Below are 72,089 nucleotides of genomic sequence, written 5' to 3' on the forward strand. Positions count from 1 at the left end.
GGGTCATTCAGACTCGAAATGTTAACTGTGTTCCTCTCCGCAGATGCTGCCAGACTTGCTGAGTTTTTCCAGGTATTTTTGTTTTTGTCATATGAATTAGGAGCTGTAGTAGGCTATTCGGCCCCCTGAGCCTGCTAAGAGGGAGATTTACTCTGCATCATTTTACATCTGACCTCAATAACACCAACAATATATATTTAAATGGTGCCTTTAGCATAGTAAGATGCCCAAGGCACCTCACAGGTGTGTTATCAAACACAATTTGACACTGAGCCACATACGAAGATTTGAGGGCAGTTGACCAAAAGCTTTGTCAAAGAGGCAGGTTTTAAAGGGAGAGAAAGGTAGAGAGGCTTAGGTAAGGATATTCCAGAGAAAAGGGCCCAGGCAGCTGAAAGCACGGACGCCAATGGTAGAGCGATTAAACTGGGGATGTACAACAGGTCAAAATTGGAGGAACTCTGACCTTAGAGGGTTGTAGGGCTGGAGGAGAATCTAGACATAGAGAGGGTCAAGGCTATGAAAGGATTTGAAAGTAAGGATGAGAATGTTTAAAATCGAGATGCTGCCAGACCAGGAACCGAGCACAGAGGTAATGTGTGAATAGGACTTGCTGCATGTTAGGATATGGGCAACAGAGTTTTAGGTGAGCTCAAATTTACAAAGGGTGCAAGGTGAGAGGTCAGCCAGGAGACCCAAGTGTACTTGATGCTTTACTACATGAAAAGTAATGAAAAATGCTCAATTTCCCGGTTTTAACACCTTCACTTTGATGAAGACATAAAGTAACTGCCAGAATTAACTTTTAATGGACCTGTAGATTACTGTGGACACTGAGCTGCAGAATGTTCTGCAGGCCCATTGCAGGGTCATACAGATAAATACTCAAATCAGAAAATAAGCAGACTTCAGCATGGATATTTCACTTGCATTACACTGGTTTCCCTGAAAAACACATGTGGACTTGAGAGAGAAATAGAATGGGAATTGATCTACCTGCTCCCCTGCTTTGGAATTTCCTGTCAGAATCGATGGAGACCTATTGTATAAACACCCATAAGTGAGTGGGCATACCGTAATAATAAACAAATGAAAGCAACATGCCATATGGCATAGTTCCTTATTCATTTATGTGTAGCAGAAAGTTAATGCTCCAGAAGCTCAACAGCACTTGGAACAGAGTAATCCCCTTGACTGACATCCCATGACACTGGAGTCACTACTCATTTGTCCCACCACCAACAGTACCTGCTATTCACTATTCACAGAATGCACTGTAGTAACTCAGCTAGGTTACTTTGAGAGCACCACTCAGCCCTGTGACTTCTACCATGGAGAAGCAGCAATGCTGTGAGAACAACATCGCTTCCAAGTTCCCCTCCAAGTCACACACCATCCTGACATGGACATACATTGCTGTTCCTTCACTGAGAGTTGGGCCAAATTCTTGGAATTCCCTGCCATTGTGGGAGCTCCATCAACTCGAGTTCTGTGGCTGGTCAAGGGGGAAGGCCCACCACTTTCTCAGGGCATCCACGATTGGGTAATAAACGAGGCCTTGTTACACCATCCACAGCATGAGAAGCAAGTCATAGAAAATTTCAGTCAATGGGCAGAAAACCTGGCTCTATAGTTAACCTTGGAAGATCTTTTGCTGACCATAAGCTTTCCTGAAAAGTAAAACTATCTCATTCTGCAAAGGGAGGTACATTATAGTTGTGCCTTAGCATAATAATTTTATAATAATAATAATTATTGTTTAACATTACTCAAATTAGTTTACAGCTCCCTGTTTAGTAGTGAAAATATATAATACTATATAATGTTTGCTCAGAGGCTTGTTTGTAATCATGAACATTATCACGGGAGTATTCTGGGCTAACTAATACTTGTGCGCATTGTTTTTTTACATTGTACTCTATTGCCCAAGTCGCAGGTTTGTGTTTTATATTGTTTGAATAGAGGGATGCTAATTACAAACTGGCACAATTTAGAATCATTATTGTGAAAATGCCTGAATTTTAATCAAGTTTACATAGGAAGCTTTCTTTCAAACTAGCATTTCATAAGGAAATAGTTACAAATATTGATTGTCCTTGATACATTGTTCACTGTCACTGTGTGGCACTCAATGGCAGCTTTATAAAGGGACTTCTGTAATATTAGAAAATTTCAGTAAAATAAATAATGAGAGAAGCAAATTTATGTTTGGCAGCTGCTAGCATTGCAAAGCATCAGAAGAAATCCTCCCACAAAACAGGAAATAAGGATATGCCTCTTATCAGCTCTTCTGTGGTTCCCCTTTATAATTAAAAGTGTGATCTATAGCATGTAGAGCATTGGCAGCTGTGAATAGGGACAGTGTGAGCTGGTCCACGAAAGCGATTGTCATCAACCCTTTCACTACCACAAACCTACATCCACAAGAAGAAACCCATCCAATTCCATTTCAGGCTAGGTGTTTCCCTTTTATCTGTTAAAATTAAATGATGAGCGACAGAGGTCTAACTGACACTGCTGTTGCTATTGATGTTGTACATGCCCAGGAGCCTGAAAGGGAGCACGTGAGTGTAGCCCTGAAAGGTCTGGCGTGTATGAGGATTTGAAAATGTTGGGATACTAGAGCTAAGAAAATTCCAGTAAGGGAGCAAATTCAAGCCCCAGGCTCCTGAGAAAGGACAAGGCAAGCGATTTATTTTTTATTGTGCAGTAGTGTGCTGAAGTATCAGGACATCATGCTCAGCATGTTATTGCCCTTTGGTTGGATTTGGACGGGGCAGCAGTAGGATAGAAAGTTAAGTGAAGAAAATTGCAAAAAGGAAACTCCAGAAAGGAAACAAAGTTACCCTGAAATGAATGGCTGGGTTAGTTGATCTTGGTCAACAGCTAGAGTGCAAGGTTACAAGTGGAATATTTGTCAGGGTACCCAATCCTGATTATTATTCAGCAATTCCTGCTGAAAATGTGTGTTGTGTGTATGTTTACAAATGAGCATAGGCTCTGCTGCGTCCTCCTGCCTCTTGACTGAATACTTGTTGGTGCTCGTCTTCAACCCTAACACATGAACGAAGGGGGAGGTCCTGTGCCAGTGGAACCCTAACCTTGTATTAATCAGTGCTTTGAGGAGTGGTGGGGAAGGAGAGGGAAGAAGGCTGGTCAAGAGAGAGAAATGTAAGAAAAAAAATGTAGGAGTTACTAAATGTATTTTCCACAGCTGTCTGTAAAGTGCATGGGTCCTGCTCACTTGTTCAGCAATACTTGTGTGGGATGGGGGTGGGAGGTGCGGGGGGAGGGTGGGGTGGGCAACACATCTTTGAATGGACCAGGTTTCTGGGAATGACAGCCAAAAGGTGCAGGAGGGATATTTGCTTATTTTTCTCATGGAAAAGATAAACAATTTTATAAAGATGATGTTTGTTTACTGGAGGAGGGTAATTTCCCTGTCTCTCTTCTCACTAACACACCTCATTGTGTCTCTTTCTAAAAGGTAACTATCTTAGCAGGAACTGAATACTTGGTGGTAAAGAAAACAATAAATAAAAAGAAGTCAATGCATCACATGTCTGTGGTACAAACACACACCTACAAATTACACACAGCTTCTCTCACTGGGTAAATGAAGACTTAATGCACCATCATAACTGTGTTTATTATCTCTTTCAGTGTCCTTTGTTCTGCAAGTATTACCCACAGTGAGCATCATAGTTACCGTCAATGATTGGTGCTGTTGCTATGCTGTCCTTAAAGGGCTCCAACAATGAGTAGCACACGATTACTGCACTCTAAGATGCTGGAATGCAAGTGAAATTGATAAATCATTATGGCCAGGCACGTAAAACAGCAACTTGCATTTACATAGTGGCTTAAAGGTAGTAAAATGTACTAAAGCAAAAACACTTCACAGGAACATTATCAAACAAAATTTGACACAAAGCCACATAAGGAGATATTAGGACAGATGACCAAAAGCTTGGTCAAACAGTTAGGTTTTAAGGTGTGTCTTAAAGGAAAAGAGAATGGTAGAGAAGTAAAGAATTTCAGGGAGACAATTCTGGAGTTTAGGGCCTAGGCAGCTGAAGACACAGCCATCAATGGCAGAGTGATGAAAAATCAAGGACGTGCACAAGGTCAGAATTAGAAGAGCATAGTGATTTCAGAAGGTTGTAGGGCTGGAGGAGATACAGAGAAAGGGAGGGATGTGGCCATGGAGGGATTTGAAAACAAGGATGAGAATTTTAAAATTGAAGCCAGAAGCCAATATAACCGAGCATAGGGATGACGTATGAATACTACTTTCTCCTAGCTAGGCTACGGGCAGCAGAGTTTCGGATCAGCTCAAGACATTTAGGAGTGCATGATGGGAGGTTGGCTTGGAGAACATTGGAATAGTCAAGTCCAGAGGCAACAAATGCATGGTTGAGTGTTTCAGAACAGATGAGCTAAGGCAAGGATGGAGATGGGCTATATTACTGAGGTGGAAGTAGACAGTCTTGGTGATAGAGAAGTTATGGGGTCAGAAGCTTATTTCAGGGTTAAATAGGATGCCAAGGATGTGAACAGTCTGGTTCAGCCTCAGACATTGGGTAGGAAAACACTGGAGTCGATGGCTGGGGAATGGATTTTGTGGTTGGAAACCAAGCCAATGGCTTCAGACTTCCCAATTTTTAATTGGAGAATCTTTCTGCTCATCCGAAGAGTAGCTATGTATTCATATCAAATTTCACTCTATGAATAGGAATGAGCACAGACAGACACAATCAATGATTAGTTTTTCTGCTGCTCTGACCATGGAAAAGTCATCTGTGGAAGACAACTGGAGATCTTGATTAATGGTGGTCAAAGTATGGTATGATATTACTGAATTTTGCTTGACAAACTTTGGGATAGGAAGTTCAGACAAAAAACTTAATCAAATTTTCCCTCAGGAGGTTAAATTCCCTGAAACTCCCTTTCTAACAGCATTGTGGGTATATCTACACCACATGGACTGCAGCAGTTCAAGATGGCAGCTCACCACCACCTTCTCAACACAATTAAGAATGGAAAATAGATGCTGGCCTGGCCAGCAACAACAGTATCCTGTGAATGAATAATAAAAAAATCATTAAATTAGTTGTGCCGAATCCATCGATTGTCATCGATGGGAAAAGCAATAGCCTGATGGGTTGACTGGACTTTTCTTGTAGCGTGCATTCTTGTATAAGATTGAAGTGTGGGCTCATCACATTTGTCCTGAATACAATACTATTCTTACACTATAATGCATGCCATGCAGAATCCTTTTAATCTATTGTTCTTATAGAATCACAGAATAGTATAGCATAGAATGAGGACATTTGGATCATTGTGTCTGTACCAGTTCTTTTGAAAAGCAATCCAGTTAGTACCACTTCCTCACTCTTTTCTCATATCACTGCAATCTTTATCTATCAAGTATTTGTCCAATTCCATTTTGAAGGCTACTATTGAATGTATATTCACCATGCTGTCAGGCAGTGCATTCCAATTCCTAAACAGGCATTGCATAAAAATGTTATTCCTCATGTCACCTCAGGTCCTTTTGTCAAACACCTTAAATCTGTGACCTCTAGTTATCGATCCATTAATGGGTAATTTTCTTTGGACACTTGAATAGGTTGCAGATTTAACAAAAACATATTCAATGACACTACTTCTTCAATATCAGGTCTCACTTATTTCTTACCAGAGAGAAAAGGGAAGCTGATAGAGATGCAGTACAGGGGAATTACGATGTGAAATGGTAGACATTGGGCTAATGCTTACCATTTCCATGTGGCAAGTTTCTTAGCTCAGCCATTCAGAGGTGGTGACCAAAGTCCAGGCACAATGAGATAGGGCATTACAAGATTCTCCAATTCTCCTCTTCAATGGAATATGCCAGATAATCACCTACTGTTATCCCTTGAGACTGATATGTTCTAGTTGAAGAGATCAATAAAAGCTTGTATTAAAATCTGCTTCATTGCTGTAACTGCGATGCTGAAAGGGTGGAACACTGAATCGAAGTTGCTTTTAAATAGATTCACAGGTAAGTTAATTACAGTTTAGATATAATATATAGCAGTGCAATTTCTCAATTGAAAGGAGTAAAAGTTTCTAGAGATACACTGACAAAAATATCAAACCCATAAGGAGGTGCTGCATTGTACCAGTGTCAGGGATTAAAAGTGCCTCTTTTATAATAAAAAGACTAAACTATAAAATAAAGGTAATGTAAATAAAATAACAACATTATCATCTGTATTTATCTGCATAAATAGGTGAAGATAGGTTTATATCCAACACAGCTGGCATGCTGCTCCATGTTTGATTTTTCCAGCTCTTTGAGTTGATTGCTGCAGGCAGTGATATTCTATCATTTTTCTGCAGTTCCATGTGTACATAACAAAGTATTTTGATTCATGTATTGTTTTGGTTGTTTACTCAGAATCAATGCAACACATTTTGACCTGTATTTCTTCACTGTGTGGGGTGAGTGATCCTCCATTCATTTAACCTTTTAAAGAAAGAAAATAAAAAAACTTACATTTATATATGCTTTCAGAACATCCCAGCACCTTTCACAGCCCCAGAATACCCAAAGCTCTTTTCAGCCAATGAAATGCTTCTGAAACGTAATCATTATTGTAATGTAGGAAATATAGCAACCAATTTGCACACAGAAGGCTCCTACATATACCCATCACCACACTTAACACACATGTTTTGACATCTTCCATGATTGGTGGGGACCGCAGAGGCAGGAGTATGGTGAATAAATACAGATCATGATGTTGTTATTTCATTTACATTACCTTTATTTTATTGTTTAGTCTTTTTTATTATAAAAGAGGCACTTTTAATCCATGACACTGGTGCAACAAAGCATCATCTTATGGTTTACAAAGAAAACCACACCTTGATTCCTGTATTAAAAACAGAAAATGCTGGAAATACTCAGTAGGTCTGCCAGCATCTGTGGAGATAAGGAAAAGCTCGATTCAGTACTCGGATAAGACCAAAAGACGTGGAAGCAGAAGTAGGCCATTCGGCCCACAGAGTCTGTTCCGCCATTCAATGAGATCATGGCTGACCTGGTAATCCTCAGATACTCCACTTTCCTGCCTTTTCCCCATAACCCTTGATTTCCTTACTGATTAAAAATCTATCTATCTCAGCCCTGAATATACTTAACAACCTAGCCTCTACAGCCCTTTGTGGTAAAGAATTCCACAGGTTCACTACCCTCTGAGAGAAGAAATTCCTCCTCATCTCTGTCTTAAATGGGCTACTTCTTACTCTGAGATTATGCCCTCTGGTACTAGACTCTCCCACAAGGGGAAACAACCTCTCAGCATCAACCCTGTCAAGCCCCCTAAGAATCTTATATGTTTCAATAAGGCCGCCTCTCATTCTTCTATACTCCAATGAGTACAGGCCAACCTACTCAAGCTCTCCTCATAAGAAAATCCCTCCATACCAAGGATGAACTTAGTGAACCTTCTCTGGACTGCCTCCAATGCCAATATATCTTTCCTTAGATAAGGGGACCAAAACTGTTCACAGTATTCCAGGTGTGGCCCAACTAATGCCTTGTATTGTTTTAAAAAGACTTCCCTATTTTGTACTCCATTCCCTTTGAAATAAAGGCAGGTTCTGTAAGGTACACTCTGTACCACAGCTCAAGACATTTGGGAGTGCATGATGGGAGGTTGGCTTGGAGAACATTGGAATAGTCAAGTCCAGAGGCAACAAATGCATGGTTGAGTGTTTCAGAACAGATGAGCTAAGGCAAGGATGGAGATGGGCTATATTACTGAGGTGGAAGTAGACAGTCTTGGTGATAGAGAAGTTATGGGGTCAGAAGCTTATTTCAGGGTTAAATAGGATGCCAATGATGTGAACAGTCTGGTTCAGCCTCAGACATTGGGTAGGAAAACACTGGAGTCGATGGCTGGGGAATGGATTTTGTGGTTGGAAACCAAGCCAATGGCTTCAGACTTCCCAATTTTTAATTGGAGAATCTTTCTGCTCATCCGAAGAGTAGCTATGTATTCATATCAAACTTCAGTTCTGTAAGGTACACTCTGTACCACATGTGAGGCACCTGACCTGGGAGTTGGAGGTCAGATAGCACATGCCAGCATGGCAGATTAAATAATGTTCATGCAATTAAACTTGTGACCTTGAGTGTTGTTCTTTCAGCCTGAGGTGTAACATTGGCAAGGAGAATAAATATAGAGCTATTTAGGATTATGTTGCGGCATTGCTGGGTCTGATACGTCTGCAGTCCGGGAAATTGAGCTGTTTGATCCGACAAGTGATATGAGTACCGTTGGCATGAAATGGAGAGCAAGGCTGGAGGAGTTTGGAGTGTACGTTGATAGTTGTGGTCCATTTTTGGACAGGGCGGTGGTGGCACAGAAAGCACTGTCATGGGCCTAATTGTTGTTCAGTATGGGTGCTTCAGTGAGGGAAACTTTCAAGACTTTGCCTGACATGGGAAAAAAAGGCAGATTATGAACGTGCAGTGAAAGGTTTGAAGGACCATTATGTGGCGATGCCAAATACCGCATTCCAAAGGCACGTTTTCCATCAGATGAAAACAGAAACAGTCACCCAATTTATAACCTGTTTGAAGCAGGTGTCAGAAGGATGTAATTATGTTGTGACGGATCTGAATAACCAGATAATGGATCAGGTGGTCCAACATTGCATGTCGGATGAGTTGAGGCGTAAGCTGCGGGAAAGAGTAAACATTGGGAAGAGGTAATGTTGGATGACACTTTGAAAATATCAGTAGCATTGGATAATTTCACATGAAACTTGATCCCATTGGCACGACAAAAGTTGAGGTTAACCGAGTAGCATAACAGAATCCAGGTACATGTAAATGTAAACAGCAAAAGTCTGAGAGTATTTTAGATGTGGTCACTTGGGGCATTATGGACAAGAGCTGCAGCCCTGCCAAGGGAAAGATATATAGAAAATGTGGGGGCAAAGACCATTTTGCCAATAAGTGCAGAAGCAAAGCTGCACAAAGAGAGAAGCCTGGCTTCAAGCTATTTTGAGCTACACAGTATCCAACATTAGCTGTGATTCTGCGATTCAGCAACATTTGCTAAACAATCATGAGTGTGCTAAGAATTACATTGACAACCAATTTAAGATTGTCAATCATGCTCGCAGTGTGGCACATTTGTATGTACCGGAAGCTACATATATTAATACACAGGGCCCTGTTCTTTGCAGACAGAAAGGACATGTACATGCATTGTGCCTGTTTCAACTAAACAAAATAGGCAACAGCCATTCTCTGGTTCATTCCCCAGGGCAATGCCTTGACCAATCAGAGTCAACCTGCCTGGCTTGAATTTAAACAAAGCTTGACTCATTCATCAATTAATTGGTGTATTCTCCATGGCAATGCCTCTACCAATCACAGTACACTTGCCAACCAAACAGTCGTCTCTTCTCATAAGTATAAATTGTTGTTTCCTGTACACTTGATGTTCTTGCAAATTGTCCTGATAAGTGCATGAGGAAAAGCTTCAACAACATCTTTTTTCAGCAATACTCAAGTTCTGTATTACCAAATGACTAAAAGCAATGAGACTGGGTCATTGAGGAGTATTGAATGACATACTGATGATTATCACAAGGGGTGCCACAGTTAAATGAAGAGAAAAAACAGTTCCAGAAAGTGAAATACTGAACAAAAGACTGAAACTGTATTGTACTGTGATGCACTAAACTTAGCTGACATTAGTTATTGAAGAAATTCATTTACTCAGTGATTTAGGGAAATAATGATTTGTTAAGTTTGTTTACGAAATTTATTGCAAAATGCTAAAGGGATGGACTCTAAGCTATATATACCAAGCAGAAAAATCAGGGCAATGTTTTGGTTTAATGAGGGAGAAATGTCATGATGATAGCTGATTTTGTGTGTGTGTGTGTGTGTGTGTGTGTGTGTGTGTGGACTTGAGTATTAAATACTATACGGCACTCAGATATGTAAGGTTCACTCTGTATGATATATGGGTACCTGACCTGAGGGTTGGAGATCAGATAGCACAAGTTAGGGAATTAGCCAGCATGATATTGTTCTTGCAGTGAGGAAGGGTGGGTGAGTGAGCGTGGCTCATTGGACAATGTTTATCCAGATGATTTTCTGCTCAGGCTCAGCTTTCTATTGTCTGTTGTCCACAGTCGAGCTGCGGGCTCCTCCATTTGGGTCTGCCACCTCCACCTTCTCCTCCTCTTCCTCTCCATCGGTTTTGTCCTGATTCTCCATATACACCAACGTTCAGTAACGCTGGCTGCGTAAAGTCAGGCAGCAGTGTAGATTGCTGGCCGACTGCTTTCCCAATGCCAATGTTTTTCTTTAATAAGAGTGCAAATAGGTGGACTGACAGGGCTGGAAGGGAAGGGCTACAGCAAAACCAGGATTGGCAGGCACCTTGCACCAAGTGTGCACCAGTATTGGGGATCCAGCAGCTGTGGTCTCAGCCACATCCTTCCCTATTTCTTGCGTCTTTGTGTATGGCTCAACACATGGAAGTTCTCCATATATTGTCAGTGATGTAGCATGTGTAATTTCAGTTTGTGCAAAAAACAGTCAGAAGTTGAACAATGAACATGCATGCACCTTGAATTAATTTTCATTTTGGAAATGGGTATTTTTCCAGCCCATGAAATACTTGGAATACTGCAGATTAGACACCAGTCCCATTCCCATAGACGTAAGGCTGGCAACGTAAATTTGTTAACATTACACTGCCCAGAAGTTACATTTAAATCAGAGGTAGGTGTATACATTGAGCGCATCAGAGTCCCAGTGTGGTCCGACTAATGAACAGGGTCAAGAATGAAGCATGCTGGACCTCAACCAGTCAGCGCCCAGTTCAAATTAACTACTCCTGGTAAATGAGAAGCAGTCATTGCCTAAATTGGCTTACAAAATCGGAGGCCAAATGATTTCTGGTTGGATTTCCCAGTTGACTTCCCCCCCACCCCCCACCCCCGGCCTCCCCTCCAGTACATAACAGTTATTCCGGTTAGATACAATGGCAGTTTTAACAGGTTTCAATTTATTTCCTCTGGGATTAAAGCCCTGGAGGTGATAGAAAGAGCCATAGATTTGATCTCTATCACAAGAGAACTCTAGTTATGAATGGAGGCAAATGAGAGGTAATGGTATAGGTATTAGTAAGGGTAATAAACAGCATAATAAAGGGGAAGGGGTGGCGTAGTGGTAATGTCACTGGACTGGGAACCCGGGTTCAAATCCCACCAAGGCAGATAGTGGAACTTGAATTCAATAAAAGTCTAATGATGACCATGAAACCATTGTCGTAAAAACCCATCTGATTCACTAATGCCCTTTAGGAAAGGAAATCTGCCATCCTCACTTGGTATGACATGTGACTTCAGATCCACAGCAATGTGGTTGACTCTTAAATGCCCTCTGAAATGACCTAGCAAGCCATTCAGTTGTATCCAACTGCTAAAAAGTCAATGAAAAGGAATGAAACCGGACGGACCACTGGACTGCCAGAAACAACATCAGCAAACTCAGCCCTGTCGACCCTGCAAAGTCTTCCTTGCTAACATCTGGGGGCTTCTGCCAAAACTAGTCAAGCAACAGCCTAACATAGTCATACTCGCGGAATCATACCTTACAGATCATGTCCCAGACACCACCATCACCATAATATAAAAACAAAAAAACTGCGGATGCTGGAAATCCAAAACAAAAACAGAATTACCTGGAAAAACTCAGCAGGTCTGGCAGCATTGGCGGAGAAGAAAAGAGTTGACGTTTCGAGTCCTCATGACCCTTCGACAGAACTTGAGTTCGAGTCCAAGAAAGAGTTGAAATATAAGCTGGTTTAAGGTGTGTGTGTGGGGGGCGGAGAGATAGAGAGAGAGAGAGGTGGAGGGGGGGGTGTGGTTGTAGGGACAAACAAGCAGTGATAGAAGCAGATCATCAAAAGATGTCAGCGACAATAGTACAATAGAACACATAGGTGTTAAAGTTAAAGTTGGTGATATTATCTAAACGAATGTGCTAATTAAGAATGGATGGTAGGGCACTCAAAGTATAGCTCTGGTGGGGTTTTTTTTTAGATAATGGAAATAGGTGGGAAAAGGAAAATCTATATAATTTATTGGAAAAAAAAGGAAGGGGGAAACAGAAAGGGGGTGGGGATGGGGGAGGGAGCTCACGACCTAAAGTTGTTGAATTCAATATTCAGTCCGGAAGGCTGTAAAGTGCCTAGTCGGAAGATGAGGTGTTGTTCCTCCAGTTTGCGTTGGGCTTCACTGGAACAATGCAGCAAGCCAAGGACAGACATGTGGGCAAGAGAGCAGGGTGGAGTGTTGAAATGGCAAGCGACAGGGAGGTTTGGGTCATTCTTGCGGACAGACCGCAGGTGTTCTGCAAAGCGGTCGCCCAGTTTACGTTTGGTCTCTCCAATGTAGAGGAGACCACATTGGGAGCAACGAATGCAGTAGACTAAGTTGGGGGAAATGCAAGTGAAATGCTGCTTCACTTGAAAGGAGTGTTTGGGTCCTTGGACGGTGAGGAGAGAGGAAGTGAAGGGGCAGGTGTTGCATCTTTTGCGTGGGCATGGGGTGGTGCCATAGGAGGGGGTTGAGGAATAGGGGGTGATGGAGGTGTGGACCAGGGTGTCCCGGAGGGAGTGATCCCTACGGAATGCCGTTAAGGGGGGTGAAGGGAAGATGTGTTTGGTGGTGGCATCATGCTGGAGTTGGCGGAAATGGCGGAGGATGATCCTTTGAATGCGGAGGCTGGTGGGGTGATAAGTGAGGACAAGGGGGACCCTATCATGTTTCTGGGAGGGAGGAGAAGGCGTGAGGGCGGATGCGCGGGAGATGGGCCGGACTGTCAACGACCGTGGGTGGAAAACCTCGGTTAAGGAAGAAGGAGGACATGTCAGAGGAACTGTTTTTGAAGGTAGCATCATCGGAACAGATGCGACGGAGGTGAAGCAACTGAGAGAATGGGATGGAGTCCTTACAGGAAGCGGGGTGTGAGGAGCTGTAGTCGAGATAGCTGTGGGAGTCGGTGGGTTTGTAATGGATATTGGTGGACAGTCTATCACCAGAGATTGAGACAGAGAGGTCAAGGAAGGGAAGGGAAGTGTCAGAGATGGACCACGTGAAAATGATGGAGGGGTGGAGATTGGAAGCAAAATTAATAAATTTTTCCAAGTCCCGACGAGAGCATGAAGCGGCACCGAAGTAATCATCGATGTACCGGAGAAAGAGTTGTGGAAGGGGGCCGGAGTAGGACTGCAACAAGGAATGTTCCACATACCCCATAAAGAGACAGGCATAGCTGGGGCCCACGCGGGTACCCATAGCCACACCTTTTATTTGGAGGAAGTGAGAGGAGTTGAAGGAGAAATTGTTCAGCGTGAGAACAAGTTCAACCAGACGGAGGAGAGTAGTGGTGGATGGGGATTGTTCGGGCCTCTGTTTGAGGAAGAAGCTAAGGGCCCTCAGACCATCCTGGTGGGGGATGGAGGTGTAGAGGGATTGGACGTCCATGGTGAAGAGGAAGCGGTTGGGGCCAGGGAACTGGAAATTGTTGATGTGACATAAGGTGTCAGAGGAATCACGGGATGTAGGTGGGAAGGGACTGGACAAGGGGAGAGAGAAGGGAGTCAAGATAACGAGAAATGAGTTCTGTGGGGCAGGAGCAAGCTGAGACGATCGGTCTACCGGGGCAGTTCTGTTTGTGGATTTTGGGTAGGAGATAGAAGCGGGCCGTCCGAGGTTGGGCGACTATCAGGTTGGAAGCTGTGGGAGGGAGATCCCCAGAGGAGATGAGGTCAGTGACAGTCCTGGAAACAATGGCTTGATGTTCAGTGGTGGGGTCATGGTCCAGGGAGAGGTAGAAGGAAGTGTCTGCGAGTTGACGCTCAGCCTCCGCGAGGTAGAGGTCAGTGCGCCAGACAACAACAGCACCACCCTTGTCAGCGGGTTTGATGACAATGTCAGGGTTGGACCTGAGAGAATGGAGTGCAGTAAGTTCAGAGAGACACAGGTTAGAATGGGTGAGAGGAGCAGAGAAATTGAGACGACTAATGTCGCGCCGACAGTTCTCAAAGAAAAGATCGAGAGAAGGTAAGAATCCAGAGTGGGGGGTCCAGGTGGAGGGAGAATATTGGAGATGGGTGAAAGGATCCGTTGAACTGGGAGAGGACTCCTGCCCAAAGAAGTGAGCCTGGAGACGAAGACGGCGGAAGAAGAGTTCAGTATCATGCCGAGCCCGAAATTCATTGAGGTGAGGGCGTAAGGGTATGAAACTAAGTCCTTTGCTGAGCACTGAACGTTCAGCATCGGAGAGGGGAAGGTCAGGGGGTATAGTGAATACACGGCTGGGGTTGGGATTGGAAGAAAGGGTGGGGACGGAGGGACAGGCAGGGGTGGAGGGTCCTAGATGGGTGTTGGTGTCGATGAGTTGTTGGAGCTTGCTTTCCTTAGCACTTGAGAGAAAGAGAAAAAGTTTCTTGTTGAGGCGTCGGATGAGCCGAAGAATAAAATGAAACTGGGGGCACGCGCAGCTTTGAAAAAGGGTACGGCGGTGCTGCTGGAGGGAGAGGTCGAGTGTGTTCATATGGTGGCGCATGGCACTGAGTGTGGATTTCAGAATGTGACGGGAACAGCAGTCCGAGAAACGTTTTATGTCCCGGAGATACCTGTAATCCTGGGTGGGTTCGAAACATGAGGGGTGGAATTTCAGTTGAAATCCACGTGGGGTAAGTCGGAGACGGAGACAGTCACTGAGAAAGGAGATATGGCTGTGAAAGCGGGTTTTAGTAAACACCTTGTCAAACACCAGGAGGGAAATGGAAAGCAAGGAAGGTGAGCAAGACAACAGAGAGATACGGAAATCTTGTCGCAGAGAGGAACAGAACTTCTTCAAGGAGGTAGGCATTTCTTGAAGAGCAGTGGCAGTCAATTAAACACAGAGATAAAAACAAAAAAACTGCGGATGCTGGAAATCCAAAACAAAAACAGAATTACCTGGAAAAACTCAGCAGGTCTGGCAGCATCGGCGGAGAAGAAAAGAGTTGACGTTTCGAGTCCTCATGACCCTTCGACAGAACTTGAGTTCGAGTTAGGTCGTGAGCTCCCTCCCCCATCCCCACCCCCTTTCTGTTTCCCCCTTCCTTTTTTCTCCAATAAATTATAAAGATTTTCCTTTTCCCACCTATTTCCATTATTAAAAAAAAACCCCACCAGAGCTATACCTTGAGTGCCCTACCATCCATTCTTAATTAGCACATTCGTTTAGATAATATCACCAACTTTAACTTTAACACCTATGTGTTCTATTGTACTATTGTCGTTGACATCTTTTGATGATCTGCTTCTATCACTGCTTGTTTGTCCCTACAACCACACCACCCCACTCCACCTCTCTCTCTCTCTCTATCTCTCCGCCCCCCATACACACACCTTAAACCAGCTTATATTTCAACTCTTTCTTGGACTCGAACTCAAGTTCTGTCGAAGGGTCCACTCTTTTCTTCTCCGCCAATGCTGCCAGACCTGCTGAGTTTTTCCAGGGAATTCTGTTTTTGTTTTACCACCATCACCATCCCTGGGTATGTCCTGTCTCACAGGACCTCATCCTCACCAACCTACTTGCCACAGATTCATCTGTCCACGATAGTATCAGTAGGAGTGACCACCACCTTCACATTGAGGATACCCTCCATCATGTGCTAAATGGGATAGATTCCGAACAGATCTAGCAACTCAAGACTGGGCATCCATGAGACACAGCGAGTCATCAGCTGCAGCAGAATTGTACTCAGTCACAATCTGTAACCTCATGGACTGGCATATCCCCCACTCTACCATTACCACTGAGCCAGGGGAGTGCAGGAGGGCATGCCAGGAACAGCACCAGGTATACCTAAAAATGTGGTGTCAGCCTGGTGAAGTTACAGCACAGACTACTTGCGTGCCAAACAGCATGAACAGCAAATGATAGACAGGGTCAAGCGATTCCACAACGGATCAGATCTAAGCTCTGCAGTCCTGCCACATCCAGTTGTGAATGATGGTGGACAAATAAACAACTCACTGGAAGAGGAGACTCCACAAATAGCTCCATCATCAATGATGGAGAAGTCCAATGCATCAGATATTACATTTGGTCCCTACATCCAAATCATTGGTATAAATTGTGAACAGCTGGGTACCAAGTACAGATCATTGCGGTACCCAACTAGTCGCAGCCCGCCAACCCGAGAATGACTCATTTATTCCTACTCTCTGTTTTCTGCCTGTTAGCCAATCCTTATCCATGCCAGTATATTGCCTCCTATTGATTCTGCTTTTATTTTGCTAATCAACCTCCTGTGGGGGACTTTATCCAAAGCCTTCTGAAAATCCAAGTATACTACGTCCACTGTCTCCCCTTTTTTATTTATTCATTCACGGGATGTTGATGTGGGCTTCGCTGGCTGTGCCAGCATTTATTGTCCATCCCTAGTTGCCTTTGAGAAAGTGATGGTGAGCTGCCTTCTTGAACTGCTGCAGTCCATGTGGTGTTAGGAAGGCAGTTTCAGGATTTTGACCCAATGACAGTGAAGGAACGGGGATATATTTCTAAATCAGGATGGTGAGTGGCTTGGAGGGGAACTTGTCCTTCTAGATGGTAGTGGTCGTGGATTTGGAAGGTACTGGCGAAGGAGCCTTGGTGAATTCCTGCAGTACATTTTGTAGATTGTACACACTGCTGATACTGTACGTCGGTGGTGGAGGGAATTAATGTTTGTGGATGTGGTGCCAATCAAGCAGGCTGTTTTGTGCTGGACGGTGCCAAACTCCTTGAGTGTTATGGGAGCTGCAATCATCCAGGCAAGTGGGGAGTATTCCATCACACTCCTGACGTGCGCCTTATAGATGGTGAACAGGCTTTGGGGGGGTCAGGAGGTGAGTTATTCACTGCAGGATTCCTAGCCACTGACCTGCTCTTGTAGCCACAACATTAATGTGGCTAGTTCAGTTCAGTTTCTGGTCAAAGGTAACCCCCAGGATGTTGATTGTGGGGGATTCAGTGATGGTAGTGCCATTGACCCATCAAGGGGCAGTGTTTGGATTTTCTCTTGTTGGAGATGATCATTGCCTGACACTTGTGTGGTGCGAATGTTACTTGCCACTTGTCAGCCCAAACCTGGATATTATCCAGGTCTTGCTGCATTTGGACATGGACTGCTTCAGTATCTGGGGAGTCATGAATGGTGCTGAACATTGTGCAATTGTCAGCAAAAGACCCCACTTCTAACATTATGATGGAAGGAAGGTCATTGATGAAACTGCTGAAGATGGTTTGGTCTAGGACACTACCCTGAGGAACTCCAGCAGTGATATCCTGGAGTTGAGATGACTGACCTCCAACAACCACAATCATCTTCCTTTGTGCTAGGTATGCACAACCAGTGGAGGGTTTTCTCCGATTCCCATTAACTCCAGTTTTGCTAGGGCTCCTTGATACCACAGCCAGTCAAATGTGGCCTTGATGTCAAGGGCAGTCACTCTCACCTCACCTCAAGAGTTCAACCCTTTATCAATTTTGTTAGTAACATCCTCAAAAAACTCCAACAAGTTCGTCAAATATGATTTCCCATTCGCAAATCCATGCTGACTATGCCCAATCAGATCATGATTATCCCTGGATCAAGCAACAAGGAGCACTAGCAAAATTGGAGTCAATGGGAATCAGGGGGAAAACTCTCCACTGGTTGGAATCTTACCAAGAACAAAGGAAGATGGTTGTGGTTGTTGGAGGTCAATCATCTCAGCTTCAGGATATCACTGCAGGAGTTCCTCAGGATATTGTCCTATGCCTAACCATCTTCAGCTGCTTCATTAATGACCTTTTTTCCATCATAAGGTCAGGGGTGGGGAGGTTTGCTGATGATTGCACAATGTTCTGCACCACTTGCGACTCCTCAGGTACTGAAGCAGTCCATGTCCAAATGCAGAAGGACTTGGACAATATCCAGGCTTGGGCTGACAAGTGGCAAATAACATTCGTGCCATACAAGTGCCAGGCAATGATCATCTCCAACAGAAGTGAATCTAACCATCGCCCCTTTACATTCAATGGCACTACTATCGCTGAATCCCCCCCTGTCAGCATCCTGGGGGTTACCATTGACCAGAAACTGAATTGGACTAGCCGTATAAATATTGTGGCTACAAGAGGAGATCAATGGCTAGGAATCCTGCAGTGAGTAACTCACCTCCTGACTCCCCAAAGCCTGTCCAGCATCTAAAAGGCACCAGTCAGGAGTGTGATGGAATACTTCACACTTGCCTGGATAAGTGCAGCTCCAACAGCACTCAAGATGCTTGACCATCTAGGACAAAGCAGCCTGTTTGATTGGCACCCCTTCCACAAATATTCACTCCCTCCACCACCGACGAATACTGGCAGCAGTGTGCACCATCCACAAGATGCACTGCAGAAACTCACTAAGGCTTCTTAGGCAACACATTCCAAATCAACGACCGCTATCATCTAGAAGGACAAGGACAGCAGATACATGGGAATACCACCACCAGGAAGTTCCCTCCAAGCCACTCACCATCCTGACTTGGAAACATATCACTGTTCCTTCACTGATGCTGGGTCCTGGAATTCCCTCCCTAACAGCACTGTGGGTGTACCTACACCACAGGGACTGCAGAGGTTCAAGTAGACAGCTCACCACCACCTTCTCAAGGGCAATTAGGGATGGGCAATAAATGCTGGTCCAGCCAGCGAAGGCCACAGCCCATAAATGAATAAAAAAAAAGGTAAATCTGGCACTACAACAAATTAAACTATGGCAGTTCAACAAAGCATTAAAGGATCAAACTATAAACAAATTTGTCACACAAAAATAGTACAAAATGGAGAATGAATTCTGGTTAAGGTAATGAACCTTTGGAATAATTTAAGACAAAAAGAAGTTAGACACAAAAGCATCAACACATACTGACTACATTACCCAGAGTGCTCAGCAACGGCCGGAAGTTACTCTTGGAAGAGATTAATCGGATTTGCGCAGCGTTCAACTCGCTTAGCTGGATATTTAACCGGTAAAACAATGCCGTAGGGCGTGTTTAAAGTTTGAATCTGAGGTTGGGATGGTTTAGGCGGGGCGGGGGGCCGGGTGGGGGCTGAGGCCTGAGGCCTGAGGCCTGAGCCTGAGCCTGAGCCGAGGCCGCGGTTGCCTTGGCAACGAGCACAAGGTAGGCCTCAGGTGGCGGCTCCCATCGCAGCGTCGGCTGTGGGCTGGGCAGGAAGGGGATGGGGAGGGAGTGGAATGGGAATGGGAATCCCTCATTGTAAAGAGGGCAACCGCCCCTCTCAGTGATGGGGGAATTTGGAAGAGGAAAGCCTCTCAATGTGAAGAGGGACCTTGGGGAGGGGGAGGCCCTCAATGTGAAAGAGACTCCCTCCCTCAGACCCTGTCTCTGTACAGGAGGAGGAGGAGGAGGGTCTTGGGGAGGGGAACCCCTCACTGTTTGGTGAAGAGTGTCAGGGGGTTGGGAGCTTCTCGCTGTGCAGGGAAAGTCTCAGTGAGGTGGGGATGACAGCCCATCATTGTTTAGGTGGCCTGGGATAGAAACCCCTCCCTGTACAGGTGATGATGGAAGGGAGCCCCTAACTCTATAAAAAAATTATCTAAAAGTTAAACAAATAAATGAATTAATATTTTCAATTAATTTACTTTGGTTGAAGAACATCAGTTGGGAATAGGAGTTAGCCATTTCGCCCGGTGAGCTTGTCAGCCATTCAGTGAGATCATAGCTGATCTGTGACTGTCTTTGGTCAACAAAGATCTATTAACTACAGATTTAATATTAACAATTGATCTTGTATCCGTTTCCATTTGCGGAAGGGAGTTCCAAACCTCTGCTGTAATTTGTGTCGAAGTGTTTCCTAATTGCACACTTTAAAATGATTCAGTGAGGTATCTGTGTTGAAGTAAAGCTTTTAAAACTGGTGTTTAAGACCAAGGCTGCAGTTATACTGCTAATTCCATGCCAATGTGAAGTGACTTTGGATGCCCGTCGATGTAGAAGTGGCAGTGTGACCCAGGAATTAAATCCTATTATGACTGCTGAATACTTGCAGACTACTAATGTACTGTTGTCTAACCGCTTGGGTGTTGCCATGTTGGAATGTAACTGAACTGTGGCGTGAGGCCATGTTTATGAAAGTGCTCAAGTGATCTCCAGGATGCATTAACAACTTAGTACAGAGTCTTTTTAATGTTAGAGTCATTTTGGTAAGCCCATGCTGCATACCCCAAGATACTATATCTTTTCTAAGGTGTGGTGCCAGAACTGCTCACAGTACTTCAGGTGTAACCAGGGCTTTCTGGAGCTGTAGCATATGGCTGCCAAGTTTCCTATATTGCAACAGTGATTACACTTGAAACAAAAACCTCATCGGCTGTAAAGCAAGTTGGGAAATCCTGGGATTGTGAAAGGTGCTATATAAATGCAAATTCAATCATTTTTCTTTATTTTTATATTTGTATGGACTTAATGATTAAGTTGCAATGTACAGATTAATATCCATGCTAGTTGGAGTAGACAGCTAAATGAAGCCTTTCTGTATGCTGGGTGTTTTCTAAGTACAAGTTTCTTTCACATCATAACTGACCACCAATGTATAAATACAGTTAACGTTTTGGAGTGAAAAAAATTAATATGGGTATGTATAACTGAGTTAATAGATCTTTATTAACGTTAAAGATGTTTTGCTTAAAATAGCAGTATGTTTTATACTGTATTATTAATACAGGGGTATACCAATGAAATTGTTGCTTACACGTGATTTGAATCCAGGGCATAGTTCTGATGCCCCAATGCCAATGACAGAGTTGTGTTTAACTTAACACATCCTCATGAACTACTTTTGAAGTGCAGTCACTTGTTAGGTAGGCAAACTACTATAAGTACTATGCCAGTTCCCACGTTAACAAATAAAGCTAATATTTAAAGTATCATATGATTATGGGTTGTATTTTAATACTTGGACATTAGAGTAAAGAGGAGATATGATTAGCATCCCATGTCAAGACGTCTTCGGTGAACACCTACTTTACCTACTAGTTGTGAACTAGAAACAATGGAAAACTCTGTGATAGTTCCATTTCAAATATAAATTTCCCCTCATATTGATCTGAGCTGAGAGAACCTTGAACGTTTTTTGCAATTTTTTCTAAGTTATTTGACCAATTTGTAAAAATTTGTTTATGGGATATGGGCTTCACTGGCGAGGCCAGCATTTATTGCCCATCCCTAATTGCCCTTGAGAAGGTGGTGGGCTTTCTATCTGATGTGTTTAACTTTTGCTTCCCAAATAATATTAATAAACATGACTTGTAATTGTGACCTGGCATGAGCAATCCGAGTGTTTTTGTCCATCGTTTAGAGGAATCAAGGGTTTATTTATGGTGGTAATCTCTGTAAATTGCAATGTGCAATTCATGGAGAAGAGCTGATTGTAAAAGGCTAAATTCTAGTTCTGTGGGTTACATGATCTTCCCTTTGAAAGTGTTCCTTTGCACAATAAAGCATATTTGGGGTGCGATTGACTTATAACAGTCCTATTAGTCTTTGAGAGCCTTGTGATGTTGTGTTTTTGGACTTGCTGCACAGTTGTTCAGCTTAGCTGCCTCGTAGCAAGTGAAGTGCCGACCTAGCTTGCATTTTGTTGCCTTTGGGCACTAGACAGTGAAACTTCACTTAAAGAAGTGATGAGCTTTAATTTCACATTGTTGGCAGTAAATTTATAAATATTGCAATACTAATATGCCAATTGTTTTTTTTTAAGTTCATTTTCAGCCCATCCAACTGGTGCTGCTTTATTCAATATGGCTGGTCTGACGGAACTGTAACTGCATGTTCCCACCCACCTAAAGTTTGAGCCTGTTTCCCAGGTAGTGTAGGATACAGGGAGAAAGCACTGACTTATTATCATGTCTGAACTGGCAAACAGTATGTTTCTTTTTCTAATGTTTGAGATAGTACAATATCTAGGATCATGTAACAGTATCAGTGGATTTAATTATCCTTTTAAGGAAATGGAAGACAATGCTGGGGAATAGAACATTATGTAGTGTTTAGGATTACAGTTCTTCCCAAGAGGCTTTCCAATATGGTCGTGGACAGATATTTTGTTTTCAGAACCCAGACAATTGAATAAGTCCACTATGTATGTGGATGTTTTGAACATGAATGCTTACTGTAGATGTGGATTTACCTGAAGAAGATATCATAGCATGAAACATTTTAAAAAAAATTATATGATACCTCTCCTTTTTAAGAATTTTTTTTATCTGCTATTACATGGTGCATTTTTAAATAAATAACTCCTTGCAGTTCTGCAACACTATTTTGGTCCCAGGTTCTGTAAGGCAGGAATGAAAATAGAAAATGATGGAAATGCTTGGGTCAGGCAGCATCTGTGGAGAGAGAAACAGAGTTAGTATTTCAGCTTGATGAGCTTTAATTAGAACCTGATCAGAATCTGTAAGGGAGGGGCCTTCTTTATATAACAGGGCTGTTTCTGTAGCACCAAGTTTCATTTTGATTGTCTACGTGTGAAATTGTGCACTTTCAAAGTCGTGATTTGCATCTATGTAGCTGTTGCTGTGCCAGCTTTTGCAATAACTGAGAAGGTGCATGTTAGCCAAAAGAGGTGGTTGCCTGTATTTCTCACAGCAAGCCACGTTTTCTTCATGTGACCAGCAAAGAAGGTGCTAGTACCAAAGGCGTTTAAGGGAAACTGCCTGTTGATGGTGTGATTGGCCTCCTAAGGCAAGAGCACCCACATTGCTGGTTGATGCTGACGGCAGAAATATTTTCAGAATCACAGTGCAGAAGAGGCCCTTTGGCCCATTAAGTCTGCACTGATACGTGAGAAGCACTGAGTCAGCTGTGTAAATGTGACTGTGTGTGACTTCAGGCAAGCTGAAAGCGTTCGCTATATACTAGTGTTCAAAATATAACTGAAAGGGCTGGGTGTGGCAGACTGCATTTTATGTTTGGTCCAGTTCTGAAATAATAAGAGCGTGGATTGATATCCTCTGTTTAAAAAAAACTCTCTTTATTTACATAAACCTTTTGAGGAAAAGAGCTTGTATTTAAACAGCACCTTTTGTGACCTTCAGGGGGTTTCTAAGTGCGTTACAGCTAATGATGTACTTTTGAATTGCAATCACTGTCATAATGTAGGAAACGAACATAGCAAGGTCTGACAAACAACAAGGAGATAATGATCAAATGATTTTATTTTTAGTGATGTTAGTTGAGGGAATAAATATTGGCCGTAACACCAGGAAGAACTCTGTGAAATAGTGCGGTGAGTTCTTTTACTGCTGACCGAGGGGACAGATGGGGGTTCCTTTTTAAGGTCGCATCTGCAAGATGGCACCTTGGACAATGCAGCATTCCCTCAATGCTGCATTGGAATCACACAGGCCTCTGGGCATTATCTGTACCTTAACTCTCAAATGCTTGTTTTCAAGTATTTTTAAACCTCACCTTGGTCCACAAAGAATTTCCGATAATTTTTTGTTAAAAGCTGGAGGGGGAAGTTGCATTGCTTTTCTTTGACTCCAGGACCTTTTGCTTCGCTAGTGACTTTTGCCTCCTAACCAGTGGGGCATGCAGAAATCAGATCAGAATCCCAGTCTGATATCACTTAGTCCAGTAATGTTTTAATTTCAGAATCGAAATGGTTTTTGTTTTTACTGTGCGTGAATGATTGTTGAATGAGTTGTATTATTTCATGATGTTGGTTGAGGGAATAAATAAAACAAACTTGTATTTTCAAGGAATGTATAGTGTGAGTTTGGTGTCTTCCTTGGACCCTGATTGTTCTCTCTGATTTATGCCTGATTTTAAGTGTGGGTATATTCTAATGAGATTGGTAAGAAGTTTGAGTGGTGGAATGGATATGTTTTCAGGTCTACCTTCCAAGTTACGTATACAAGTGTATTTCTAGACTCTTATTTATAACGGAGTGGTGTTGTCCTGTTTTGGGCCAACTTTTGATTGCAGTTAAATGCTAGCACTGGTCTCAGGGTATGTGGTGAGGGATGAATGACTGTGGCCTGTTCACTGCAAGATTTATCTGGGGATGATGATTAATTGATTACTGTGAAATAATCTAATCTGGAGTTAGTTATTTTCAAGTCCCAAGTGTTTTAGTTACTTGACACAATTTTTGTAACTTTTTGTGTATTGTTGTCTCATTCACGGCCAAGCCTGTAGACCTGAAACAGTAATGTAGCTTTTTCTGGATTAGCCATAAACATTGTGTAATCAAAATAAAAATGACTTTCATCAGTATTTGAGAATAACATAATTTCTTGTCAAAGATTTTATGAACTGGAAGTTGAATTGGCAAGATTTTTATGTTGACTTTGAAAACTTCCTCAAATTTCACCAGAATCCCTGTTTTCAAACTTTATCTGAATCCCCGCTTTACAGGTTCTTCTATAAATACCTATGCGTAACACAATCGTGGCTGTTTGATTCTAATCAATCTATCCTGCCTTTGTCAAAATGTGGGACTTGTAGAGAGTCCATTCTGCTGACGGTGATCATTTTTCTTTTACTCTGTCTTTGCGCCATGTTTTGTTATGAATGCGTTTTAAAAGTTTGGTGTACCATTTACCCAATTTTAAAGCACAATAGCTAATCAGTATCTTTCTGGAGCAGTAATTTGTGAAATAATACAAGGGTCAAGGGTGTCACTGTCAGTCATATGGTCGCATCCACTCTCGAGAATGCATCGTTGGCATGCGGCTGTGAGACCTGAATCTTTGAAGCCTGGAGAAATTGCCAAGCAAGTTCTTCCAAAGGCCGGGCTTGATAGTGGTTTCAATTGAATTGGGGTCTCCGGTCTCTTAGGTGCTGACAGAAGCCTGGGCATGTGATTATTTCTGATTTAATAACATGAAGGGGAAGCGAGCTTTGGCTGATAATTAGGCCTAATTAGTGAGAATGTGTTGATGGACAAGCCATCATATGGTCACAAGGAAACAAACTTTCTTTATCCAAGGCTTAGAGTCAGATTACAGTTCCTGTGTTATCTGCTTCTGCTGACTACAAGGCTGACTCTTGGTTACTTCTTCAAAGAGGAATGGGATCCCACAATATATGGGATTGGGATGAGAATATTGAAAAAGAAAATCTCTTTGATTCATTCCAACTAAATTAATTCCTCACCACCCCCCCACCCCCACAACCCCCCCCCCCCCCCCCCCCCGCCCCCCACCACCACCACCACCTTAAATTATCGCTGTCTTAAAGTTTAGATTACAGATGTGATCCAATTTCAGCTTTGGAAATGCGATGAATGAGGACCTGTGCTCAATTTATTACTCATTTAGTCCAAAGCTGCTTATTGTCTTATGCTAATATAATGTGGCTAGCATTTGTTGGGTTTTTTAAAATTTGCTTTCCTTGAGTTTTTGTAACTTGCAGGTCCTCAGTATAAATTAAGAAAAAGTGAAACAGGTGCTGTGTTCTGATTAACTTCAGCAGCCTTCACACAGTAAACCTATAGCTACATAGTGAATGTTTTTATTTACAAATTAAGACAATATATTGCGGACTAATTTCTGTAAACAGCCTGTGTCCTGTCGCAGTATACAAATTTAAAATAATTGAACATCAGACCATGTGATAAGTTTTGATATTTTTAAAAATCTAAATATTATGCCCAAGTTACTGTATTATATACAAATATTAAAAGTGTCTGACTGCTAATAATGTAGCATGAATCATGAACTGTTATGGCACGAAATATGTCAAACACGTGAAATTAATTGCTTTGTGTAACACAAAAATAGCATTTCTTGTGTTTGGTCAAATGTTGATAAGTGAAAGCCTTTTAACAAACCTCCTCAAAGGAGAAAAGTATTAGCACAAAATATACTTCCGAACATTTAGGAGCACATGGCTGTGAGAACAGCTATCTTAATCGCTCAACATTTACTTAGGAAGCATCCCCGGCGCTGGCCTTAATTAGGGAGGCTGGGCTGACAAATCTATGTGGCTGACAGATTAGCAATGCACAATTAAGCTAGGGCTCCTTAACCAAGCAGTTTTCTAATCAAGACAGGATATCCAGTTCTTCTAGATGTTGCTGACATTACCCACAGAAGAGAACTCACATGAAGGTTTGAAAAATATCATGAGTCTTCTTATTTGGAGGAAAACAAATGTTTATATGCAGTAGTTACACCCTTGGGCTGAAGAGCTAAATTAAACCATCCAGAAGGAGGAAAAACAGATATAACCTTGTGTGTGACTTGCACCTGATTTCCTGTTTTTATGAATGACATTTCAGCCAGAAATCACAACCATGTATGGAACTTGCCAGTAAGCAAGTAGCAAAAGGGAGAAAAGTTACCAGTTGACAGCAAAACTGCAGGAGGTGGGGTCAGGGTGGGTGCTGAGGAGGCCAGTTGCCAAATATTTGCCCAACATTTTGCGGGGTGGAGTGGGGTGGTGGTTGTTGACGGTGTGGGGATAAGGATCCCCCATTTGAGAGACCGCCCCCCTGAAGTTGTACATCTTTGGAGATTTCTTTTCATGAGATGTTTCTGCTGTTATTGGGCCACTGACATCTTTCTGTTAGTTTTAATTAAAGTAGTTCATTCTTCCCCTTCTGAGATTTTTCTTTTTGGCTCTCTTTACTGTTTTGGTTCACTTTAAGCCTCCTCCATTTTGCATTATTGGTTGTATCTGCAGATATCATTACTGATTTGATCACCTATTTTTCTGGTAAATGGGGCTTGTGACCTGCTATTTTTCCTGCTTTAGTATGGGGATTTGCTAAAGGTATTGTTTGGGCTATGGTGTAATGTTTGACGTTGCTGCATTGCTTTCCAGTTTGTTACATAATGTTACGTTAGCAGCATGATCTACAAGTGTGGTACCTAAGGAATTCTGAGATCATGCACCATTTAATTGTTTTATATATAATATGTACTGGCTTTGGGTATAATGGGGCATAATGTCAAAACTTTCAGATCACCCAAAAGTTGGTCAGATGTGAAACATGACTGCAAGTGACTACAGGAGGATATTTACAGATAAAATGTGTAGACGAATATGAGATAAAATTAATTTGGAGAAATGTGAGTTGCAGCTTTGAAGGGTAGGAGGTAACCTGCTCTGTGGATGCTGATCTTGAACAAATATGGGAATACATTCCCCCTCCATTACAGCCATATAAGGAAAGTATCTTGCCATTATTTGTCAATTCTCCTTAATTGCATGGTTAAAATCAGAAATTCACCAAATGAAAAATTATGAATATAGAACTGTATCTAACTGTTCAATTGCAGAGGGCAACCTGGTATGATTTTTAAACATGTTATGCCAACAGACCCTGCTTTGTACCGTAACTCCAGTGGGTGAATATCCATTTGCGGTTTTCTAAATCCATATTGTGATTGCAATTATTTATCTATTTAGTACTGTTGATTCGCTTACAGAAGGCATATCTGTTGTCTTCATGTGGTCCATAGCAGACTGTGTGCCATTTTGTTTAAAGCACAACAATTCCAGATTCTCTAGAATATGCACTTGTGCAACAACAGATGTAACTAATGCATCTTAATTAAGGTATATTGGATCAATTTTTGACTCCTTGTTACACTAATCATTGAATGTTCTCTCCGCAGATTGTCTAGCCAACTCTATGGCCCTGCGGCACCCTGATCCAAAATTTGTGCTTCGAGGTACTGGAGCTTCAGTAAACACTCTGCATTTCTGCTGCAGAGATCAGGAGGGCTGCGATCCTATACTCTTCTCAGGGTGAGAAACATCTTCTGCATCTCCTGTGGTGCATGGAGTAGTCTATTGAAACTTAATACATAAGTAACACATGTGTGTGTAGCTAATAAAATGGAGAATTTTCCATTGTGTTACGTTGAAAGGATTCTGCTACCAATGCTGGCACCCTGTGGTGTACTGCTATATGCAGGAAGATTCTTGTGCAAACTTACTGCAAATTGCTTATGGTGACATTTCCAACATGTTTCACTGCAATGATGCCATTAGGCAGCAGTGTTTTTTGTAACGGCCTTGACCATTTTAAAATTTGCAACATGCCATATATCCTTGTGTAAAAGTTGACCCCAAGATCTTGACCTAAAAAGACACAACTTTTTATGTATGTCATGTAAATTCAACCTTTTTCAGAGATCAAAGTCCAAAAATTTTAGAATCAAAGTATAATCCTGGAGATGTTGATGGTTCAATTTCATTGTAAATGTATAAATACTAATAAAAAAGAGTGCCGGTGAATACGTTAGGTAATTAATATGGATGAAGTGTATATAATTTGTATTGTTACAAGATGAATAAATGTTATATAATTAATAATTCATTAGTGTTGGTTTTTACTTTATTCCATTGTGACGGCATCTTTTGGATTTCAACTTTTGGATTTGGCCCAAGTCAGGTACATGTGTCAACCCTTTAAAACATTACCTCTGTCAAAATCGACCCTGTGACTTTTGGCCTAAAAAATTGGTCTCCAAAATTTTACTTTTGTATGATTATATACAGCATACAGTGATAAACTGATGTTGGGTATGCCAATGTGTAAATGTCTAATAAGGTATTTTTTGGGAGGAGGGAAGGAGTATCTTTTTTAAGTACAACACCAACCACTATGGAGGAAAAAATACGTTTTTGGATTATTCGACAGCAATGTTGCTAATTAGGCAAATACTTGCCACTGATGTGCCCTTGATGATTGGCCTGCCCTCTACTGGTCAGTAGTTTAATTCTTTGTGCTGCTCTTCGGTAAAAAGGAAACCAGTCAGTAAGTGCCTTAACAGCTGTAAACATTGAGGTGAGAATGGTTGTAGCTACTGAATTAGCTGTGGAGTTTGAAGGAACATAGGAACAGGAGTAGGCTAATCAGCTCCTGAAGACTGTTCCTCCATCCAATTACTAATACCGTGGCAGCTCCCCTCGATGCTGCTACCCCCTTTTATATTATTGAATTGGAAACTAACCAACAACTTAATGTTGAGTTGTTAGGCTGTACTGCAACCAGGTCCTGCTGAACCTGGGTGCAAAGCATTAGTAGAGCTGCTTGTGCACAATGGACCTTCTTGATTTGGCACCTGCAGGCATTTTTAAACCGTTCTTGGGTGTGGTCATAGGCCAACATTTATTGCCCATCACTAGTTGTCCTTGAGAAGATGGTGATGGGCCTTGTTCTTTAATAGCTGTAGTTTATGTGGTGAAGGTGCTCTGTCAGTTATGTTAGGTAGGGAGTTCCTGAATTTTGACCCAGCAGGAAATATGACTGTCTATTGTTATCCTTGGACTGAGAAACATTTAGAAGTGTGCAATGCTGAAAGCAAACATGGGTTAACTGTTCACTTTAAATATTTTGTTTCTTAAACTTTAACCCTGATGTCATGTTGATAGCTATCCTGAATCAAAGTCACAAAGAGGAAAGGAGGAAATTTCCAGAGCTGCCCATCCAGCTCGCAATCTCCCTGAAACAAATATTGGAATGTCACAAGGTTAAGAGTCATCTTGGCTCCCAAAATAACTGGAGGATGCCTAGCTTGATATGACATACTACCTGCATGTTGGCTGAATGATATAATTTTTCAATTTTTGTGCAGTATTACTTGTGCTGAGGCACTCAGATGGGCTGGTTCCTTGTCAAGTAGTTGATATCAGAGGAATCTTGCTTCATTGAGGTGCTAGAATGCAGATGCTGCATTGTGTGCTGTTTGTAGATCCCCTAACGCTGTGGGTATAAAAGTGCTCCAAGAAATGGTTCAGTCTTATTATCAGTGTGCATCAGGGAAGGAATCTGAAGCACGGCCCTAGTCATTTCAAGGGTTACAGGCAGAGTTTGACTCTCAATTGCTCAGTGCCCAACAGAGGTGTTGCATGCAATACTCCTCAACCTTATCTAAATATTTGGCCCTGAGATGGTAGGTGTGCACCTGTTGATATCTTTTGCCAGGGCTGTCAGGGTTTTGTGCATCCAATTTCTGCTCCTGTGCCTGTGCAAAAAATACGAACAAATACTGGTAATGCCACTGAGCCTGTAAATATAGAAACATAGATTTACGCACAAAAATAGGCCTTTTGGCCCATTTTGTCTGTGCTGGACTGTGCAGCAATTTTGCATTCTGGTCACTTCAGCTCTAGTTGATAGTGAGAACAGGTGATGAGGACAGATGACTAGAACATTTAAGTAGAGATCAGCAGTTGATCGCTCCAGCAGAATCAGTAATAGTACCAAGAGGCCTTAATGTGCGTTACACCTGCAAAAAAAAAAATCCTGAGAACTCCCAACATCCATCTACAGTGGAGGCAGCACAAGTTTCAATATTTTGCACTGAGTGACAGTTATCGCGCACACAAAATACTGGCGAAATTAACCCCTGCAGAAATTAACCCCTGCAGAAAAATCAGATGCATATCACAAACTGTCTTTCTTGTAGAACCTCCTAATTAAAATCAAATATGACTTGTATTTAAGCTTAATGCTCACAAAATTGAGGTAAATGCTTTCCACTGATAGTTATTTGCTCTGTAATCCAAGGCAGGTAAATGGAGTCATGATACAGATCAGCCACAATCTTAATAAATAACAGGACAGGCTCGAGGCTCTGAATAGCCTTCTCCTGTTCCTATGTCTGATGAATAAGGAATATACTCTTTTGCTTTTACATGGAGAAAGCCGTATAGCACAATCAGGTGACTTTCAGAAAGGTACAGTGTAATCCAAATAATTATTGTTTCATTAGATCACATAGATGGTTCTAGTTTCTTGTCATTATAGTCTGTGTTAAAACTGAAGAGAACCTCCTTATAAGGAGGTTCGGCTGATCTGGAAGTTAGCCTCATTGAAAAGACAAGGAGAAGTCCTTGTGTGCAGCAATCACACTCCTGGGGCTGAATTTTTCCCTTGATGGGTGGGTGTGGGTGGGCCTGACCAACTCGGCAGCGGGCGGGTAAGCCGATCACCGCTGCCAAAATGGGCCCTGCTGCCATTTTACATGGGCCCATTAAGTCAATTAAGGCCTGCCCAATGTGATGCCCGATGGGAAGTGCTATGTGCTTCCTGGGCGGGGGATGGGGGTAATTCCCCAACTGTGAGAGTGCGCTCTTTCGGGCTTGTGCACAAAAGAGCGCACATCTCCCTGAGGCTAAGTGGTGCCTCAGGGAGATCGCTGAGAGGTGGTGAAAGTTCAAAACTAGAAAAATAAAAAAAATTATTAACATGCCCCCCTCGTGTGCAAATGTCACACGAGAAGGGACATGTTAATGAAGTACATAAAAACTTTATTAAACTTTTTAAAATCTGAAATCAAACCTCATCCCGCCAGTGGATGAGATTTGTTTAAAAAAATCACTTAACGCGTCTGCCTGTTGGGTCCGTTCGCCGAGCTGAAGTTCGCACGGGCCCCTCAAAATCATCGACAATTGGTGACCTAATGGCCTTAACAAGGCCTTTAATTAATGGCGGGCACGTGTCACGCTGCATAGTGCGCCCGCTGACCTAAACATTGCAATGCCGTGCTCCGCCACCTGCATGTCAGCCAGAAGGTTCAGTCCCTAGAGTGGAGTGAGTAGAGTGTATTCAGTCTGAATCAATTTTTATCAAGACATGGGAAGTTGTGATGCCTTGCAGTGCACAAGATTGTGCTTCCTTGAGATTTTTATTATGAAATTATTAATGAATTATTATTATATTGGCATTGGAGACAGTACAGCGAAGGTTTGCTAGATTGATTCCTGCAATAAGAGGGTTGTCCTATAGTTTGAGGTTGAGTAAATTGGGCCAATACTCTCTGGAGTTCAGAAGAATGAGAGGTGATCTCATTGAAACATATAAGATTCCGAAGTGGCTAGACAGAGTAGACACTGAGAGATTGTTTCCCCAGTTGGAGAATGTAGAACATAGACACAGTCCCAGGATAAAGGGCCAATCTCTTAGGACCGAGGGGAGAAATTTCTTCATACACAGGTTGTGAATTTTCGCAATTGTCTTTCCAAGAGGTTTGTGGTTGCTCCATTGTTGAATAGATTTGAGGCTGTGATAGACAGATTTTTGGTTTCTCAAGGAATCAAGAGAGATGGAAAACAGGCAGGAAAGTAGTTTGAGGCTCAGGATCAGCCATGATCGTATTGTTATGACCTCTATCCAGCCTCCTCGGTTGGGCTCAATAAAGGTTTAAGTTTCTTTTTCAGGAGGATATATGCCTTTTCCACATCAGAATTTATTTAACTATTTATTTAGAGATCAATATGGAGCCAATCAAACAAGGTTTTCTTGAATTAAAGAAAGAGCAAATGTATTAATCGCTAAACCCGAGAGAAAAAATAATAAAAATGTAAAGTCTCTTACACACCCACACACTGGTATCAGAAATAAGGGAAGTTGGAGTACAATAAAAAAAACATATGGTTAAGTGCCCTATGATTGCCCTTGAGGGGTAGATTTTTAAACGTTGTGGCTGATTTGGATCAGCTGGTTTTGTGGATGTGGTCAGATGTAGAAGATGTTACTACGAGATCTCAGTTTGCTGGTAGCTTTCTAATTGTCTCCTGAACTGGTAATGCATTTGTTCCAAAAGAGAGAGAGAGGAGGGGAGAGCCCAGCTTTTGGCCTGTTTCCTCTGCTGAAAACTCCCTTGCAATCTCTGCAATGGCTGTAGCCTGGCTGCTATACTTAACTCATTGTGTATTTCCAAGGGGTTTTGGGTGGGTCTGTCTGTGGCAGCCATTGTTTCAATATCCAGCACTTTGCATTTTAATGTCTCTTCCTTATTGACGAGTTTCAATGGGCCTCAAAATGATAGGAAACGTGCCTCTCTTTGCACTCCTCTGAGGATGTCTTTTTTGCTTTTTCACCTTCAACTTGGAAGGTGGCCTTGTATTTTTAAGTAGTTTGTTCTGTCTCATTTCAAATTGCAAAATTTCCAGTCAGTTCAAAGTTTAAAAATCATTTTTTCAAAATTAAATGGGCATAGCCTTATGACAGTATTGAATGGTGGAGCAGGCTCAAGGGGCTGTACCTACTCCTCCTATTTCTTATGTTCTTATGAACAAGTACCAGCTATAGCCTACATTTGCTTTGTTTGAACTGTTAGGTTTAAGGAAGGCTGGTTGGAGTTGAAAATGGATTTCATTCCAGCAAGTGACTGGAACCGATTTGAACATCAATAATAAGTCTGAATACCAAGCCCAAAATTATCAATAAGGAAAAGTCAAAATGGGCTGTTTACCCAGCCTCCATCTCGTTTAGATGTTGTCATAAGTTTGCCACTGAATTACATGTTTCACCTTGGTGCGTGCAAGGGCAAAGCAGTCATCAAATTATTTTGCGGGTTGAGTTGATTGCAAATTACTACATAATTCAAGCTTATTGTAATTGACCTTTTGTACAAGTCCAAAGAATATTTTCTTTTTGCTCCAAAGTGGTAATTAAAAATAATTGCTACTAAACAAACTATTTTATAATTGCTACTGTCTGGTATTGTGGTATGGCATTATGTTTGATGTGGGACTTGGACTAATGAAGCTCATCAACAAAGTATTGGGTTTGAGCACGCCAGATCCCAGGTGATTTCCTTGCACCATTATTTACAAGAGTATATTTTGAAGATAAAGAACAGATTATTTGGAATTTTTCCAGATACTTGTCTGTCCCTTCCTATTAGTGGATCATGTGGTCAGGTTTCTTCTTGACTTTAGTGTTGCTCAGAAAAGAAAAATTAAAGCTTACAAACTTTTTCCTTAAAATATCTGTCCACTTTTAAGAGGACTAAAAATAGCTCATTTTCTACATTGTTTCTTGTGGTCTCTAGAGATATTCAGGATTCTAGTCACATTCAGAATAAGAATTTGTCATTTTATTTGGTTTCAACTTCATGTTACTCTGTCCGTTCTACTTAGTCTAAATTGGTTTCTTTACTCTATTTTTTAGGTATTAATTTAGTAGAAATAATTGGGAAAGCATGCTTATTTCTTGGGTAACACTAAGTCCTGTAAGATTTAAGATGCACAAGTCATGTGAGCCTTATTGTCTTCGGAATGCTTGTGCTGATCTTTTCTGGCTTGGTGTCAAAAAATATTTTTATTGATGTCCTTGTTGAGCAGCTAGGATTGTTTTGCTACATTAAACACAATACATACGTGCAAATTGTTTTTCATATTGATGTTGCTTGAAGGTTGGACAGACAGGTCAGACCAAACTGTCAGACCAGGCTCGAAGACCAATTTTGGTTTTGAAAGTTCTTGAATTGGGAAGACATGAGTGAAGTATTAGTGGAACTAGTCCCACACTCCAGAAGCTCAGTACTTTTTCACAGTAATTAAGGATGCTGATGACAGATAGAAAACTAAGAAGCCCATAAGCATGATATTCCAGTCGGTGAGCGGGGGTGGGACCCACTTGCTGATGTGTAAAATGATGCGGGTGACATCGGGTGGAATTCCCAACATCACCCCGCATCATTTCCATTTTCAGGCAAGCCCGCCCACCTGTCAACGGCCTATTGAGGCCATTGAAAAACTAATTAAGGTAATTAATGGACCTGCCAGTCCAACCTTCAGGTTGGCAGGTAGGCCAGGAGCCCTGGCGGGCTTCGGAAAAAGCATGAAACCTCATCCATGGGCGGGATGAGGTTCCATGAGGGTACTTAAATTTTTATCAAATCTTTCAATAAAAGTTATGGTCATGTCCCAACTCATGTGTCGCATGAGGGACGTGTCAGGGAAATTTTTTTTAATCATTTCTATTCATTTTAATTCCGAGCCGATCTCCCTGAGGCAGCCCCTAGCCTCGGAGATCTGTATGCTCTTTCGTGTGCATGCATGAAAGAGTGCACTTTTGGCTGAGGGAATCCCCCCTCCATCTGCACAGGGAGCGCATAGTGCTTCCTGGCGGACGTCATGCTGGGCAGGCCTTAATTGGCCTGCCCACGTAAAATGGCAGCATGCCCCTGATCAGAGGCGCGCCCGCTCCCGTACTCCCCCCCCCCCCCCCCCCCCCCCCCCCCCCCCCCCCCCCCCCCGCAATGGGGGGAAAATTTTCCCCCATATTTCAGATAGTCCAGGGAGTGGTTGAGGAAGGTGGCCAGAGTAACCATGTGAGTCAAAAGGGAAAAATGTCAGAATAAAATATTATACAAATATTAACTTGGTGTTTTGATACTCAAAATACTCATAGCTAATAAATTTAAAAATATAGTTTCTAATTGTATTTATGTTGGGTCAAAATTTCAATTTGCTTCCAGTTTCTTGGATTTCTTTGTGATGCAAATCTTTGGCTTTTCCACTCATGAATGTAACTCCTCTATTCAAGAAAGGTGGGTGACAAAGTGGAAAACTATAGGCCAGTTAGCTTAACATCTGTCATAGGAACCCTGGAATCTATTATTAAGGAGGTTATAACAGGGCACTTAGAAAATTTCAATGCAATCAGGCAGAGTTAACATGGTTTTGTGAAAGGGCAATCATGTTTGACTGATTTATTATAATTCTTTGAGGAAGCAACAAGCAGCATGGATAAAGGGGGACCTATAGATGTGATGTATTTAAGATTTCCAGAAGGCATTTGACAAGGCATCACATCAAAGGTTATTACAGAAAATAAGAACTCATGGTGTAGGGGGTAACACATTAGTATGGATAGAGGATTTGTTAGCTAGCAGGAAACAGAGTAGGCATAAATGAATCATTTTAGATTGGCAGAATGTAACAAGTGGAGTGCCACTGTGGTCAGTGCTGGGTCCTCAACTGTTTACAATCTATATTAATAATTTGGATGAAGGGACTGAATATATAGTTGCTAAATTTGCTGATGACACAAAGATAGGTAGGAAAATAAATTGTGAAGAGGACATAAGTCTGCAAAGGGGCATAGACAGGTTAAGTGATTGGGCAAAAAATTGGCAAATGGAATGTAATGTGGGAAAATGTGAACTTGTCCACTTTGGCAGGAAGAACAGAAAAGTAGCATGTTAGCTAAATGGAGAGATATTTAAGAATTCTGAGGTGTAGAGGGATCTGGGTGTCCTGGGACATGAATCACAAGAAGTTAGTATGCAGGTACAGCAAGTGATTAGGAAGGCAAATGGAATGTTGTCATTTATTGCAAGGGGAGTGGAGTATAAAACTAGGGATGTTTTGCTACCATTGTATAGGGCATTGGTGAAACCACATTTGGTGTACTGTGTACGGTTTTTGGTCTCCTTTAATTAAGAAAGGACATAATTACGTTGGAAGCAGTTCGGAGAAGGCTCACTTGACTAATTCCTGGGATGAAGGAGTTGTCTCATGAGGAATGGTTAGACAGGTTGGTGCTGTATCCATTGGAGTTTAGAAGAATGAGAGGTGATCTTATTGAAACATATAAGATCCTGTGGGGACTTGACAGGGTGGATGCTGAGAGGATGTTTCCCCTTTTGGGAGAGACTAGAACTAGGGGACACGGTTTAAAAATAAGGGGTCTCCCACTTAAGACGGAAATGAGGAGAAATTTTTCTGAGAGCTGTGGGCCTGTGGAACTCTCTTCCCCAGAGGCAGGGTCATTGAATATTTTAAGTAGATAGATTATTGACTAACAAGGGAGTCAAAGGTAGAGGGGAAAGTGGCATTGAGGCTATAATCAAATCAGCCATGATCTTATCAAATGGTGGAGCGGGCTCGATGCCGAATGGCCTACTCCTGATTCTAATTCTAATTTGCCTCCGCAAATGCAATTGAGTTGCACAACATTGACCTAAGGTAGCTTTTGATTCCTGGTTTCTGCCTTCTGTGTGACATGTTATTCTCAGAACAGTTAAAGTCAGGAGTTCAGCCTTTGGGAGATCATGGGTGCCAGCTTGCACTGTACCACTCTGATAGTGAATTGGAGCTCCAGAGTGGAGCACCATCACTGTCCATCATTTTTTTTTTGTAATGTTTGTGTTGCGCTTTGGTGAGCGTGCACCAGAGTAGACTATAAATTGGCCACTGAAAATCTTATTTTACAGTGTATTCAGCCATTGCAGACATGTTTGAGTCAACACCTCGCTGTAAATCAACTAAGGACCTCTGTCACTGAATATTACCGATGCCATGAGCTTTGTTTGCCAATTTGGGTAATTATGCTTAAGCTTTTTTGTTTAATATGATGTACAATCTTATGTTGAACATATGAATTCAATTTTTCTTGAACAGCTCAGCCAATGGACTAATACACATTTGGAACTTAAAGACACACAGGGCAGATAAAGTGCTGGAAAGCCACAGCGGACAGTCTGTTTTATGGATACAAACTTTGCAAGGGAGGGATTGTCTCATCAGGTTAGTTATGCTCTGGAATCTGGTCCTTCTCGGTGGAAAATAGATGTGCAAACGTGGAGATTGCTACAAGGTGGTTGAAATGGCTGAGAGCCAGAAAGTGTGCATGCTGTAAGGCAGAGGAAGTTAGATCAAGGTGCAGCTCAGAATAACACTCTAACCCAGAGGGTATGAGGGTGGGCTGTGCCTCTCTTGCTGCTCCAACTGAGATCAGCTGACTCAGCATACTGCGATCAAATTTGAGACCTTCTTGGTCTCATTGGTAAATTTTTGAGTTATCAGAGGACCTATCACAACACTTAATGGGAGGAAATAAACTAGCCTATGATGAAAGATAAGTTTGCATAAGGTAAGTGAAAAGATTTTAATATTTTATCACATTGCTCTGTTTCAGAAATTTAACGAAAACATTGAAATCTGGTCAAAGGTGTAGGTTGGAATTTTCCATGCCTGCTGGTTGTGGGCGTGGGTGGACAATATGGCGCGATCAGTTTCACAACAGCGGGAAGGCAGGTCGTGATGGTCCGCTCAGCCCGGCAATGGTGGGCCACGTTTCCCGCCATCGATTGTCGGGAACCTCATTGTAATACATCAGCATATCATTATCAGGCCATCAGCAGGAAAGCAAGACACTGAGTTAACTGAGTGGTATTAAAGAATAAGCACTAAAATTCAACTTGATGTCTCTGGATTAAGGAGGGAAAATATGCAATGATATTCCTGTTCCTGTTCACTATCTCATTAATCCTGTCAGAAAGTGTGTGTTGAAGGATAGGATTAGGCTCAGTTGTATAAGTAGCCTGCTGATACACTCAATAATGCTGCTCTATCTGCCTTGGGGCCTTTACTCTCCTTCTGGCTGGCTGTGGCATGTTGGCCAACCTCTGATTGACTGCTGTTCTTTCTGCTATCCTTACTGTCCAGCAAAAAGCTTTTATAAGACCATAAGACATAGGAGCAGAAATTAGGCCATTTGGCCCATCGAGTCTGCTCCGCCATTCAATCATGGCTGATAAATTTCTCAACCCCATTCTCCCGCCTTCTTCCCGTAACCTTTGATCCCCTTACCAATCAAGAACCTATCTATCTCGGTCTTACACTCAATGACCTGGCCTCCACAGCCTTCTGTGGCAATGAATTCCATAGATTCACCACTCCCTGGCTAAAGAAGTTTCTCTGTTCTAAAAGTCTTCCCTTTACTCTGAGGCTGTGCCCTCGAGTATTAGTCTCTCCTACTAATGGAAACATCTTCCTCACGTCCACTCTATCCAGGCCTTTCAGTATTCTGTAAGTTTCAATCAGATCCCCCCTCATCCTTCAAAACTCCATCGAGTATAGACCCAGAGTCCTCAAACGTTCCTCATATGTTAAACCTATCATTCCTGGGATCATTCTCGTGAACCTCCTCCAGACCCTCTCCAGGGCCAGAATATCCTTCCTGAGATATGGGGCCCAAAATTGCTCACAATATTCTAAATGTGGTCTGACCAGAGCCTTTTAAAGCCTCAGCAACACATCCCTGCTTTTATATTCTAGTCCTCTCGAAATAAATGCCAACATTGCATTTGCTTTCCTAACTATCGACTTAACCTGCAAGTTAACCTTAAGAGAATCCTGGACTAGGACTCCCAAGTCCCTCTGCACTCCAGATTTCTGAATTCTCTCCCCGTTTAGAAAATAGTCTATGCCTCTATTCTTCCTACCAAAGTGCATGACCTCACACTTCCCCATGTTGTATTCCATCTGCCACTTCTTTGCCCATTCTCCTAACCAGTCTAAATCCTTCTGCAGCCTCCCCGCCTCCTCAATACTATCTGTCCCTCCACCTATCTTTGTATCATCTGCAAACTTAGCCAGGATGCCCTCAGTTCCTTCAGCTAGATCATTAATGTATAAAGTGAAAAGTTGTGGTCTCTCTGCCTCCTGCCAGACAGCCAATCTTCTATCCATGCTAGAACCTTGTCTCTAACGCCATGGGCTGTTATCTTACTGAGCAGCCTCCTGTGCGGCACCTTGTCAAAGGCCTTCTGGAAGTCTAAGTAGATAACATCCATTGGCTCTCCTTTGTCTAACCTACTCGTTGCCTCCTCAAAGAATTCTAATAGATTTGTCAGGCATGACCTCCCCTTGGTGAAACCATGCTGACTTTGCCCGATTTTACCATGCACTTCCAAGTATTCTGAAATCTCATCCTTAATAATGGACTCTGAAATCTTACCAACGACCTAGGTCAGGCTTAATGGCCTGTAATTTCCCATCTTTTGCCTCACTCCCTTCTTAAACAGGGGGGTTTTCCAGCCCTCTGGGACCCTCCCTGACTCCAGTGATTCCTGAAAGATCACCACTAACGCCTCCACTATCAGCTTCAGCTATCTCCTTCAGAACTCTGGGGTGTAATCCATCTGGTCCAGGTGATTTATCCACCTTCAGACCTTTCAGTTTTCCTAGCACCTTCTCCTTGGTAATGGCCACCACATTCACCTCTGCCCCTGACTCTCTTGAACTTTGGGGATGTTACTCATGTCTTCCACCGTGACGACTGACACAAAGTACCTATTCAGTTCCTCCGCCATTTCTTTGTTCCCCACTACTACTTCTCCAGTGTCATTTTCCAGTGGCCCAATGTCCACTTTTGGCTCTCTCTTACCCTTTATATATCTAAAAAAAACCTCTTACAATCTTCTTTTATATTACTGGCTAGTTTACCCTCATATTTAATCTTCTCCCTCCTTATTTCTTTTTTAGTTGTCCTCTGTTGGTCTTTGTAGGCTTCCCAATCCCCTGGTTTCCCACTGCTCTTTGCAGCATTGTATGCTTTCTCTTTAGCTCTTATGCTGTCCCTGATTTCCCTTGTCAGCCATGGTTGCCTCTAGTATGCTCCTTTTTCCTAGGGATGAATTTTTGCTGTGTCTCCCAAATTACTCCTAGAAATTCTTGTCATTGCTGTTCCACTGTCTTTCCTGCTAGGCTCATCTCCCAGTCAATTCTGGCCAGCTCCTCCCTCATGCCTCTGTGGTTGCCTTTATTCAACTGTAATACTGTTACATCTGATTCCAGCTTTTTCCTCTCAAACTGCAGGGAAAATTCTATCATATTATGGTCACTTCCTCCTAAGGGTTCCTTCACCTTAAGCTCCCTTATCAAATTTGCCTCATTACACATCACTAAATCTAGAATTGCCTGTTCCCTAGTGGGCTTCACCACAAGCTGCTCCAAAAAGCCATCTCGTAGACATTCCACAAATTCCTTTTCTTGGGATCCACTACCAACCTGATTTTCCCAGTCTACCTGCAAATTGAAATCCCCCATGATCATTGCAGCCATGTCTTTCTTACATGCCTTTTCTGTTTCCTGGTGTATCTTGTGCCCCACGTCCTGACTACTGTTTGGAGGCCTGCACATAACTCCCATTATGTTTTTTTTTACCTTTGCAGTTCCTCAACTCTACCCACACGGCTTCTACATCATCTGACCCTACGTCATTTCTTGCTATCGATTCAATTTAATTTCTTCCTAACAAAGCAATCCCACCCCCTCTGCCAACCTGCCTATCTTTTCGATAGGATGTATATCCTTGGATATTTAGCTCCTGGTCCTGATCCCCTTGCAGCCATGTCTCCGTGATGCCCACCACATCATACCTGCCAATTTCAATCTGCGCCACAAACTCATTTACCTTATTTCGTATACTGCGTGCATTCAGATACAACATCTTCAGTCCTGTAATTCCCATCCCCTTTCTCATTGTCGTTCCTTTATCTGATGTGCTTGAAGTTAGATACCTAGCACTTTCCAAACACTCTGTCCTATTTTGTGTTCTGGAGACTTTAATAGCCTCTCCTGGGCTCTCCTTTCTTTTCAGTTTTTTCATAATTTTCCATGAAGTTGAATCCACCCCCCCACACGCTAACCTGCTGCTTTGTTTCCCATTAGTCATACTTCTTGGAGTTTTACCCTTCCCCCCCTTTTTTTTAGTTTAAAGTCATATTGACCACCCTATTTACCCTTTTCGCTAGAACATCGGTCCCAGAGCGGTTCAGGTTGAGACCGTCCCAACGGTACAGACCCCTCCTGTTCCAATACTGATGCCAGTGCCCCACGAAATGGAACCCTCTTTCCCGCATCACTCCTTTAGCCACATGTTTACTTCCCTTATTCTCGCGTCCCTATGCCAATTTGCACATGGCTCTGGTAGTAATCCGGAGATTATAACCCTTGAGGACCTGTTCTTTAATTTAGTTCCTAGTTCCTGATAATCCCCAAACAGGTCCTCTTTCCTAGTCTTACCTATGTTATTTGTCCCAACGTGGACCACAACAACTGGATCCTCCCCCTCCCTCTCCAATATCCTTTCAAACCAGTCAGAGATGTCCCTCACCCTGGCACTGGGCAGGCAACATACCATGCGGGACTCTTGATCCTGCTTATAAAGGAAGCTATCAATTCCCCTAATTATAGAATCCCCTACAACCACCACTTGTCTTTTTGCTTTCCCCTCTTGAATGGCCTCCTGTGCCATGGTGCCATTGTCAGCTGGCTCATCCTCGCTACAGCCCTGTTCCTCATCCACACAGGGAGCAAGTATCCACACAGGGAGCAAGTACCTCGTACCTGTTGAACAAGGTCAAGAGCTGAGGCTCCTCTGTTCCTGAACACAGGATCCCTCTACATGCCTCACTTGCAGTCACACCCTGCTGACCCTGAGCACTGACCAAACTTGAGGTACCTAATCTACCAGGTGTGACCGCCTCCTGATACAAAGCGTCCAGGTAACTCTCCCCCTTCTGGATGTGCTGCAGCGTCCGGAGCTCGGACTCCAGCTCATCAATTCTGAGCCGGAGTGCCTCCAGCAACCAATATTTGCTGCAGATGTGGTCACTGCGGCTCGCAATGAGATCTGCCAGCTCCCACATCATACAGCTATAGCACATCACCTGCCCAGCCATTTCGACTTAGATAATTAATTTATTAATTAGCTTTGCAATGTTTTTTTTTCAAATTTGGTGCAGATTTCCTACCAACCAATCAGGTCACAGCTTTCCTGTGACATCACTTTTTCAGTTTTGTCTTCATCGCTCTGGTGCTCCTCCCTCCGAGTCTGCTCCCTGGAGACAAGGCCGCCAATCCCCGAGGTAAGCTAGATTTATACTCACCACTCTGGTGCTCCTCCCTCTGAGTCTACTCCCTGGAGACAAGGCTGCGAATCCCCGAGGTAAGCTAGGTTTATACTCACCGCTGCAGTGCTCCTCCCTCCGTGTCTACTCCCTGAAGACAAGGCCGTGAATCCCCGAGGTAAGCTAGATTTATACTCTCCGCTCTGGTGCTCCTCCCTCCAAGTCTGCTCCCTGGATTTGTCCCTCTTCCTTTGAAGAAGTATCCGGCTCATACTTGACTGCTGGTCATGTCTGAAATCGGAAGCTTGCACAGAGTTAGAAATTGTACATATAGACCTTGGTCCTATCATATGTTGATGCTTTGTATTACAGTATTCTTGAGAGTGGGCGTAAAGTAAAACTTTGTATTGTGGTTTTTGTATTGTGGCCTTTGCTTAAAATATAGAAAGGTTTAGGAACACTTGTGAAAAGAAGTTTCTTGGAATAAGTACTCGAGAATCATACACATCTTAAGTCATTGCTTTTGGAAAGGAGGGACAAAAATCATTCTGAACTATTGGGTGCTCTGGTAATGACTTGGAATTGTTTAAAAGAGAAAAAAAATTCTCAAATGTTTAAGCCATAGGTTAATTTTTCATGAGTTAAAATCTTTGCAAACAAGGAAAGCTTTATTCTGAATGCAAATTATTGCTAATTTCATGAAGAAAATGTGGCCATGATTTGGCTTTGTTTTGATGTGTTCCATATTTTCATACAGCCAGGGTCGGGATGCAGCTGTCTGTACGTGGGATCTATCAGAAGGGCGCACTGCAGTGATTGACTACATTCCTTTGGATAGCTATGGATTCTGTCAATGCTCGCTAATGCAAAAAGATGTTGGCCATTACCTTTTAGCTTCCCCGGGCAGCACCTTGTCTGAGGTAATTGTATAATTTAACATATGGGTGTGATAATCATAATACACAGATAGGAGGTGCCCATGCTTAGGGTCTGTTCAGTTAAGCTCTCATGAATATTCTGAGTCAACGCTATGTGCCTTCTTTTAACATTGTCTCAACCTCATTTACCAGCTTACATGTGGAGCAAAACTCTTTTTTGCACTTTTGACACATTTTGTAACATCTTGTAATCAGTGTTGGTTACAACGTCTTGAAGAAATATTTTCAAAGCTAATGTCACATCAAAGAACTCAGAGCTGCCTCTTCAGTCAACACAAAATAGCATTTCTGTAGCACCTTTCACAACTCAGGACATTCCAATTGCTTTCGAACCAATAAAGTGGTTGTGAAGTGCAATCACTATTTTAACATAGGAAACCGGGCAGGCAATTTCTGCACTGCTAAATGCCACAAACGGCAGTATGATAATGACCAAATAATTTGTTTATGTGCTGTTGGCTAATACACTGGGGATAACTTCCAGATCTGCCATGAGATCTTTTACATCCATCTAAGAGGGCAGACATACAAGGCCTTGGTTTAATATCTCTGTCAAATGACAGCAATTTGACAGTGCAGCACTCCCTCACTACTGTAGTGGACTGCAAAAACCTAGGTTTTGTGCTCAGGTCCTTGAAGTGGGGCTTCAAACTCAGAAGTGAGAGCCCTACCCACTGAGCCATGGTGGACACAGCAAAAAGGATTGTTGTGTCACATATAGATAGGACATGCTTGAGTGAATTGTTGTCAGCTTTTGAAAAGAAGAAATAAAAATAGAGTCCAGTCATCAAAATGTTGAGCTTTGACAAAGGCTCTCAATGTGAAATATTCATAGAAAAAGTTAATATTGACCATAGGAATACATGTGATAATGTAAGTATAAAATGTACGATTTAATTTTTAATGTTAGCGGAGTGTTACAATGAGGTTAATCTGCTTTGTGTGCATACCTATTGTAACAGAATAGAGTACTTATACAACAAGACATGACAGCTTGAAGGGAACAGTCAAATAGTGATTAATTAAAACATAGAGTGAAAGTACTGTTTCTACAAGGTTGTATTGTTGTATTAATGGGTTTCCAGACTGGCAGCTTTTATTTTAGATTACTATCTTTCCAATTGTTATACTTTCAATAAACTCTTGTGATTTTCACCCTATGATTAGACATCAAGCATTATGTCTGCCCCCTTTGATAGAGAGGACTTTTTTGGTTGCCATTCTTTTTTTAAAATGCCTCCAGGTAACCCAATTACAGCTTTTGAAACAGTACATAAGGGTAATGTGATTGTTTACATTCAGGAAACAATGAATGTATTGAACCAGGCGCAATAATTTGGATGGAGACAAACTGTTTCTTGATTAGAAACAATGCAGTTTTGCTCTGCAACGAGATAATGTGGCCAGCTTTCTGCAGTCCTAATTATTACCAAATTATTGCCTGTGGCTTTTTATGTAGGATGCGACAAGCATAGGCCTGGCACAGTGCTGAATTAATGGTGTTTGTGTCTTACCCTTCTGCAACATAGGTGAAAATTTTAGACCTACTTAAGAAGACGCCAGTCTGGATCCTAAAGCCGCCAGCAGATGCTAAACTGGGCATGCCTATGTGTCTGAAATTATGGCAGGTAACACGTACCTAATGTGTTGCGGAAACTTGAACACTGACTCATTTTGCCTTCAGCATGTGATTCAAGTTTTGATCAGGTGCTCTTTTTGTTTTCTGTTTAGCTTGTCTCCAATTCATCTAGAAAACTATAATTTTCCAGTGCAGATGCACTTAGTTTTGTAGACAGTTGAAAAGCAGGCGCTGTTTATTTCATGCGTGTGCGTGTAAGGGGTGGGGGCTGGGTTGTTGGCTGAGAAGTTTGGTATGTTGTAAATGTCACGAGCAGGAAATGATAATATTGGGGCTTTGACTATTTTGGGATTAAGAAGGCACTCCTTCAAAAAGATATATAATTAAAAAAGCTACTGGTTATGTACCTTGTGTGATAATTTGAAATAAGTTTTAATATTTCAGTGAAGATTGGAATAGTCCTGGTCACTGTATTTAACAGGCAGTTTGTGTGGATTATGGTATATATGGGTCTGACAACACTGGAGACACTGACATTACCCAGCCAAATTATCATAGTTGATTGTAATGCTTTTTTGCAAGTTTTTGCTAATTTTCACAATAATTACATATTGTTGGGGAAAAGTGGTGGCATTGTAAATGAATGCATTGGCTTCCCTTTCAGTCTGTCTGTTAAATTGTCAAAGTAGCTATTAGACTTTTAGCAGGGGTAGGGGAATTAGAACACATCTCATTTAGAGTTTTCAAGGCAGGGTCCACTGGGGTTTGATGAAGTGTCATTGACCATTTTTGATGTGGCCTTTGAAGATGTTCCATCCATCCCAACTGGTTTTTATGCCTTTGGACAGGTCTTAATGCTCCACACCTGTTGTGATGGATTCTCCTTTGCCCTGACATGACCTTTGGTAACATTTAGATGCACTATCAGGCAATTTATTTTTGCTTAATTATTATTTTCATTAGTGTCCAAAATTTGAATACACTTGGAGGATTGAAGGAGGGAGGGTGGTTTACAAACTTTGTTGCAAAGAATTGTCCATAGTTTTTGTAGAATCAATTGCTGTCTTGTGTGCCCTGTACAACTTAAACAATCCACATTGTACTCCAAATTAACAAATAACAGTGAAGCATAAATAACTTATGTTTTCTCAACAGAATCTTGATTGTGATCTGTGTAGGGAAGCATTATGGAAGGGGGCAGTGGTGATGGACAAAGTTAATGGACAAAAGCAAAAAAAAATTAGTAACATTAATAGCCCAGGGATGTGGAAGTGAGGGAAAAAAACAAAATGCATCAGAAGAAATATTACAGATAGGAATGAGGAAATTATAGAGTAGTAAGGCGATAGGTGAGAAACAGAAAGGAAGAGAAAAATAAAAATAATTTCAAAACTGTTAAAAGTTTGGACTTTAGGTTTTATGTATGAGGAAATCAGTTCATTCAGGCACTAAACAGATTCCTGTTGTATAGGCCTATTGGTGCTGGAGGATCAATAACTTTTCAAGTACTGAAGTTTGTGTTAGCCAGAACATAGGAATGGGAGCAGGCCATTCAGCCCCTTCAGCCTGTTGCAACAAATTAAAATTCTGTAGTTTTCTGAATGAGACTTTGTTCTCCACCTAGACTCTTTCTGTAGTTACACTGGGAGAAGCTGTAATCTTTTTAAGTACATGTTTTTACTATTATCAAAATAGGTTGCACTAGGTCTGAATCTTTGCTGTATATTGGACTGCAGCAATGGTGTCAGTTTCTCACAGCACATTACATGATATGTTACTATCCCTTTCTCTGTCTTTATGACTAGCCTCTTTCCTGTTCTCGGCCTTTATTATTGGTTGGCTACGAGGATGGGTCTGTGACCCTCTGGGACCCATCGGAAAAGAAAATGTTGAGCCGTCTCGCCTGCCACAATGAACCAATCATGTGTCTCGACTTTGACCCGGAGAAGGTCAAGGGTATCTCCGGCTCCTCAGAAAAGGTTCTCAGCTCCTGGGGACTTGACGAGCAACAGAACCTTAAGGTCAGCAACAATGACCTGTGTGTCATTTATTCAGTGTTACACCAACAGTCTGATATGCTGAAAAAATATTTAGTCATGAAGAAGAGTTGTTGCAGAGTCCAAGCTAATTAATCATGTACCAGTTACAATATATGAGCGCAGAGTATATTGTCTGGATTGTCATTCTAGCAGGTACTGAAATTTTAATGTTTTTTTTTATGTTCTAGGTTTTTGAAGTCATTATTCTTAAGTTATTACAACAGTAAATGTTGATATTAGATTTGGCAAATTATCCTCATGATATCCTCTGTTTATTCCACTGTCTTTAGTGCCAAAAACACACAATTTCATAGCAGGCTATATCTGCTATTGGTTCAAAAGAAAGCTAAAGATGAGACTCACAGACATCTACAGCACAGAAGGAGGCCATTCGGCCCATCATGTCCATGCTGGTCAACAAAGGTCTGACTACACTAATCCCATTTTCCAGCGTTTGGCCCTTAGCCCTGGAGGCTATGGCAACACAAGTGAATATCTAAATACTTCTTAAATGTTATGAGAGTTTTTGACTCAACCACCCTTTCAGGCAGTGCATTCCAGACTTCCAACACCGTCTGGGTGAAAAAATTTCTCCTCAACTCCCCTCTTAGCCTTCTACCTCTTTCCTTAAATCTATGCCCCTGGTTATTGTTCCCTCTACGATTGGAAAAAGTGCCTTCCTTTCCACCTTATCTATGCCCCTCATAATCTTATACACCTCAATCAGGTCCCCTCTTAACCTTCATTGGTCCATGGAAAACAACCGCAGCCTATTCAATCTTTCTTCATAGTTCAGACCCTCCAGCCCAGGCAGCATCCTAGTAAATCTCCTCTGCGCCCTCTTCAGTGCAATCTCATCCTTCCTATAATGTGGTGATCAGAACTGCACACAGTACTCCAGCTGTGGCCTAACCAGCATTTACAATTCCAGCATAACCTCCCTGCTCTTGTTTTCTGTGCCCCAGCTAATAAAGGCAAGTATCCCATATGCCTTCTTAACCAACTTATCTATCTGCCCTGCTACTTTCAGGGATCTATGGTTATGCACATCAAGGTCCCTCTGATCTTCAGTGCTTTCCAGGGTCCTACCATTCACAGTGTAATCCCTTGTCTTGTTAGCCCTCCGCAAGTGCATTACCCCACATTTTTCCGGGTTGAATTTCATTTGCCACTGCTCTGCCCACCTGACCAGTCCATTGATATCCACCTGCAGTTTACAGCTATCCCCTTCGCTATTTACCACCCTACCACTTTTCATGTCATCCTTGAACTTCTTGATCGTACCCCCTACATTTAAGTCCAAATCGTTTATGTACACCACAAACAGCAGGGGCCCCAGCACCGAGCCCTGTGGAACCCCACTGGAAACAGACTTCCAGTCACGGAAATAACCCTTTACCATCACCCTCTGCTTCCTGCCTCTCAGCCAATATTGGATCCAATGTGCCACTTTGCCTTGGATCCCATGGGCCCTTACATTCTTACCGGTCTGCCATGAGGGACCTTATCAAAAACCTTGCTAAATTCCATGTAGACCACATCAAATGCATTACCCTAATCAATACTCCTAGTTACCTCTTCAAAAAACCCGATCAAATTTGTCAAACACGACCTTCCCTTAATAAATCCATGCTGAATTTCCTTGATTAATCCATGTCTCTCCAGATGCAGAAATATTCTGTCGTTCAGAATTCTTTCTAGCAACTTCCCCACCACCGAGGTTAGACTGACAGGCCTGTGATTAAACATAGTTTAAAACAGCAAGAGGAGAGCCAGGATTTTCACAGTTTAAAACAGAGAGAGGAGAGCAGGGATTTTTACAGTTTAGAACAGTGAGAGGAGAGCCGGGATGTTCACAGTTTAAAACAGTGAGACAAGAGCCAGGAGCACACTGAGAGCAGACCTGTGTGAGAAGGGCAGCAGCGGCAGGAGATATAAACTGGCGGCAGAGAGCCCCTTCAAACTGTTTCTACCTGTTGGGCCCAAAGTGTGACGTAACAGGGAAACAGGTAGGTGATTGGTGGGTATCTCTTCCTTGTCTCTTTTGATTTTGATTGGCCAAGCGGTTTAAATCAGGAGACATTATTACAGCTGTAGAGTACATTAATTAATTAAATAGAATAGAGATGGCTGGGCAGGCGATGTGTTGCAGCCGTAGTATGTGGGAGCTGGTGGACACCAGTGCGATCCACAGTGACCACCAAGTGTTGACTGCTTGAAGAACTTCGGCTCAGAGTTGATGAGCTGGAGTCCGAGCTGCGGACACTGCAACACATCGGCTGGGGGAGGGTTACCTGGACACTGTTTCAGGAGGCAGTCACACCTCTTAGATTAATTACATCAAATTTGGTTCGTGATCAGAGATAGGAGGGTGTGACTGCGAGTAAGGCAGGTATGGGGATCCAGAATTTAGCTTTGGAGGAACCTCAGCCAGTGCCCTTGTCCAAAAGGTATGAGGTTCTTGCTGCCGGTGTGGATGAGGGCACAGACAGCAGGAAGGATGAGTGAACTGATCACAGCACCGTGGTACAGAGTGCCATTCAAGTGGGGGAAGAAAAGAGAACTGTGGTAGTAATAGGGGATAGCATAATTAGGGGAATAAATACTGTTCTCTGCAGCAAATACAGAGTCCCGAAGGCCGTGTTGCCTACCTGGTGCCAAGGTTAACGACATCTCTTCTGGCCTGGAGAGGAACTCGGAGTGGGGGGGTAAGGATCCAGTTGTCGTGATCCATGTAGGTACCAACAACATAGGCAGGACTAGGAAAGAGACTCTGCTGAGGGACTACGAGTAACTCGGGGCTAAATTAAAAAGCAGAGCCACAAAGGTAATAATCTCTGGATTACTACCTGAGCCATGTGCAAATTGGCATAGGGTAAATAAGATTAGAGAGGTAAATGCATGGCTCAAAAATTGGTGTGGGAGAAATGGGTCCTGATACATGGGGCATTGGCACCAATACTGGGGAAGGATAGAGCTGTTTGGTTGGGATGGGCTTCATTTGAACCATGCTGGGACCAGTGTCCTGGCAAATCGTATAACTAGGGTTGAGTTAGGGCGGGTTCAATTGAAGGGAAGTTTAGAAAATAAAAAATAAATGAGAGAGCAGAGGTGCAGGGCAGTGAAGAGGCGAACGATAATCAAAGTGTGACAGGAAGGGGTAGAAAATATAAGCAGAAGAGTGCAGCAGAAATTAGAACCTGAATGAGTAATAATGGTAAAACGTCAAAGCTTAAGGCTCTTTATCTGAATGCAGGCAGCATTTGAAACAAGATAGATGAGTTGATGGCACAAATAGAAATTAATGGATATGACTTCATAGCTATTATAGAGACGTGGTTACAGGGTGATCAAGACTGGGAACTCAATATTCAAGGGTATTTGACCAGAAAATTCGAGGGAAAAATAGGCGAAAAGGAGTTGGGGTAGCTTTGTTAATAAAGGCATCAGTGCGGTGGTGAGTAGTGATATTGGTGCAATAGATCATGATGTGGAAATAAGGAATAGCAAAGGGAAGAAGTCCATAGGCCTCTGAAGAGTAGCCTCACTGTAGGACAAAGTATAAATCAGGAAATAGTGGAGGCGTTTAAGAAGGGCGCTACAATTGTCATGGGTGATTTTAATTTGTATATTGACTGACAAATCAGATTGGCAGGGGTAACATGGAAGACGAATTTGTTGAGTGCATCAGGAATTGTTTCTTAGTGCAATATGTTGCAGAACCTACCCGGGAACAGGCTATTTTAGATCTAGTAATGTGTAATGAGGTGGGATTAATAAGAGATCTCATAGTTAACGATCCTCAAGGGGTACTGATCACAACATGGTAGAATTTCAAATTCAGTTTGAGGGTGAGCAACTCTGATCTCAAACCAACTTAAAGAAGGGCAATTACAGAGGTATGAAGAAAGAGTTGTCTAAAGCAGGCTGGGAAAAGAGACTCAGGGTCTATTGGATGAGCAGTTGCAGACATGTAAGCAGAAATTTCATAATGCTCAGCAAAAATTTATCCCAGTCAAAAAGAAGGACTCAATGAGAAGGATGAGCTACCTGTGGCTAACAAAAGCAGTCAAGGAGATTATCCAATCAAAAACTAAGGCATACAAAGTGGTGAAAACTAGTGGTACGCCAGAGGATTGGGAATTTTTTAGGAACCAGCAGCAGATGACTAAAAAGCTAATAAAGAGGGAGAAAATTGATTATAAAAGTAAATTGGTAAGAAATATAAAAACAAACAGCAAGAGCTTCGATGGGTATATAAAAAGAGAGTAGCCAAAGTGAGCTTGGGACCCTTGGAGAATTGATAATGGGGAACAGGGAAATGGCAGATAATTTAAGCCAATATTTTGCATCGGTCTTCATGGTGGAGGACACTAGAAACATCCCAAAGATATCAGATAAGCAAGGAGCTAATGGGAGGAAAGATCTTGTAACAGTTTCTATCACGAGGGACAAAGTATTTGAGAAACTAAAGGCAGACAAGTCACCAGGACCTGATGGCCTGCATCCAAGGGTTTTAAAGGAAGTGGCTGCAGAGATAGTGGAGGCATTGATCAAAATATTCCAGAACTCGCTGGATTCCGGGAGGGTCCCAGCTAATGTGACGCCCCTGTTCAAGAAGGAAGGGAGGCAAAAAGCAGGGAACTATAGGCCAGTCAGCCTAACATCTGTCATTGGAAAAATGCTAGAGTCCATTATTAAGGAAGAAATAGGACATTTAGAAAAGCTTAATGCAATCAAACAGATTCAATATGGTTTTGTGAAATGGAAATCATGTTTGACAAATTTGCTAGAGTTCTTTGGGGATATAACAAGCAGTGTTGATAAAGGGGAACCAGTAGATATAGTGTATTTGGATTTCCAGAAGGCATTTGATAAGGTGCCATATTAAAGCTTGTTGCACAAGAGCTCAAGGTATTGGGAGTAATATGGATTGAGGATTGGTTAACACAGAAGACAGAGAGTTGGGATTAATGGGTCTTTTTCAGGTTGGAAAGATGTAACTAGTAGAGTGCCACAAGGATCAGTCCTAGGACCTCACTTATTTACTATCAATAGACGTCTTGGAGGAGGGGGCAGAGTGTAATGTATCCTAATTTGCTGATGATACAAAAATAAGTGGGATGGCATGTTATGTTGAGGGCATAAGGAATCTGCAAGGGGTTATAGACAGGTTAAGTGAGTGGACAGAAACTTGGCAGATGGAGTTTAACGTTGGAAAGTGAGAGTTCATGCACTTTGGTAGGAAAAATCAAAAGGCAGACTATTATTTAAATGGAGGGAGACTCCAAAAAAGTGCAGCACAGAGGGTGTTCTTGTGCATGAAACACAAAGTTAGCATGCAGGCGCAGCAAGTAATTAAGAAGGCAAATGGGATTTTGGCCTGTATTGCTAGGGGATTGGATTTTAAAAATAGGGAAGTCTTGTTACAACTGTACAGGGTATTGATGAGGCTGCACCTGGAGTATTGTGTCCAGTTTAGGTCCCTGTATTTAAGAAAGGATATACTGGCATTGGAGGCAGTTCAAAAGAGATTCACTAGGCTGATTCCTGGGATGAAGGAGTTGACTTACCAAGAACGGTTAAGCAGGTTAGGCCTTTATTCATTAGAGTTTAGAAGAATGAATGGTGACCTTATTTAAACATACAAGATTCTGAGGGGGCTTGACAGGGTAGATGTTGAGAAAATGTTTCCATTGGTGGGGGAATCTCAAACTAGGGGACATAGTTACAGAATGAGGGGACACTCATTTAAAACTGAGATGCGAAGGAATTTTTTTCCCTGAGGGTAGTGAATGTCTGGAATTCTCTGCCCCAGAGAGTTGTGGAGGCTAGATCACTGCAAGTGTTTAAAGAGGCGGTAGATAGATTTTTGAAATATCGGGGAGTTGAGCGCTGTGAGGAGCTGGCATGAAGGAGGAGTTGGGGCCTAGATAAGCCATGATCTTATTGAATGGCAGGGCAGGCTTGAGGGGCCGAATGGCCTACTCTTTTTTTTTTCTTATGTCCTATGATCAACTCTGCTGGTATTTTGTATTTTGGCCTGTGTTCATCTGCACATTACCTTTGCCAGGCTGATCTATTAACAAAACAAGCTGCAGATCACAAAACCAAAAACATATTTCAGATCTGCTACATTATTCATCGCGATTGAATACTGTTGCTGTATTCTGATCTTCATGTGTTTGTAATTAACTATTATCATCTCGAAGATTTCTTACTGTTACATTTCGAAGATATGACCGCGTGCAATCGTGTTGAGATTCATTTTATTTTCTTGAGGTGAAATCCTCTGGCTATATCAGTATTGTACTTCGGCGAACAATAGTTTTAAAATTGGAGTCATAACTATAGTTATATTGTAGCTGAATTCCACATATTTATAACTAAATCCAGCAGAATTGACCCCTTATCCTGAGACTGTCCCCCAGTCTCCTAGATTCCTCAGCCAGGGGAAACAACCTCTTAGTGTCTACCCTGCTAAGCTCCTTCGGAATCTTCTTTGTTTCAGTGAGATCATTCTGATTCTTCTAAGCTCCAGAGAGTATAGGCCCCATTTACTCAGTCTCTGTTAATAGGACAACCCTCTCACCTCATGAACAAATTTAATGAAATTTCACTGTCACCTCCAGGACAAGTGTGTTCTTCTTTAGACTTGTGGACCAAGACTGCACACATTAAACCAGCTGTGCTTTCACTGAAGCCCTGTATCAAGGTTTGGAAAGATACCACAAGTACTGGGTACTACATTTACACTTTTTTCTTTAAAAATCTGGCATGAGAAGAGTTTAGTGTTGTAAAGCTAGAACAAAGTGAAAATCACTGGGAAAAAGTAGATGTTGAATATTTTAGAAAAAAGATAATTATTATTTCCAACTTAATTCCTTAGTTGCAGAAAACGGTGACACTAGTAAATGCTGGGATAGCTGACACCTGCATTCGTCAAGACAAGAAGATATTAGCCACAGCTGGTTGGGATCATCAGGTCCGTGTCTTTGGCTGGAAGAAGCTGAAACCCCTGGCAATTCTACCATACCACACAGCCGGCGTCCACTGCGTGTCATTCTCAGATCATGTTGTTTTAAGCGAAAGGTTTATGGCTGCAGGATCTAAAGACCAGCGCATAAGTTTATGGTCCCTCTACAATGAGCCATGAAAGAGTTAATTTTATACAGAAGCATCATCTATACTCTGACTAAGCTGAAGACTATGTGAGCAGTATTGCTTGACTGGTGATGGATGATGTAAGTCAGCTTTGTGTGCATTTTCTATTGTAATTCTATTATGGTTGTAAACTTGTTTTCTTTGTGGGTTGTCTCCTATTGAATTGATAATTAAATAAAGAGCTTGTATGTCAATAGAACTTACTCACCCCAAAACAGTTTACAGCCAATCAATTACTTTTGAATTGTAATCACTGCTGGTTTGCAAGCAAGTGCAGCAGCTAATTTGTGCACAAGAAAGTTCCATAAATAGCAATGAGGTTAGCAACCAGTTAATCCATTTATAGCTGGTTTTGATGGAGGAATAAATGTTGGCTAGAACATCATGTGAACTCCCATATTACTTCACATAGTGCCATGGGATTTTTTTTTTAAAACAAAAGAAATACTACTTAAGATCCTGTAGCACATTACAAAGATAAGCCTTGCAATCCATTGCCACAACTCTAAATTCTACAACAACTTGTTGGCATGAGGTAAATTTAACAAATTAATTTAACTGTAATTCCTCATGAGACTTCATTGTGTTTAACACAATGCTTCCTGTGGAGAGGAGACAGAAATAATGTTGATTTTTTAACATAAACCCGTACTTAATCTAAATGTCTTTGTTTTAGAGTAATGTTTTTAAAAATATATATTTGCAATGCTCCTTTGTGAAACTCTGTACCCACTCCATTTTGTTCAGCAAGCAAAGAAGCAGGCAACGAGGTGACATCAGCCAAGCTGATCCTGTTGTACTGTGGCCACTGATGTTGATGTGACTGAGATTGGGCTCTTCAGAAATTGTACATGGGCCATTATTTTGTTTTAGATTTTTTTACCAATAAATACCAGAAATGTGTTCTAAACTCTGCTTTACAATCTAAAGCCTTTATTCATTTCCCATTAGTTCTTGGATCAACCATTACCAATTCAAGGTAATATATTAACTTGTAAATTTTGTAAACCATTTATTTCTCTCATTGTTTGGCATTTGAATTAGCTCCCACCCTTTTATTATTCTAACTGATCTGGCAGAAGCTGCTTCCGGATTAGACATTTCCTGCACAGTACAGAATTTGGTTTTGCCTGTAATTTTCCTGTAATTCTTTAATTTCTCACTTGTGTTCCAATCCATTTCCCTATATGCACACACAAGGGTAAAACACACCTAGAGAAGTATAGAGAAAACAAAATGGTATTTTGATCCAAAGTTACATTAGAATAGTCAAAGACATGGAAAGTCATCCGAAGCTTGACCCTTCAGTATTCCAACTCTCTCAGCGTATCATCCAACAGTTTACCTGCAGTTCATTTTATCATAGCTTAATTTTGTGCTGTAAGATTCTATGTGGCCCATCGTACCTGTGCCGATTCTTTGAAAGAACAATTCAATTAGTGCGAGTTCCTGCTCTTTCCCAGTAATTCTTTTCCTTTATAAATTTATATCCACATCCCTTTTGAAAGTTACTAATTATTCTGCTTCTACCGTCCTTTCAGGCAGCCCATTCTAGATTATAACTCTGTTCTTTTTATTTAAAATTCTCCACACCTCAATGGATTTTTTGCCAATTATCCTAAATCTGTTTCCACTGATTACTGTCCCTTCTGCCATCATTTTGATTGTGCCTATTAAATCTCCTCTGTGTGGGAAAGTATCTGAAGAGTTTCTGGGCATAATATATAGGGATCAGCACAAACTTCAGATTCACTCAAAACTAACTGATTTTTTAAAAGCACTTATAATAAATTTTACATCAGTTAAGTGAAATTTCTTCTCTAGATTTGCTTCAAATAACATGTGGAGCACGAGTACATGGGCTAATGAATGACCTGTTCCTATGCTGTAAATTCTGTGTAAAAACTCCTATACACGTTACAATATCTCAAAGTACTATTTCACAAAAATAAAGAACCAAACTCATCCAAGAGAAGTATCAGTCTTTCATAACGTTGCTTAACTAACCCAGCTAACTATAACCTCCTTAAGTTAAAAGTTAGGGCAAGCACACAAAAAAATGGATTGGCCATGAACGTAATAGTCATGTTCTCTAGTACCTTCAGCAACTATGGACTTTGAAAGAGCTGGCACAGGCACAATGAGCACCCATCTGTTCTGTAAGAGTCTATGATTCTATCCTAACTTCCCCACCTCCCTTCTCACAATCTCGCATTTTGGTCTTTCCTCATGCTCTATTCCTGCGGCTGTGATCATTCATGGGATGTGGGTGACACTGGCTAGGCCAGCATTTATTGCCGATCCCTACCTGCCCTTGAGAAGGTGGTGGTCAGTTGCCTTCTTCAACCGCGGCAATCCATATGATGTAGGTACACCCAGAGAGATATTAGGGAGGGAGTTCCAGGATTTTGACCCAGCAACAGTGAAGGAACAGTGATGTAGCTCCAAGACAGGATGGTGTGAGGAACTTCAATGCGTTGGTGTTCCCATGTGTCTGCTGCCCTTGTCCTTCTAGGTGATAGTGGTCTGGGTTTGGAAGGTGCTGCCGAAGGAGCCTTGGTGAGTTCCTGCAGTGCATGTACATGGTATACATTGCTGCCACTGTGCACCAGTGCTGGAGGGAGTGAATGTTTGCAGATGGGCTGCCAACACAGTGGACTTATTTGTCCTGGATGATGTCAAGCTTCTTGACTGTTGTTGGAACTGCACTCATCCAGGCAAGTGGAAGAGTATTCCATCACACCCTTGACTTGTGCCTTGTAGATGGTGGACTGGCTTTGGGAAGTTACAAGGTGAATTATTTGCTGCAGGATTTCTAGCCTCTGACCTGCTCTTGTAGCCATAGTGCAGTTTAGTTTCTGGTCAATGGTAACCCCCAAGATGTTGATAGTGGGGGATTCAGTAATGATAATGCCATTGAATGTCATGGAGTGATGGTTAGATTCTCTCTTGTTGGAGATGGTCATTGCCTGGCACTGTGCGACGCAGATGTCACTTGCCACTTGTCAGCCTAAACCTGCTTTCTGCATTTGGACATGGATGCTTCAGTATCTGAGGAGTCATGAATGGTACTGAACATTGTGCAATCATCAGTGAACATCCCCACTTCTGACCATATAATGGAAGGAAGTTCATTGATGAAGCAGCTGAAGATGGTTGGGCCTAGAAGACTACCCTGAGGAACTCCTGCGGTTATGCCCTGGAACTGAAATGATTGACCTCCAATAACCATAACCATCTACCTTTGTGTTAGGTAGGACTCCAACCAGCAGAGAGATTTCCCCCTTGATTCCCATTGACTCTGGTTTTCCTAGGGCTCCTTGATGCCATACTCAGTCAAATGTTGTCTTGATGTCAAGGGCAATCACTCTCACCTCACTTTCAGCTTTTTTGTCCACGTTTGAACCAAGGCTAAATTAAGGTCAGGAGCTGAGTGGCCCTAGCAGAACCCAAACCGGGCGTCAATGAGCAGGTTATTGCTAAGCAAGTGACGCTTGATAGCACTGTTGATGACCCCTTCCATTACTTTACTGATGATGGAGAGTAGGCTGATGGGGCAGTAATTGACCTGGTTGGATTTGTCCTGCTTTTTTGCGTACAGGACATACCTGGGCAATTTTCCACATTGCCAGGTAGATGCCAGTGTTGTAGCTGCACTGGAACAGCTTGGCTAGGGGCACAGCAAGTTCTGCAGCACAAGTTTTCAGTACTATTGTCGGAATATTGTCAGGGCCCATAGCCTTTGCAGTATCCAGTGCCTTCAGCCATTTCTTGATATCATGTGGAGTGAATTGAATTGGTTGAAGACTGGCATTTGTAATGCTGGGGACCTCTGGAGGAGGCTGAGATGGATCATCCACCTGGCACTTCTGGCTGAAAATTGTAGCAAATGCTTCAGCCTTATCTTTTGCACTGATGTGCTGGGCTCCTGCATCATTGAGGATGGGGATATTTGTGGCATCACCTCCTCCAGTGAATTGTCCATCACCATTCACGATTGGATGTGGCAGTGTAACTTTTTAAAAATTCATTCATGGGTTGTGAGCTTCGCTGGCTGTGCCAGCATTTATTTCTATTCCCTAGTTGCCTTTGAGAAGGTGGTGGTGAACTGCAGTCCGTGTGGTGTAATCTGCAGGAGGTTTCCTTGCCCTTGTTTGGCCTGATGCCATGAGACTTCATGGGGTGTGGTGCTGATGTTGAGGACTCTCAGGGCAACTCCCTCTCGACTGTGCTGCCACCTCTGCTGGGCCTGTCCGGCCGGTGGGACAGGACATACCCTGGGATGGTGCTGGTGGTGTCTGGGACATTATCTGTAGAATATGATTCCTTGGGGATGTCTATGTCAGGCTGTTGCTTGACTAGTCTGGGAGAGAGCTCTCCTAATTTTGGCACGAGCCCCCAGATGTTAGTAAGGAGGACTTTGCAAGGTTGACAGGGTTGAGTTTGCCATTGCCGTTTTCGGTGCCTAACTCAATGACGGGTGGTCACTCCAGTTCCATTCCTTTTATAAGTCTTTGTAGCAGTTTGATACAACTGAGTGGCTTGCTAGGCCATTTCAGAGGGCATATAAGAGTCAACCACATTGCTGTGGGTCTAGAGTCATATGTAGGCCAGACCATATAAGGACAGCAGATTTCCTTCCCTAAAGGACATTAGTGAACCAGATGGGTTTTCACAACAATCAACAATGGTTTCATGGTCACCATTAGATTTTAACTTCCAGATTTTTATTGAATTCAAATTCCACCATCTGCCGTGGTCCCCAGATCATTACCCTGGGTCTTTGGATAACTCATTCTGTGATAATACCATTACACCATCGCCTCCCCTCTGCAAGATGCACTGCAGAAATTCACCAAGTTTCCTTAGACTTCACCTTCCAAACCCATGCCCGCTACCATCTAGAAGGACACATGGGAACATCACCACCTGGAAGCTCCCCTTCAAGCCACTCATCATCCTGATCGGGAAATGTATCATCGTTCCTTCACTGTCGCTGGGTCAAAATCCTCAACTCCCTCCCTAATAGCACTAGGGTGTACCTACACCACATGGACTGCAGCGGTTCAAGAAGGCAGCTCACCACCATCTTCTCGAGGGCAATTAGGGATGGGCAATAAATGCTGGCCTAGCCAGTGACACCCACATCCCATGAATGAATTTTAAAAAAGCTCTCCCAATTTTGGCACAAGCCCCCAGATTTAGTAAGGAGGACCTTGCAGGCTGAGTTTGCCGTTGTTGTTTTTGGTGCTTTGGCAATGCCGGGTGGTCCATCCGGTTTCATTCCTTATCCAATTTTCTGTAGCGGTATGATGCAACTGAGTGGCTTGCTAGGCCTTTTCAGAGTCAACCACATTGCTGTGGATCTGGAGTCACATGTAGGCCAGACCAGGTGAGGATAGCACATTTCCTTCCCTGAAGGACATGAGTGAACCAGATGGGTTTTACAACAATCAACAATGATTTCATAGTCATCATTAGACTTTTAATTTTAGATATTTATTGAATTCAAATTCCACCATCTGCTGTGGCAGGATTCGAACCCCGGTCCCCAGAGCATTACCCTGGGTCTCTGGACTAATACTCCAGTGGCAACGCCACCACCTTCACCTAAAATGGGCCTCGGGTTGTGGTATTCTTTTGTCCATTGATGTTGGAGTTCACTGGTACTTTTTGTACGTTGATGCACATACATGAATGATTGAAATTTTTTTTGCCTTCCATTCTTGCAGAATTTTGATATTGACTTTGGCACGAGTGATTAAAACTTTCTCCTGATTTCCCTTATTCTGTGCTCTTGACTAGCTAACAACCAATGCCACGGGAGATCTATGTGTATTTAACAGTCATCAATCGAACTGCATTTACAATGCAATAATATTATTAATTTTATAATACATTAAAGAGCTATTTCATTGTTTTAGACCTGATGAAGCATGCCTGCTGCCACCATTTTGAATACAGATGATGTCTGGCACAATGAAATACCTGGAGAAATTTGTTCCTCTATCTACATTTTGGTCATGTTTTATGGCAAAGCAGATTTATGGGATGCACCACTTTCACTGCTAAGCATACAATACTAAATACATAATCTGCCATGCTTTTTATTGTTTCACAACCCTTGCTGTTTATCTGATAATTCCCAATACAAAAATGTCATAGGATTAATTGAAACTATGAATTGAGACAGACGTTGAGTTAGTTGCAGGAAAGATTGCTAAAGTTGTGTGTTTCAAATGTGGAGTTTTATAAGATTATTATGTTCTAAACTGTCTCTTTAAGGTAAAGTGGAGTAGTGAAGAGGGTGATGTGATCTGTTATGAGTTTTGCCCAACAACAAGCCTTGAATGGTTTGGTTACAATGGGCACAGTGGGAGAATAAGTTGAGACTCGCTTGGAGTAAGGTACAAAATTTTCACACCTGAAAACAAAGGGAAGAGCAACTGGCTAACTGTGGACAGACTTTTATTGTCTGTGTTTTTGGACAGAAAAGAGAGAGAGAGAGCGAGAGAGATCTCATAGAGGGATGAAAGGCTGCAGCTGGTGTGGTCAGCAGGGAGAAAGGCAGTTGCGGGTTCTCCGCAAGCAGAATTTGGAAGGAAGGATAGTCTCTGATCGAAGAAACACATCCTGCAGCAATCTATAGATTCTGGAAGATTTGCCTCAGCAAGGCCAGGAGGCAGAATTGCCAGAGCAGATATTTTGGCTGGTAGTCGGTCTAAAAACTGAGGGAAGTTCCTTACGATGGTCACTCGATGTTATGACTCAGTGAAGGAGGGAGATGTAAACCTGTTGGAAGCTGTGTTCTGTTTCCTATAAAGACAAGTAAGCCTGTGGAGAACATGTAGTAATGTATATGTGGCATGCTGTTATCAGTCATGTTAATGCATTAATAAGGGTTAACTTTTCTGTGCTTTAGAGAATTAGTTGCTTACTAGATAATGTTTAGTTAATGTTGCTTTTAGTTGGGTGGTGCAGTAAAAGTCTTAAAACTTGAAATCTTGTTGTGCAATCCCTTTAAGTTGGTCACTGGGATATCAGATCTTTTTAAAGTTAACGGTCTCCACGGGGATCATATTGAGCGTTTTTGTTGCAGTTTTTTTATATGTAGGTAGGAACTAAAAATGATCCTGCTTTTGTGAAGATAACTGGAGTGTTTGTGGTGGAGGTGAGTTGTTAATATTCGAATGGTTCAATATAGTTTTTTCTACTAAAGGGAAGGGATTACAATGGTGCAGTAAAAAAAACAAAGATGGTGTTTCTACAATTTAGGCATTGACCCATGGATGATCTTGTGGATTTTTTCTGTCAATTGTAAAGAGAAATGTTCAGTTTAGAGTTGAGAGGTGCTGCTTACGTTCCTGAAACTGACCACTAATTTGCATCTTGCAAAGACTCAATATTTTTGTGAGAGACGATTGCACAGAACCTTTGATTACTAAACCCCCATGGTAATGAAAATAATTGGTTTTGTCATTGTGCAGTTGCAGTTGGGTTAGTGCATTATTAACCCTGCCAGCACCATGGGTATTTTCACTTGTTTATTATGTTTAGGGATTCATTGATGAGCATGCTTGTTTGGCAATTCTCAGTGATGACACTGGTCAGTTTTCCACATCCTCGGCTTTTACGCTGGCTGAAATACTCAGGTTTAAAGCTGAATGTAAGCCAATGGACATCCGGTGTTCTAAACTTGTTCCAAATTCAAAAATTATCAGTGGGAAATAGAGCGAGGGTAAAAATATTTTTAATGTTGCTCCAGAGGAAAAAACCTTAATATTCTCTCACAGGAGGTGGGCATCACTGGGTGGGCCAGCACTTTTATTGCCCTTCCCTAATTGTCCTTGAGAAGGTGGTGGGAAGCTGTCTTCTTGAACCGCTGCAGTCCATGTGGAGTATGTACACCCACAGTGGTGTTAGGAAGGGAGTTCCAGGATTTTGACCCAGTGACAGTGCAGGAACAGCGATATATTTCTAAGTCAGGATGGTATGTGGCTTAGAGGGGAAATTGTAGGTGGTGGTGTTCCCATGCATCTGCTGCCCTTGTCCTTCTAGGTGGTAGAGATCGTGGGTTTAGAAGTTGCTGTCAAAGGAGCCTTGTGAGTTTCTGCAGTGCATCTTGTAGGTGGTACACACTGCTGCCGTTATGTGTTTGTGAGGGAGTAGAAGGTGGTGCTTTGTCGAACTTCTTGAATGTTGCGAGCTGCATTCATCCAGGCAAGTGGAGAGTATTCCATCACACTCCTCACTTGTGCCTTGTAGATGGTGGACAGGCTTTGGGGAGTCAGGAGATGAGTTACTTGCTGCAGGATTCCTAACCTCTGATCTGCTCTTGTAGTCATAGTATTTATATGGCTAGTCCAGTTCAGTTTCTGGTCAATGGTAATCCTCATAATGTTGACAACGGGGGATTCAGTGATGGTAATGCCATTGAATGTCAATGGGCGATGATTAGATTTGCTCTTGTTGGAGATGGTCATTGCCTAGTATTTGTGTGGCCGAATGTTACTTGCCACTTATCATTCCAAGCCTGAGTGTTGTCCATGTCTTGCTGCATTTGGACATGGACTGCTTCAGTGTCTGAGGAGTCACGAATGGTGCTGAACATTGTGCAATCATCAGCAAACATCCCCACTCCTGACCTTAGGAAGGAAGGTCATTGATGAAGCAGCAGAAGATAGTTGGGCCTAGGACACTACCCTGAGGAACTCCTGCAGTGATGTCCTAGGACTGAGATGATTGATCTTCAACAAACACAATTATCTTGCTTTGTGCTAGGTATGACTCCAACCAGTGGAGAGTTTCCCCCCTGATTCTCATTGACTCCAGTTTTGCTCGGTCTCCTTGATGCCACACTTGGTCAAATGTTGCCTTGATGTCAAGGGCAGTCACTCTTGCCTCGTCTCTGGAGTTCAGCTTTTTTGTCCATGTTTGGACGAAGGCTGTAATGAGGTCAGGAGCTGTGTGGCCCTGGCGGAACCCAAACTGAGCATCAGTGAGCAGGTTATTGCTGAGTAAGTGCCGTTTGATAGCACTGTCGATGACCCCTTCCATCACTTTGCTAATGATCAAGAGTAGACTGAAGAGGTGGTAATTTCCAGGTTGGATTTGTTCTGCTTTTTGTGTACAGAACATAGCTGGACAATTTTCCACATTGCTGGGTAGCTGCCAGTGTTGTAGCTGTACTGGAACAGCTTGGCTAGGGGTGCAGAATAGTAGGTTCTGCAGGCTTACAAGGGAAAAAAAAGACTTGCATTTATGTAGCACCTTGTCAAGACCTCTGGACATCCCAAAGTGGTTTACAGCCAATTAAGTACTTTACATTGTACTCCTACATTACAAAAGTGTAAAGCAATGTCTTTATGGTTCATTGTTTAAAGTTGCTGCTTGGTGTTCTACTGAATCTTGCAAAGCAGAAAGGTTCCAGTTTAATCTCCAGCCTGAGCTGAGTTAACTAATCCATTGTGACCTTTGGGATGATTCAAATAACCTCTTTGCCCCAGTGCTGGGGGGGGAGGAGGAAGAAATCTGCCAGGGTTCACTCTCCTGACTGGCAGAAAAAGCTTGTACTCGTGTTGAGTGACAAGAGGATCAGGACAAATGTGCTACCCTTCATGATCGAATGGTCTTCCAACATTCACCTTACATAGAGAGAGTGGTAACTTGACCACATTACTAGAAGAAGGCGAAGAGTCAAAGCATGAACCAACAATTTCACATAAGGTCAAAAAAATAAAGTTTGAAAAGAAAATACAGTAAATTTAGTGTGAGCAGTACTTTCAAAGCTTTGCCTTGGTTTTAAAATGTTAATTTTGTCTTTATAAACTGACAGACTCTTATTGCCTATGACTTGTTCCCTGTCCCCTACCCAATCTCTGCACCTTCCCAAGCCAGAGATTGAGGTATCTTTTGCCAACGCATGTTTTCTGGATGGTGCCAGGCAAAATTGCAGATTTCTGCATGTTTGAGAATACACCGTTGTCTGCTCCAATGAATGTTTACATAGGTTGCCTGCTTTATTAGCTTGAGCTACAGCAGTCTCTACTTGTGTGCAACACCAACTAACCCAATTTAGTTTTGATTTTATTTAAACAACTTTGAAAAAAAGACTTGTGCATATGACGCGTAGCACCTTTCATGGCCCCAGGATGTCCTAAGTCCTTCATTAGCTATAAAGTACTTTTGAAGTGTAGTCACTGTTGTAAATGTGGGAACTAGGCAGCCCATTCCACAAACAGGAATGAGATAAATGATAAAAACAAAAAACTGCGGATGCTGGAAATCCAAAACAAAAACAGAATTATCTGGAAAAACTCAGCAGGTCTGGCAGCATCGGCGGAGAAGGAAAGAGTTGACGTTTCGAGTCCTCATGACCCAGTTCTGCTGAAGGGTCATGAGGACTCGAAACGTCAACTCTTTTCTTCTCTGCTGATGCTGCCAGACCTGCTGAGTTTTTCCAGGTAATTCTGTTTTTGTTGTGAATGAGATAAATGGTCAGATAATCTGTTTTAGGTAGTTGAGGGACAAATATTGGCCAAACATCAGGGAGAACTCCCCTGTTGCTCTTTGAGTAGTTCTAAAGGATCTTTCACATCCATGTGAGAGTACAGATAGTTCTCAGTTTAATGTCTGATCTGAAGGATGGCATCTCCAACCATGCAGCACTCCCTCAGAACTGTAGTACCAGGAGTAACTAAGTTCCACCTCTTTGCAGAATTGCACCATCACAAGATCAGGGATACCACAGGTGTCCTAGAGGTGATTGCCAACAACACAAAGGTCCTATTCAAGTTACTTCTGGAGTGACAATGCCACAACACATGGGGCAGCACTTCAAAAAGCTTAGATTAGGCCCTATCTACATTGGTCTTGTATGACTTATTAAGATTTGAACTGTCAATTTGATGACATGCTGCCTTTGTGTTTGCAAAAACAGGGCTTCTGCTGCTTTGCACGGCGGGGACCAGCTTTGTTCTGTGTCCAGTTTCTTGTAGTCACGATGCACATTTACAATTTGTTGGGGTGTTATGTTGGTTTCATATGGGTTGCGAAAACTAACCCGGAGCAATTCCTAGACTAATAAAAACAGAAAAGGCTGGAAAAACTCAGCAGGTCTGACAGCATCCGTGGAGAGAGGAACAGAGTTAACGTTTCGAGTCCGTATGACCCTTCTTCAGAGCTACAGCGAAGTAGAAATGTGATGAAATTTATACTGTTTAAGGGGGTGGAGCAGGTGAAGCTGGATAGTAGGCCAGCTATAGGTGGGGGCTAAGGGGAGATTGACAAAGATGTCATGGACAGAAAATTCGAGTTGACAATTTCCAGACTAATATATTTCACTAAGAGAAGGGAATGGCACCAAATGAACTGCTGATCCCCTCATGGGGTTTTGGACCTGCCTGGCCCGTTGGATTTCATGTTGGCCCGCATTGCTGCATGTTACCTTGTACAGAACCGCCATCAAAGGAATTTGAATGCAGAATCACAACATTGTATGGCGTGTGAGTAAAGAGAATTGATTTATTGGTAACATTGTCAAGAGATTATTTCCTTGAAACCTTGTTGTTTACATCGTCAGCAGCCAGCCAGGTTTCACGATTTAAATTCCACAGCATTGCTAACTATTGAGTCTAAATCGATGGCGTGAAAACGCAGTCATTAGATTTTCCTAAAAGATGCGTTAGCCGGAAGCATTAGAAAAGAATGGTTTCATCGTGAGGAATAAAACAATTGAACGAGACACACTTACAGTATTAATTAACCCATTTCTAAGAGGAATGCTGGTGGTTCGTATGAGCCACCGTTTAAAATACCTGTCCGACAGATTCTGACACTGACGAGTGATTGATAGTGAGGAAGCAACACTGGCTTATTTTACACACCTGTATTTGTATGAACCGGTTACCTAGCACCCGCCAGCACAATTCACGAGTGGAATCCAGTCTGCAAAGTGCAGCGAGCTCCTGAAATAGGAGCGATTCTATTAACCATTTACTGACGAAGTCATTTAAACATTTTAAACGAGGGGTGGGATGGGATGGACAAATTCTACACCAATGTTTAATTGGCATCGCCCTAATAATGCGATAAACTGGGGTGGGGGTGGGGGGGGGGGGGGAATCGCAATAACCCTATTTATTATGAGGAGTCGGCAGGGAATGAGTCACTGGCACAGACAGTTCATCTAATTATTTGCCGAGTATTTTTGCAAGCAACATCTCCTTTGTTTTGGCTGTTCAAATTCTAATAACTAATTTGGCAATCTTCCTTCTTGTGCAGATTTGAGTCACAATGTGGCCTTTAACTTCGCTTACGCGACCTCCAAATAAAGATTCTGCAACCTTTACCTCTAACTTCACTTGAACAATCTGTTCAAGGTAAGTTTGTCCCAGTAAACACTCACTTTTCAAATTTCGTTTTCATGTCATTGGACAAAAGTGGGTATTGCTGAGCCAGTCAGTTGGATTTCATGTGTCTGGTTTGCAGGGAATGAGAGAGTGAGTTGACCGGTCAGGAAGAGGCAGGTGTGCATAATATCTGAATGGACACATGTTAATCAGACCAGGTCGGGATTTTTTAAGATCACGCATGACTGAGGCGAGGCCGGAAATCCACAACCTCACTCCCCACCACAATCACCCACTCCACCCCCCCCCCACCCAATCACCCACTCCCCCCCCCAATCACCCACTCCCCACCCAATCACCCCCTTCCCCCCAATCACCTACTCCCCCCCACCCAATCACCCACTCCCCCCCAATCACCCACTCCCCACCCAATCACCCCCTTCCCCCAATCACCTACTCCCTCCACCCAATCACCCACTCCCCCCCACCCAATTACCCCCTTCCCCCAATCACCTACGCCCCTCCACCCAATCACCCATTCCACCCCACCCAATCATCCATTCCCCCCCAAATCACCCACTACCCCCCAGTCACTCACTCCCCCCAATCACCCAAAACCCCAACACCCACTCCCCCCAAATCAACCACTACCCCCCCAAGCACTCACTCCCCCATCACCCACTCCCCCATCACACACTCCCCCCACCCAATCACCCCCTTCCCCCCAATCACCCACTCCCCCCACCCAATCACCCACTCCCCCCCACCCAATCATCCACTCCCACCCGATTACCCACTTGCCCCGCAATCAACCACTCCCTACTCAATCACACACCCCCCAATCACCCATGCCCCCTCAATCACCCATGCCCCCCCAATCACCCATGCCCCCCCAATCACCCATGCCCCCCCAATCACATGCTCCCCCAATCACATGCTCCCCCAATCACAGTCTCCCCCAATCACAGTCTCCCCCAATCACTCGCTCCCCCCAATCACTCGCTCCCCCCAATCACTCGCTCCCCCCAATCACTCGCTCCCCCCAATCACTCGCTCCCCACAATCACTCGCTCCCCACAATCACCCAAAACCCCATCACCCACTCCCCCCAAATCAACCACTACCCCCCCAATCACTCACTCCCCCATCACACACTCCCCCAATCACCCACTCCCCCATCACACACTCCCCCAATCACCCACTCCCCCCACCCAATCACCCCCTTCCCCCTAATCACCCACTCCCCCCCACCCAATCACCCACTCCCCCCACCCAATCACCCACTCCCCCACACCCAATCACCCACTTGCCCCACAATCACCAAATCCCCCCATCACACACCCCCCCAATCACCCACTCCCCACCAATCACCCACACCCCCCAATCACTCGCTCCCTCAATCACCCACTCCCCCACCAATCATCCACTCCCCCCACCCAATCACACACACCCCCCTTCCTATCACCCACTCCCCCAAGTCACCCACTCCCTCCCAATCACCCACTCCCCCACCAATCACCCACTCCCCCCACCCAATCACACACACCCCCCTTCCTATCACCCACTCCCCCCAGTCACCCACTCCCCCCCAATCACCAACTACCCCCCCAATCACCCACTCCCCCCCACCCAATCACCCATCCCCCCTACCCAATCACCCATTCCCCCCGATCATTCACAACCCCCAATTACCCACTCCCCCCACTCAATCACACACACACCCCCCAATTAGCCACTCCCCACCAAATCACCCCCTTCCCCCATCACCCTCTCCCCTCCAATCACCCACTCCCCCCAATCACCCACTCCCCCCAATCACCCACTCCCCCCCCAATCACCCACCCCCCCGACAATCACCCAGTCCTCCCAATCATCCACTCCCCCCAATCACCCACTCCCACCCCCCAATCACCCCCTCCCCCCACCAATCACGCACTCCCCCCAACCAATCACCCACTCCCCACCCAATCACCCCCTTCCCCCCAATCACCCACTCCCCCCCACCCAATCACCCACTCCCCCCCACCCAATCATCCACTCCCACCCAATTACCCACTTGCCCCACAATCAACCACTCCCTCCCCAATCACACAAACCCCCTAATCACCCACGCTCCTCCCAATCACACACTCCCCCAATCACTCGCTCTCCCCAATCACCCACTCCCCCACCAATCGCCCAACCACCCCCACCCAATCACCCACTCCCCCCCACCCAATCACACACTCCCCCCCCCCCAATCACCCATTCCCCAATCACTCACACCCCCCAATCACCCGCTCCCCTCCAATCACCCACTGCCCCATCAATCACTCACTACCCCCCCACCCAATCACCTGCTCCCCCTCCAATCACCCACTCCCCCCCCAATCACCCACCCCCCAATCACCCATTCCCCCCCCATCACCCACACCCCCCACCCAATCACCCACACCCCCCCAATCACCCACACCCCCCAATCACCCACACCCCCCAATCACCCACACCCCCCAATCACCCACACCCCCCAATCACCCACACCCCCCAATCACCCACTCCCCACCCAATCACCCACTCCCCCTCCAATCACCCACTCCCCCCACCCAATCACCCACACCCCCCAATCACCCACTCCCCACCCAATCACCCACTCCCCTCCAATCACCCACTCCCCTCCAATCACCCGCTCCCCTCCAATCACCCACTCCCCCATCAATCACTCACTACCCCCCCACCCAATCACCCACTCCCCCTCCAATTACCCGCTCCCCACCAATCACCCACTCCCCCAATCACCCACCCCTCCAATTACCCGCTCCCCACCAATCACCCACTCCCCCAATCACCCACTCCCCCAATCACCCACTCCCCCAATCACCCACTCCCCTCCAATCACCCACTCACTCCCATCACCCACATCCCCCATCAATTACCCACTACCCCCCACCCAATCATCCACTCCCCCAATCACCCACTCCCTCCCCCCAATCACCCACTCCCTCCCCCCAATCACCCACTCCCTCCCCCACAATCACCCACTCCCCTCCAATCACCCGCTCCCCTCCAATCACCCACTCCCCCATCAATCACTCACTACCCCCCCACCCAATCACCCACTCCCCCTCCAATTACCTGCTCCCCACCAATCACCCACTCCCCCAATCACCCACCCCTCCAATTACCCGCTCCCCACCAATCACCCATTCCCCCAATCACCCACTCCCCCAATCACCCACTCCCCTCCAATCACCCACTCCCCTCCAATCACCCACTCCCCTCCAATCACCCACTCCCCCCATCACCCACACCCCCATCAATCACCGACCACCCTCCTACCCACATACCCACTCCCCCCAATCACCTACGCCCCCAATCACCTACTCCCCCAATCACCCACACCCCTCCAATCACCCACTCCCCCCCCATCACCCACTCCCCCCATCAATTACCCACTACCCCCCACCCAATCATCCACTCCCCCAATCACCCACTCCCTCCCCCCCAATCACCCACTCCCTCCCCCCCAATCACTTACTCCCTCCCCCCCAATCACTTACTCCCTCCCCCCAATCACCCACTCCCTCCCCCCCAATCACCCACTCCCCCCACCCTATCACCCACTACCCCCACCCTATCACCCACTCCCCCCACCCTATCACCCACTCCCCCCCAATCACACACTTCCAACCAACCACCCACTCCCCCCAATCACCCGCAGCCCCTCCCAATCACCCACTCCCCCCCATTCACCCACTCCCCCTCCCACCCAATCACCCACTCCCCCCCCAAATCAACCACTCCCCCCCACCTAATCAATCACTTACCCCCCAATCACCCACTCCCTCCCCCCAATCACCCACTCCCACCCCCCAATCACCCCCTTCCCCCACCAATCACCCACTCCCCCCAACCAATCACCCACTCCCCCCCAATCACCCACTCCCTCCCCTCAATCACGCATTCAACCCACCCAATCATCCACTCACCCCCAATGACCCACTCCCCCCCAATCACCCACTCCCCCAGTCACCCACTCCCCTCCAATCACCCACTCACTCCCATCACCCACATCCCCCATCAATTAACCACTACCCCCCCACCCAATCATCCACTCCACCCCAATCACCCACTCCCTCCCCCCAATCACCCACTCCCCCCACCCAATCACCCACTCCCTCCCCCCAATCACCCACTCCCTCCCCCCAATCACCCACTCCCTCCCCCCAATCACCCACACCCCCCCCAATCACCCACTCCCCCCCACCCAATCACCCACTCTGCCCCAATCACCCATTTCCCCCCCCACAATCACCCACCCCGCCACTGAGTGGGCCTGCCCCCCGCGCCTCCAGCACACCTACCACCACCCCCAGTCGTGTCTCCCCACAACCCCCACCCCTCCCCTCAACTCAAACCCACCCCATTCCTTGGCTCTCTTCCTCTTTCGCCAACCCCCCCCTACTGCCTGACTCTCTGCCTATCTTTCCCAACCCCTCCCCCCCCCTTGGCTCTCCCCTCCTCTTAACCCCCCTCCCCCTCGGCGCTCCTCTTCTCTACCCCCCCAGCCCTTGGCTCTCTCTCTAGCCCCCCACCTTGGCTCTCTCTCTTCCCTCTCCCCCAACTCCCTTGGCTCTCTCTCTCTACCCCCCCCCCCACCTTGGCTCGCTCTCTCCCCCCACCCCTTGGCTCTCCCCCCCCCCCCCCCCCCCCCCCCACCCCCACCCAACCCAGGCTCTCTCTCTCTCTCTCTACCCCCCCTGCCTTGGCTCTCTCTCTACCCTCCCCACCACACCTTGGCTCTCTCTCTTTCCCCCCCTTGGCTCTCCCTCCCCCGTTGGCTCTCTCTTTCTCTGCCTCCCCCCCTAGGCTCACTCTCTTTCCACCCCCCCCCCCCCCCCCCCCCCCAAACACCCTTGGCTCTCTCTCCCCATTCCACCCACCCCTTGGCTCTCTCTCTCTCTTCTCCCGCCCCTGCACAGAGGTATTTATAAAGCAAAACATGGCCCTGAACCATTTTAGGTGATATTAACATAGCTGACCAAAGAGGTAAATTTTAACATTGAGGCATTGATTAATCGGGAGCCAATGTAGCTTAGTTCACACAGGGAATGATAGGTGAATGGAAATTTGTGCAGTTTGGATGCAAGCAGCAGAGTTTTGAATGACCTCAAGTTTATGTAGACTAGTATGTGAGAGTCTGGCCGGGAGCACATTGGAATAGTCAAGTCTGGAGATAAAAACGGAAAGAAAGAGCGTTTCGGAAACAGATGAGCTGAGGTAGGGGTGATGTAGAGGTGGAAATAGGCGGACTTAGTGATAGGACAGATATAGGTTGGAAGCTTATCTTGGTCAAATATGACACCAGGGTTGCAAACAGTCTGGTTCAGTCTTGGGCTAAGGGAGAGGGATGGAGTCAGTGACTAGGGAACAATGTTTATAGTTGGGAACAAAGACAATGATTTTTGTTCTTTCCAATATTTAATTGGAGGAAGTTTATGTTCATCCAGCAC

General features: G+C 43.6%; 1 protein-coding gene across 2 annotated transcripts; it reads left to right on the forward strand.

Annotated features, from left to right (window-relative positions):
• The first annotated feature begins 19,070 nt into the window (after positions 1 to 19,070).
• On the forward strand, positions 19,071 to 55,165 carry gnb1l (guanine nucleotide binding protein (G protein), beta polypeptide 1-like). 2 transcript variants are annotated; one of them, XM_041203465.1, is made up of 7 exons: positions 19,071 to 19,137; positions 27,762 to 27,894; positions 37,294 to 37,419; positions 43,288 to 43,450; positions 44,998 to 45,096; positions 46,853 to 47,068; positions 53,976 to 55,165. In XM_041203465.1, the coding sequence occupies exons 2-7, from the start codon at positions 27,779 to 27,781 to the stop codon at positions 54,240 to 54,242; spliced, it is 987 nt and encodes a 328-aa protein (XP_041059399.1). In that variant the 5' UTR covers positions 19,071 to 19,137; positions 27,762 to 27,778; the 3' UTR covers positions 54,243 to 55,165. The 2 variants fall into 2 exon arrangements, with proteins under 2 accessions (XP_041059399.1, XP_041059400.1); XM_041203466.1 differs by lacking the exon at positions 37,294 to 37,419.
• The last annotated feature ends 16,924 nt before the right edge of the window (positions 55,166 to 72,089 follow it).

Source organism: Carcharodon carcharias, chromosome 13 (genome assembly GCF_017639515.1).
Source record: "Carcharodon carcharias isolate sCarCar2 chromosome 13, sCarCar2.pri, whole genome shotgun sequence".
NCBI lineage: Eukaryota > Metazoa > Chordata > Chondrichthyes > Lamniformes > Lamnidae > Carcharodon > Carcharodon carcharias.

Coding starts and splice junctions, on each gene's coding strand:
- gnb1l (XM_041203465.1), top strand. CDS start 27,779: ATGGCCCTGCGGCACCCTGATCCAAAATTTGTGCTTCGAGGTACTGGA. Junction 43,451..44,997: donor CGGGCAGCACCTTGTCTGAG/GTAATTGTATAA, acceptor TCTGCAACATAG/GTGAAAATTTTAGACCTACT. Junction 45,097..46,852: donor TGTGTCTGAAATTATGGCAG/GTAACACGTACC, acceptor CTTTATGACTAG/CCTCTTTCCTGTTCTCGGCC.